Source organism: Raphanus sativus, chromosome 7 (assembly GCF_000801105.2).
Source record: "Raphanus sativus cultivar WK10039 chromosome 7, ASM80110v3, whole genome shotgun sequence".
Classification (NCBI taxonomy): Eukaryota; Viridiplantae; Streptophyta; class Magnoliopsida; order Brassicales; family Brassicaceae; genus Raphanus; species Raphanus sativus.
This window is the reverse complement of record NC_079517.1, coordinates 18,322,842-18,376,063: the sequence shown is the minus strand read 5'-3', so window position 1 is coordinate 18,376,063 and position 53,222 is coordinate 18,322,842. Positions and strand designations below refer to the sequence as shown.

The window sequence follows — 53,222 nt, the reverse complement described above, 5'->3', positions numbered from 1 at the left end:
ATATAAATAAGAAAATTAATCAAAATTTTAATATGTTTAGAAAAAAAATATAGTGGAACTTAGAGAAAGTAAATAGATTCAATTCAATATATCCAAGCGGTAACCAAATCAAAACTATTTGAAACCATATATCTTCGCTACGGAGTAGGAACATGTGATAGGCACACAAGCGGTTTAACCAAACCGATCTATCTTTAATTTTAATGTCCGGTTTATTTCATTTTGGTTTAATGTTATAAGGGGTTTGTCCTTATTACTTTTAGCTTTTCCTTTCCAGCTCATTTTGGTCGTATGTCACCGTTGCTGAAACGCTTTATGTATCTCTTGACTGCTTTTGCAGATCATTATCCAGAAAAACATTTTGAACTTATCATTATCTCTCTCTCTCTTACGTTCTTGCGTAAAGTTATCTCATCATCAAATCTATCTCCTTCAAGGTGATCTCTCTTTCTTAGATCATTTTCTAGGTTTGGATTCTCCATTCTTAAGTTCTCGGTGAACTCTAGTTTGGTTATTACTCTGTTCTAACGTGCTATGACATTGGTATCAGAAGTCGTCGTTTCTCCGACCTACAACGATGGTTGAAACCAGACTCCAGGAACGTTCGCTGACAGAGCAAGTCGACGAGATCCAGTCTCTTCATGACCTCCTCGCCACCGAACTAAAGTCTCGAGCTGATTCTTTGGATTCATGGTTTGACAGACTTGAAACTATGATGTTCAACAACAACTCTCAGCTTCAGGCTGCCGGAAAAGCACCTCTAGACCCCGGTCCCTCCAACCCACCAACCCCCTTCCCAAACACACCCAACCACTCACCAAATCACCCACCTGACCCTCCCGATCCTTCAAACCTCCATAACCACCGTACCGGAAGAACCCCACCACCGCCAAACGGCCTCGCCTCTCGCCTTTCCAAGATAAAGTTCCCATCTTTCGATGGTACTCACCTCAGAGACTGGATCTCCAACTGCGAGCTGTTCTTTGACATCGACGGCACCAAACCGGAGTTAAAAGTCCGACTAGCGTCGATGCATCTCACCGGAAAGGCCACCCAATGGCACCACAACTATATGAGCACACGATACGGTATCTTCCCATCGTGGACTGAATATATTGTGGCCATCTCGAGTCGTTTCTGCGAGCTATACGACGACCCACTGGCAGAGCTCGTCGAACTGAAACAGGGCTCCGACACCGTCATTGAGTTCCTTGACAAGTTCGAAGTCGCGAGAATGCGCTTGGTTCTCCCTGAAGCTCATGCTCTCAGCATATTCTTAGCAAATCTGAACCGTCACCTCTCCCTTCACACGCGACAGTTCGAAATCACCTCCGTCGGCAGAGCTGCTAAGATAGCGATGCTTCACGAATCATCGATTCTCCACACCCCTAAACCCGCAAAGACTCCCTTCAATCCTAACTGGAAACAAAGCCAGAACCCTTATTATAAACCTTCCACTGCCCCTCCACTCCTCCCTACCCCAACCCTAACCAGTAAACCACAAAAAGCCCCCTTTCCTACAAACTCTGAGAAAAACCCAAAGAAATTTTCATATCAAGAGATGCAAGACCGTCGTGCTAAAGGTCTTTGTATGTTTTGCGATGAAGTTTATACCCCCGGTCACAGCCTCAAACACAAGAAGGCTCAGATCTTCTTTATGGAGTGTGAAGATGATGATGTGTTGTCCTCTGATTCCGACGAAGACCAAGAGGACACAGTAGCTGCTGAGACAACAGACAAGGAACAACAAGCCCTTGTTATCTCTGTCAATGCTCTCACAGGCTCATCCACTTTCAACTGTATGCGAGTAATCGGCTACTACGGCAAGTGTAAGCTCTTCATACTGATTGATAATGGCAGTACACACAACTTCCTAGATTTGAACATCGCCAATGAAATTGGTTGCATGTTGGAGAAGACAAAACCCATGGATTTAACTGCTGCAAGTGGCTGTACAATGCTCACAAAATACCGGTGCAGCAACTTCTCTTGGAAGATGCAAGGTTACTCCTACACATCAGATATACGCACTCTCCCTCTTGATTGCTGCGACTTGGTTCTTGGTGTGCAATGGCTCTCAACCCTAGGACCCATCTTATGGGATTTCCTCAACCCACGTATGGAGTTCACATTGAATGGAACGAAGAATGTGCTTCGTGGTGTCACAAAGAACAGTTGCAAAGTCATCAAAGGCAGCACTTTCAACAAGTTGATGCTGCAGCAACCACAAATAGCTGTTATTCAACTTCGCGAAGTTACTGCTGACAACTCACAGAGCCTCCAACCGTCTTCTCTACTGTCTCATCTCTCAGCAGCACAGAGCGACATGGAAAATGACCCTCGCTTGCAGGCTCTGCTCAGTGACTTTTCCACTCTGTTTGAGGAACCCGTTGAGCTCCCTCCTTTCAGAGATGGCTTTGATCACCGCATTCCTTTGGAATCAGGTGCAAACCCAGTTAATCTCAGACCTTATTGTTACTCAACACTACATAAGGATGTGATTGATACGATGGTTAAAGAGATGCTCAACAAGGGGATTATTCAGTGCAGCACAAGCCCATACGCCTCCCCTGTTGTCTTGGTGAAAAAGAAGGACGGCTCGTGGAGACTTTGTGTAGACTTCCGTGGGCTCAACAAACAAACCATCAAGGATAAATATCCTATACCTTTGCTGGAAGACCTCCTTGATGAGTTTGGCTCTGCAAAGTACTTCTCAAAGTTGGACCTACGCTCAGGCTTCCACCAGCTCCGTATGTAACCTGATGACATTCATAAGACCGCCTTCAAGACACACTCTGGTCACTATGAGTAACTCGTGATGCCATTTGGTCTCACCAACGCTCCCTGCACTTTCCAGAGTCTGATGAACAAGGTCTTTGAGAAGGTCCTGCGGAAATTTGTCCTCGTATTTTTCGATGACATATTGATCTACAGCGCTTCCTGGGAGGAACACCTCCAACATCTACACGAAGTGTTTCAGATCCTATCACTTCACCAGCTGTTTCTCAAGCCTTCAAAGTGTATGTTTGGCGCGACTGTGATTGAGTACCTTGGTCACTTTATCTCTGCAGAAGGAGTGAGTACTGATCCTCGCAAGATCAAAACCATTGTGCAATGGCCAACGCCGTCGTCACAGAAGCAGCTGCGTAGTTTCCTGGGTTTGGCTAACTACTACAGGAGGTTCATCCAAGCTTACAGCGTGATTGCCAAACCTCTCTCAAATTCCTCAAGAAGGAAGGTTTCTGTTGGGGTCAGATAGCTTCAGACGCTTTCAACGAGTTAAAGACAGCACTGACTACGTCTCCAGTACTAGCGCTGCCTAACTTTGACAAGACGTTTGTGGTCGAAAATGATACCTCCAACTCAGGCATAGGTGCGGTTCTGATGCAAGATGGTCACCCCATTAGCTTCATCAGCAGAGCACTAGGCCCCCGACACCAAGGCCTATATGTCTACGAGAAAGAATTGCTTGCGGTAGTCCATGCTGTGCAAACATGGAGTGCGTATCTTGCTCATAAACCTTTCATCATCAAGACAGATCAGAAAAGCCTCAAATTTCTGATGGAGCAGAAGATTACCACACCATTTCAACACATGTGGTTGTCTAAACTGATGGGATACACGTTTGAAATCCAATACAAACAAGGGAAAGAAAATGTGGCTGCTGATGCATTATCAAGAGTCTCTGGCTCACAACTCTTGCAAATCACGCTTTCCCAATCTCATCACGGCTTCTTCGACTCAATCAAGCTCCTTTGGGAAACAGACCCCAACCTCAGGAAAATCATCTCCGACCTACAGGCCAACAAGTCGTCTCATCCCTCGTTTACATTTGTGAACAATGAGCTTCGTCGCCGGGGTAAACTGGTCGTTGGTAACAATGAGGATACAAAACTTCACATCCTGCGTTGGCTTCAAGACTCGGCTGTTGGTGGTCATTCAGGCAGAGATGCTACTTTACAACGAGTCAAATCGATCTTCTTTTGGCCTCGTATGAACGTGGAGATCCAGGCTTATGTTCGCAATTGCTCAGTCTATCAGAAGAACAAGAATGACTTGGCTGCTAAACTAGGCCTTCTGCAACCATTACTTGTTCCTAATGGAGTATGGGAGTCTATCGGAATGGACTTCATCGAGGGCCTTCCTCCGTCAAACAGTAAACACTCCATATTGGTTGTTGTTGACAGATTGAGTAAGAACGCGCATTTCATCCCTCTGTCACATCCCTATACTGCTATCGAAGTCGCTCAAGCATATCTTGACAACATCTTCAAGCTTCACGGCTTACCAAAGGATATTGTCAGTGACAGAGACCCAACCTTCCTGAGTGAAGTTTGGAGAGAGCTGTTCCGTGTACAAGGTGTCGACCTGAAGCCCTCCTCAGCCTATCACCCTCAAACCGATGGGCATACTAAAGCTACAAACAAGACTCTTGAGACCTACTTGCGCTGCATGACTACAGAAACTCCACACTCTTGGAGCAAGTGGCTTCCTCTCGCCGAGTGGTGGTATAATACCACTTACCATTCAGCCATCAAGAGTACTCCGTTTGAAGTAATCTACGGTCAACCTCCACCAACTCACTTACCATACCTGCCTGACAGGACAAAACATAATGAAGCAATCTGCTGACTCTCATCGCTCTCCACGAGAGTTCAAAGTAGGCGATCACATTTACTTGAAGCTTCAACCCTACCGCCAGAACACTCTGAAGAACAGAAACATCCCTCACAAGTTGTCTCCTCGCTTCTATGGTCCGTTCCGCGTGTTAGAAAGGGTTGGTTATGTGGCTTACAAGCTTGCTTTACCGGCTGACGCTGCTATACATGATACATTCCATGTTAGCCAGCTCAAACTGTGTCCAAACCCACCCACTGGAGATCCTTCATTACCGCAGTACTGTCAAGACTTGGGCAACTCTAAGGAACCAGACAGTATCTTGGAGAAGAAGATGGTTAAGCATCGCAATGCTGCAGTCACCAAGGTCCTAGTGTAATGGAAAGGGTACCCTCCTGAGCAAGCCACTTGGGAATTCTATCAGGATTTCATCAGCAAGTTCCCAACGTTTGATCCTTGAGGACAAGGACCTTCGGAAACGGGGAGTAGTGTGATAGGCACACAAGCGGTTTAACCAAACCGATCTATCTTTAATTTTAATGTCCGGTTTATTTCATTTCGGTTTAATGTCATAAGGGGTTTGTCCTTATTGCTTTTAGCTTTTCCTTTCCAGCTCATTTTGGTCGTATGTGACCGTTGCTGAAACGGCTTTATGTATCTCTTGACTGCTTTTGCAGATCATTATCCAGAAAAAACATTTTGAACTTATCATTATATCTCTCTCTCTCTTACGTTCTTGCGTAAAGTTATCTCATCATCAAATCTATCTCCTTCAAGGTGATCTCTCTTTCTTAGATCATTTTCTAGGTTTGGATTCTCCATTCTTAAGTTCTCGGTGAACTCTAGTTTGGTTATTACTCTGTTCTAGTGCTATTACAGAACATGTATTCTACAGTAACGTGATGTAAAGGTGGCTCGGCCGTGAGTCTTAAATATGCTTACAAAAACTTGTTGTCGTTATTGATAATTTCATCTGTTTCTTGCATTTTTTGTTGACATATAATTTTAACATCTGACAAAAAATATTCAAACCGACTATATATAACATATTTAAAATCCTATGTTCAATCAAAATAATATAATTTAGTAATATAATTATAATTTCATCTAAATATTAAATTAAATTTTAATTAATTACTGTAATATAATTAATCTATAAATATTCATATTCATACATGAACACACACGTGAAAATCATGTAGTTATAAAAATTTGATAAAATTTAATTGGTGTACCAATTTGTGATAAAGTACAAATTAAGAAAAATATCAACTAATGTTTTAAAACAATTAAAAATTCTAATAGTCCGAATGGTGACTAGTCTGAATGGTTATTGCAGATTTAGTCCTATAAACACTACGGAATTGCTAGGTACGATTCATTTGTGATTCATGCGTTATCGGAATATGTATGTGATATACCATGGATTTTACCCATTATGTGAAGTAGGTACGATCACCTCTTACCTACCGAATGCAACTACCAAAAATCAGTGTAGCCAGACTGAATGCACTCAAAAACCCATCTAAACCTTCAGAGACATCAACAGACAACACCAGTAAGCAATCTGAAGATGCATCAGAGCCAATGCAAGTTGATCAAGTTCCCAAACATCTTAAATATAAGCTAATGAGAAGGAGATGGATAACTTCACTAAAAGGGTTCTACGGATACCCATGGATAAACCAGTCGAGGAGGTTTATTTTTCCCACAGATTGTGAATGTTCTTCACAGAGAACAAAAAAAACTGAACATGACATTGAAAAAATATTCCATGAGGTCAGAAAGAAGATGAATAAGAGGATTACACTGAATAAGAAGAGTGATCCTGAAAATTTTGTAATCCCGTGCTTGTTAAAAGGCATTGAGTTCCCATGTAGGCTCTGCGACACATGTTCTTCAGTCAGCATACTACCAAAGGTGATGGCAGAACAATAAGGTCTGAACATAGAGCTTTTAGAGGATTCGTTCACTTTTTTGGACAGCTCTAGGAGAAATTCAGGAGGAATTATCAGAAACCTTGAGATGAAGATTTGTAATGCCCTAATTCCAGTAGACTTTCATCTGCTGAACAACAAGTTGAATGGAAATTCTTCTCTACTACTTGGGAAAGCCTTCATGGCTACTATAGGAGCAGTTTGCAATATGCAGACTAAGAAGCTATGCATGAGACTCATATACCTTAATGTCTACCATGATCCAGTGAGAGTCGTCAAGCCACAAACGTCCCACATAGAGATTGGAGATGATCCATGATTCATAGCAGCTTGTCATTGTGCACGCGAAACAAACGATCGAGCATCGATCGATAACCAGACCCGACAATCGATCGGCAGATGCACTCTACCATCGATCGACGCGTATGACACACCATTCCGAAGAAGGCTGGTAACCGAGAAGCTGTTACAGGACAAGCTTGATGAGATTAATTTCACTCTAGACTTGATCAAGGATATCTCAGAATATACAGATGCCGGATATGGAATGCAGCAATGCAGCACTGGAAACCTTCAGAAGAGGATGCATACAAATGAGGTTGCGAGGCAATAATAAAAATCAGTGGACCAGAGGATACGAGGCCATAAGAAGCTTCATTGGTACATGGTTTCAGATGAGCAAATAAGAAGTTTATACTCGTATCCAAACGAATAGTCAATTTCATCCATACTATAACAAAGCACTGAGTTGGAGGCAATCCACTATTAGGTATTTCTTTTAATTTAGTTTGCATTGTTACTGAATTTTTTTTCTAATTTTATGCAGGTCAATGTTGGGGTCAAAAACGGTTATCTCGAAATCAACGGCTAAGTCTATTTGTCATACGAAAGTATAAGGAAGAAACGGGAAGTGATCTAAGTTTGGATAGGCCGAACGACAAGGAATCCGCCTTGAAACTTCAAAGAGCCCGTTCTCTCAAACCGTGAGGACCCAGAGAACGATCAAGATATCAAATCGAAGCCCTCGTCGAGACGCACGTGCTGGTCCTGGCCGCCGGCGGCTAGCCCCCGTTCTGGTCCTGGCCTCCGGGCGGCTAAGCCCCGTGCTGGTTCGGCCGCCGGGAAACTTCAAAGAACCCGTTCTCTCAAACCGTGAGGACCCAGAGAACGATCGAGATATCAAATCGAAGCCCTCGTCGAGACGCACGTGCTGGTCCTGGCCGCCGGCGGCTAGCCCCCGTGCTGGTCCTGGCCGCCGGGCGGCTAGCGCCCGTGCTGGTCCTGGCCGCCGGAAAACTTCGAAGAGCCCGTTCTCTCAAACCGTGAGGACTCAGAAAACGATCAAGATATCGAATCGAAGCCCTCGTCAAGACGCACGTGCTGGTCCTGTCCGCCGGGCGGCTAGCCCCCGTGCTGGCCGTGGCCGCCGGCGGCTAGCACCCGTGCCGGCTGTGGCCGCCGGGCGTCTAGCCCCGTGCTGGCCGTGGCCTCCGGCGGCTAGCGCCCGTGCTGGCCGTGGCCGCCGGGCGGCTAGCCCCGTGCTGGCCGTGGCCGCCGGCGGCTAGCGCCCGTGCTGGCCGTGGCCGCCGGGCGGCTAGCCCCGTGCTGGCCGTGGCCGCCGGCGGCTAGCGCCCGTGCTGGCCGTGGCCGCCGGGCGGCTAGCCCCGTGCTGGCTCGGGTCTTCGGACAACAATCTTCGGTACACGAATCCCAGTCCCCGGCAATCAGAAGTCCATACTTCGAGTCTTTCCCAAGTCCTCGCAGGACGAATCATCGAGATTCCGCGTACGAAACTCCGGTTCTTACTCCAATCTAAGACCGTCGGAAACATCTCGGAAACTCGTAAGATATCGACGGGAAGGAAGATCTTAGATTCTTCGTACGAAACAGCGATGGTCATCTTAAGACACCACTCGTCTCAACTCTACGAACGAACGAAGAACTTCCAAAGAAATCGTAGAAAACAACAGAAGTCCTGGAAACGGCCCGAAAGGGACCAAACACGATCGGACAGTCCGTTTACGATTATCTGAGATAGATACGACGATTTACGTTTATCTTTGCATAGCAAGATAAATGCTAAATTTCCGGAAGGATAAATGTCAAGTTTCCCGAAGATAAATGTCAAGTTTCCCGATGAAAGCCGACGAAAATGGAAAGAAGCCCGCCTTGCGGCCCAGGAGGAGAATAGACCGTCATAAGAAGGAGTATATAAAGGAGCTTTGGGAGAGGAAGAAAGGCAAGAGCGAAAATCATTAAGAGAGAGAGAAATCCGAGATTGGAGACCTAGAGAGCTCATGTTAGGTTAAGAACTTAGAATTTAGGCGGTAGACTAGCAAGGTAGGACCTAGAACGTCCGACCGCCTCTCGTTCTATTTTCATCTTGTCCGCAGGCTCCTGTCTCTCTCGGAAGGATCTAACAATCCTTTTACTTAGAGTTCCGCACATAGAAACCCTAGTCATTAATCTCGACATGCCTGTTTCAATGTCCAACGCTCATACTAGACGAACTCCGCCGAGGCAGTTCGATCTCTTGTTCAAATCTTTCTAACTGAACTACGTCCGACTTGATCCTCGAAAGGGGTACGTAGGCAGCCTTTCTCAAGGTCCAGTCCAACTCTTAACAAAACCCTTGTTGTACTTAGAGTTCCGCACATAGAAACCCTAGGGATTATTCTCGACATGCCCGTTTCTATGACTAACGCTCGTACTAGACGAACTCCGTCAGGCAGTTCGATCTCTTGTTCAAACAACTCCAACTGAACTACGTCCGACTTGATCCTCGAAAGGGTACGTAGGCAGCCTTCCTTAAGGTCCAGTCTCAAATCTTAATAAAACCTTTCCGCGTTTATTTGATCACTTGTCGTTGGTTGTCGCAGAGAATCCGGACCTTCAGGGAAAGTTAGGTTTACTTAGCTTTCCTCCGTTTTACTTAATCAAAATCGACAGTGCGAATTTCGGTTCCCACAGTTTGGCGCTAGAAGGAGGGGGGGTCGGATTCTCTTACTCAAAAACCTACGATCGATAACAACAGCATGGCCACATCACCTGTCCGCAACATCGTGTCATTCGGGATAGAGCAACGGCTGGTCAAGCCAAACCTCACGACGAACTCCTCGTTATCAGACTAACGATCCAGGACATCGACGTAGCGAGAATATTGGTCAACACCGGATGCTCGATAATATTATATATAAAAACACCCTCGAGAGGATGGGAATCGACCTAAACGCTATCACGGACGATCCCAATCCGATAATCGGACTCTCAGGAAACATCACAATGACCCTCGGCTCGGTCGATCTCTCGGTCAGAGCCGGGAGCGTCACGAAGACGGTGGAATTTTTGGTAGTCGACGGTCCAGCAGCATATAACGCGATCGTCGGGACTCCGTGGTTAAATTCCATGCGAGCGATCCCCTCGACTTTCCATCTGTGCCTCAAATTTCCAACCCTCTCCGGAGTGGAAACAATACAAGGAGATCGTAAAGCGCCGCAAGTCTGCTTGGCCACTGGGTTAAAACGGAAAAACTCCGAGCCCGAAATTAAACCAAAAAAGCAAGCAACCCACGAACCAGCATCGCAGGACCCTCCAGAAATCTTCTGGCAATCGCAAAGAGCTGAGGTCCTAGAAGGGAAACGTGAGCCCACTTGCGAACCGGTAATTTCGGTCTGCCTCGACAAGACTAACCCAGAGCGGTGCGTGGAGATTGGAGCCAATCTCCGCGATCCGTTGAAAGCAGAACTCATCGCGTGTCTCAAGAAGAACCTTAACACGTTCGCTTGGACTGCGGAAGATATGCCGGGAATCGACATCAACATAACGAACACGAACACTCGTAAATCGAAGGAACCGAGCAGCCGACCCCGGCCTTGGCCGTAGACGCCGGGCGGCTAGCGCTCGTGCTGGCCGTGGCCGCCGGGCGGCTAGCCCCGTGCTGGCCGTGGCCGCCGGCGGCTAGCGCCCGTGCTGGCCATGGCCGCCGGGCGGCTAGCCCCGTGCTGGCCGTGGCCGCCGGCGGCTAGCACCCGTGCTGGCCGTGGCCGCGGGCGGCTAGCCCCGTGCTGGCCGTAGCCACCGGCGACTAGCGTCCGTGCTGGCCGTGGCCGCCGGGCAGCTAGCCCCGTGCTGGCTCGGGTCTTCGGACAACAATATCTGGTACACAAGTCCCAGGCCCGGCCGTCAGAAATCTGTACTTCGAGTCTTTCCCAAAGTCCTCGCAGGACGAATCATTGAGATTCCGCGTACGAAACTCCGGTTCTTACTCCAAGCTAAGACCGTCGGAAACACTTCGGAAACTCGTAAGATATCAACGGGGAGGAAGATCTTAAATTCTTCGTACGAAACAGCGATGGTTATCTTAAGACACCACTCATCTCAACTCTACGAACGAATGAAGAACTTCCGAAGAAATCGTAGAAAACAACGGAAGTCCTAGAGACGGCCCGAAAGGGACCAAACGTGATCGGACAGTCCGTTTACGATTATCTAAGATAGATACGACGATTTACATTTATCTTTACGCAACAAGATAAATGCTAAGTTTCCCGAAGATTAATGTCAAGTTTCCCGATAAGTATGGAGGCCGACGAAAATCAGCGTCTCTAATGCTAAAATTCGATAACATTTTACGGAACACCTTTCGTAAAATAAATTCTCGAAAATATTTCACGAGACAGCTTTTGCATGATTAAACTCGACAACATTTTACAAAAAAGTTTCCGTAAAATTAACTCGACAACATTTTGTGAAAAAACTCTCGTTAGATAAAAGCTCAACAATATTTTACGAAACATCATTCGTAAAGTATAATAAGATCGTAAGCTTCTTGACCTGACCAGTTCGCTCATAGCTTGACGAAACAAGAAGCCCCACTCGAGTGACATCTTGCCATTCGTTTTCACTTGTCTACCCACCTTAGCCTTCTTCGAGTTTCGCCTACTTCTCCTCCCTTTGCTTCAACGATTCTGCAACGATTCTGCACTGTTCCTTCATGTTTCATCAAAAATCAATTCTCGATTCAGTATCGGACTTTTCGAAGACCTTTGACGATGAAACGGTAGAAGACAAAGAGGAACGGACATGAGGCAATCTCGAGTAATCAATGAGACTAAGGTACATCCGACTTAGAAAATTTTATCAAAGTTTTAATTTTTTCGTAGGAAAGGAATGGGAACGTCTTGTAAACTGCCGTAAAATTTAGGGAACTTAGAACCTAGGTGGATAGTCTAGCAAGATAAGTCTTAGGCATTTTCTTCCAGTTTCGTTCTATTGTTCCTTGACTGTTTAGGCAGAACGCGCAAACCGATCTAATCTCTCGAAAAACCGAGAAACGATCGCCGCGCATCCTTGGCATACTCTTTCCGCTTCCGTGAGACTAATGGCACGACGGAGAGCTACAAAATTAACGAAATAACCTTCGGTAAAACTTCATGAGTAACCCGAAGCAACTTTCGCCAAAAAACGAAACCTAAAGTGGAAAATCGTTTCGAAAAGCCATCACCCATAACTTGGAAAACTCCTCTATGATTGGCATGTCTATCTCGACGAACTCTATTCGGCCCTCGGCCAACTACGTCTTTCCATAAAGCCCGAACATGCACTCGACATCGCCATTAAGGACAATCGTCAACTAAACACGATCTTAACGGTAACACAAAGGGTCATGGACTGGTCTTTTACCAACGACTTCCTTGGCTAAACGGCTGAAGTCAGCCTCCATGCCGATCCACAATACTTAGCGACCACCGCTCCAACCGTGTAACGGCTAAAAAAGACAATCCACGATTTGTCGTAAAACGTCAAACGGATATTATGCAAGCAGTTTGTCGTATAACCCAAAATCGGAAATCATACGATAACGAAACTTGATCCTAACAACCAAATGGTTAAACGGAAGATCTTAAACTTATCATCAAATCGATTAAGTTCTATACGCCCCATAAAACGCGGCACGAAAAGAAACGCTCGTAGCAAAGCTCCCAGAGCTATACGAGTCATTCTTACAAAAACAAATCTCAGAAGGCCAACACTTCACGAAACATAGTGAAGTTAGACGCTTCCCCCCCCCTGGTAAAATTTACGCGACCCTTCGGTCCTAAATCCTCAACACAATTCGCCAACTACTAAACGGCTGCGACAACGGATCCAGTATCCATAAAACGATTATCACATCCAGACACATGTCTCTCATCGCTTACACCTAAAATCGCTCGCTAAAAAGTAGCATACGGACCAAGCGACAAAATCACAATCCGAAGTGACTACTCGGATTCTATCCTTAACACTTGACGAAAGTATAAATCAAATCATAAGCGAAAGCCCATAATCCTCTTATGGCATGAGAAAAATAAAATCACAGCACTGCGAGACGTCGCTTCGTGCTCGGATAAACATTTTTCGATAACAAATTCATACGCCTTCAAAACGGCATCATTTCGTTGTTGCTGATCACAACAAACGAACTCTAACGTCCTAAACAGACAAGCCACCTAAGGGTAGGCTCTTTTACATCCGACAAGGATCCCATAGCGCGCTATACAAAAAATCCAAATTTGGTTCAGCACTTCGTAAAGGAAGTAGCTCGATTCGTGCCCAGACAAATCATATAAGCCGATACCACTTCGCGGATTTTAAAACGGTACGAATCAGGTTAAAATCACAAACAGGCAAAACGAAAGCCGATTTGTCATCGCACAGCCTCAGTCTGAGAGTAAACCTAGGTCTTGCCCTAAACCCAGCCTTGCTGGTATCTTAACATCTCATAGGCAAAGCGTCAACGACGCGAGATCCCAAAACTTGTCTCTTCACTCAAGTCTGTACGTTTTCACGAATTTTCGCGTAAATCGTAAACCGCAGGAAAATCTCGCTTTGTACAAACTACGGATACGGTGATCGTCAGGGAGGCAGGAATGAGACGACAACTCACACCCTGCCCCTCTAACTTCGACAAACAGAAGTTCTAAACGCAAAATATTTTATAAATGCATACCGCGAGTTCAATACAACGCCCTAAAAAGGGCAGGGACTCAAAGCCACCAACGGCCAGTTCCGAAATCATACATAATGGCCAACCAACGGCCGAAATGTAATCAAAATAAAAATCTCTAAAGGGATTGATAAACCTAGACGCTCCCCGGAGCATCACCTTCATCCTCAAAACTCACCCAAAGTAGGAACGGTCTCACCGTCGCCTCCATTGGTCGCACCACCACTGCATGTCTCATATGCGCCGGCTTCGCGATCCTTGACTGCGTGGTCCTGGTCCTCCGAACCCTCCGAATGCAGGACAAGGGTGCACACGGATTTCAGACCAGCAAGAATCGAGTCGAAGTTGAGCAACGAACTCACGGTCTTCCCGACGTCACGTTCAAGATCGCCAATCAAAGGTGATGTGGATTTCCGCAATGAAATACTCTTAGCCAAAAATTTCGATTTTCAACTCATAATCTTCCGCCCGCAAGATCGCTCCCGCATCTTGCATGCTGGGGGGCTAACTGTTGGGGTCAAAAACGGTTATCTCGAAATCAACGGCTAAGTCTATTTGTCATACGAAAGTATAAGGAAGAAACGGGAAGTGATCTAAGTTTGGATAGGCCGAACGACAAGGAATCCGCCTTGAAACTTCAAAGAGCCCGTTCTCTCAAACCGTGAGGACCCAGAGAACGATCAAGATATCAAATCGAAGCCCTCGTCGAGACGCACGTGCTGGTCCTGGCCGCCGGCGGCTAGCCCCCGTGCTGGTCCTGGCCGCCGGGCGGCAAAGCCCCCGTGCTGGTTCGGCCGCCGGGAAACTTCAAAGAACCCGTTCTCTCAAACCGTGAGGACCCAGAGAACGATCGAGATATCAAATCGAAGCCCTCGTCGAGACGCACGTGCTGGTCCTGGCCGCCGGCGGCTAGCCCCCGTGCTGGTCCTGGCCGCCGGGCGGCTAGCGCCTGTGCTGGTCCTGGCCGCCGGAAACTTCGAAGAGCCCGTTCTCTCAAACCGTGAGGACTCAGAAAACGATCAAGATATCGAATCGAAGCCCTCGTCAAGACGCACGTGCTGGTCCTGTCCGCCGGGCGGCTAGCCCCCGTGCTGGCCGTGGCCGCCGGCGGCTAGCACCCGTGCTGGCCGTGGCCGCCGGGCGTCTAGCCCCGTGCTGGCCGTGGCCGCCGGCGGCTAGCGCCCGTGCTGGCCGTGGCCGCCGGGCGGCTAGCCCCGTGCTGGCCGTGGCCGCCGGCGGCTAGCGCCCGTGCTGGCCGTGGCCGCCGGGCGGCTAGCCCCGTGCTGGCCGTGGCCGCCGGCGGCTAGCGCCCGTGCTGGCCGTGGCCGCCGGGCGGCTAGCCCCGTGCTGGCTCGGGTCTTCGGACAACAATCTTCGGTACACGAATCCCAGTCCCCGGCAATCAGAAGTCCATACTTCGAGTCTTTCCCAAGTCCTCGCAGGACGAATCATCGAGATTCCGCGTACGAAACTCCGGTTCTTACTCCAATCTAAGACCGTCGGAAACATCTCGGAAACTCGTAAGATATCGACGGGAAGGAAGATCTTAGATTCTTCGTACGAAACAGCGATGGTCATCTTAAGACACCACTCGTCTCAACTCTACGAACGAACGAAGAACTTCCAAAGAAATCGTAGAAAACAACAGAAGTCCTGGAAACGGCCCGAAAGGGACCAAACACGATCGGACAGTCCGTTTACGATTATCTGAGATAGATACGACGATTTACGTTTATCTTTGCATAGCAAGATAAATGCTAAATTTCCGGAAGGATAAATGTCAAGTTTCCCGAAGATAAATGTCAAGTTTCCCGATGAAAGCCGACGAAAATGGAAAGAAGCCCGCCTTGCGGCCCAGGAGGAGAATAGACCGTCATAAGAAGGAGTATATAAAGGAGCTTTGGGAGAGGAAGAAAGGCAAGAGCGAAAATCATTAAGAGAGAGAGAAATCCGAGATTGGAGACCTAGAGAGCTCATGTTAGGTTAAGAACTTAGAATTTAGGCGGTAGACTAGCAAGGTAGGACCTAGAACGTCCGGCCGCCTCTCGTTCTATTTTCATCTTGTCCGCAGGCTCCTGTCTCTCTCGGAAGGATCTAACAATCCTTTTACTTAGAGTTCCGCACATAGAAACCCTAGGCATTAATCTCGACATGCCTGTTTCAATGTCCAACGCTCATACTAGACGAACTCCGCCGAGGCAGTTCGATCTCTTGTTCAAATCTTTCTAACTGAACTACGTCCGACTTGATCCTCGAAAGGGGTACGTAGGCAGCCTTTCTCAAGGTCCAGTCCTAACTCTTAACAAAACCCTTGTTGTACTTAGAGTTCCGCACATAGAAACCCTAGGCATTATTCTCGACATGCCCGTTTCTATGACTAATGCTCGTACTAGACGAACTCCGTCAGGCAGTTCGATCTCTTGTTCAAACAACTCCAACTGAACTACGTCCGACTTGATCCTCGAAAGGGGTACGTAGGCAGCCTTCCTTAAGGTCCAGTCTCAAATCTTAATAAAACCTTTCCGCGTTTATTTGATCACTTGTCGTTGGTTGTCGCAGAGAATCCGGACCTTCAGGGAAAGTTAGGTTTACTTAGCTTTCCTCCGTTTTACTTAATCAAAATCGACAGTGCGAATTTCGGTTCCCACAGTCAAAAAAGATTCAAGGAGACGATTTCTCAGCCTATCGACCAACGAGACCATGTCGACATCGTTCAACAGCACTTCACAAGAAACGATTGATAGACACTTAACTGTGTCGATCGATACCGATAAGAGCTATAAGATATATCATTTTTCTTGTTAAATGTTTTCCTTATGATTTATGTTCTCACCAAACTTCAAGTAGATAAACACTGGGGACAGTGTTATTTAAGTCTGAGGGAGGTTTACTAATACTTAGTTTATTTTTTGAGTCTTATAAAATATTTTTCCAAAAGTTTTTATTGAGTCAAGAAGGAGATTATGATCAAATAAAATTTGATTGTTACTCTAATCACCGTCTAGAAAACCAAAGCTGACTTCCAACCTAAATCAACTTTACTCGCTTGTTTTGGGGCCTTGTGTGATCGGAATCCTCTTGCGAGTCTGGAAGGTATTAGACTGTGTGTTTCTGATTCCCATTTCAACTCTCTTTAGCATCCATTATAATAAAAACATTGAGATTATTTTTCGAAAGATGCAGAGGGGTAAGTAAATTACCTATGACCCCATTATTCTAATTCAGAAAGGAATGATCAAACATCGTTGGAAGCGAAGGGTATGTAAATTATTATGACCCCGTTATTCGTCCACACTTTTTCAAAAGCAGAGAAATTTCCAAAAATTCAATAAGATGAACAAGATGTCTACACTAGAATCATTGTTCACTGGCATTGAAATAAATCTGGATTGAGAAAAGAGAGAAGGGAAAGAGTCAGAAAAGACTACATGTTGATTCAGATACTTTTTTGAGTTGATTCCATGTATTCAGTGGTCGATACTCCCAATATGTAGCCTACACATCTATTCTATGCAGAAATGAGGTCAGTGGAGGGGTATGTCAGGCGCTATTAGTGGAGTTGTGTGATGTATTGTATTGTGACATAGCTAGTGTATAGTACACTGAAACATTTTAAGGTTAGTAATGATTCACTTCCATCTATCATATCTGCAGAAGTGAGAGTAGTGATTTTAAATTCTGTGAGTCCCTGTTTTTTCAAACCTCTTTCTAAAAACTACTGTTTGTTTTGCTTGAAGACAATCAAAATGATAAGTCTGGGGGAGTTGATATACCATGGATTTTACCCATTATTAGCCATGGTAAAATCCATGGTATATATGTGTGTTCTAGATATATATATTATGTTTTGGAGGCCTTTTTGCATATTTACAGGTCCATGTGTGATTTAGAGTAAAGTGGTGATTTTGGAGTATTTTGGAGAAAAAGATAGAAGAAACTCGTAGTTGACCATCAAATCAGTTCAGAAGACGACATTCAGAGTCAATAATTTATCGACACATTTCTTGTGTCGTCGATCGACGGCGAAGCGCGGAAAACCCAAATTGGTTCTCAGCCAACTTAAAATCCAAGTCTTTCACATTTATAAGAATACCCTTGGCCGATTTTAACCCAATATTTAAGTGCCCTGCCATTGTTCTAGTCAACACACGCTTTTCATACTTTCTTATTTCACAGAAAACATATCAAGGGTTTTAGTAGTTTGGAGAGAAGATCCAAGACTTCTTTAGAGCTTGTGTTGGAACTGCATTTTTTCTTCCTTATTCTATTTATGCAATTTATATTTATGACTATGTTTTACTTTGCTATGTCTGAGTAATTAACCTTGTTAGATTTAGGGTTCAAATAGGTTATGAAGGATTAGCCCCAACTATAGAATTGCTAAGGTGATAGACATTCTTCAAGAAATTACTTGTAATGTTTGTGTTGTAGAGTAGTTAAATAGAACCTTGAACTTAGGATTGTCGACAACTACGACGATAGGTTCTCCACCAGAATAGATTCCCTTGAGATAGGATTGCTAGAAACAAGTGACATCTGATTTAGTTAAGACTAGTGAACCTGATCGACGCTAATCTCATAGTATCGATCGACGATCGATCCGTAACAACAAGCGGAAGCTGAGATATTGGACTTAGTCAAAACATAAGACTCGCATGCGGAAACTCAATATCTTTACATTAGAATTTGAGTTCTAGGATTGTCATCCTAAGTATTATATATCTCTATAATCCTGTTTACATGAATAAAATCTCTAGATCTAGCGCTTTATAATACCTATTTACAAACCTTAATCAATCTACTGAACAACTACTTTGTTAATCTTACTACTGATTATTCTCATAATTTATCTAGCTTAATCACTGCTGATTAGGATCTATTGTGTGTCCTAACTCCTTGTGAATTTGATCTAAAATACTACAACTAAACATCTTATTTGAGAAAGTAAAAATCACTCCTTAGAATAATTTGAGTGATATCAGTGCGGTTTTGTTAAAATAGTAGTGCAGTTTTTATAAAAAAATAATGCGGGTTTTGATAGAAAATAATATAAAATAAGTACATTAATACATTTAGGCCTGTAACTGTTTAGGAATTGGTGGAATGAAGATTAATGGAATAACATGAATGGAATGTAGAGAAAAAAATGTAATTGATTCATTTCATTCAAATTGGTTATCAATTTTATTTCGTACCATTCGCTCAATGAGAACATGGGTGGATACATGACAGAAGGAATTGTTTTTTTATATTATAAATGGAATGATTCTCTTTTAATTTGTCTATTTATTTTTGGAATTGATGGAATGATCATTCTATTCCATTCAAGATAAGTGATGAATTTTTTTTTTGGAAATCGATGGAATAAGTCATTCTATAGTATTCTATTCCAAATATTGATAATCCGGTTGCACCCTCAAAAATAAATTTTATTTAGTGACTGAAAATATAAAATAGTGAATATGTAATATAGTTATTCAAGTGGTGTTAGTGATGCAAGTTTATTAACTAAAATTTATATTTTTATAAATCTGTAATTATTTATAGTTTGCAATGAAATAAAAAAATATATAAATTTTTATTTATTTAGACACACACATATATATAGGTTAGTTTTCATGTGCTTGCTTTTTTGGTGTACAGGTAGGTGAGGTAGCCAGGTAGGTAGGTGCTATGAAAGCTGCAATCATCACGTGTTTTTTTATTTATTTCTGGAACGAAAAAGTTTTTTCGTTTAAAACGCAATTTGTTGCAGTGTAATCTATACTGCCACCTAGGTAAAATCCAGCTAATTTGTGTTGTCCAGTTGACAAAAAAAAATTGTGTTGTCCAAAAAAAATCCAGCTAAATTGTTTCATTTCATTATTTCCCTATAACGTAACACGAGATATGCATACAAAAATTTCTCAAATGAGAAACTATTGCATATGTATTTCAGAATTGATTTAAGACTGCCATCAATATATAAGTATAATACATGTGTAATAGTTTAAATATATAAGTACAATGTAAGTGGAAAATGAATCTTACAAAGTTATATGTGTACTATAATTAGTATAATGTAAAAAGAAAGTATAAAGATGTGTAATGTTTTCACTGGAAGTAATATTCTAATTTAGTAGATTATTTTTAATTATAATAAATAATTTTAATGTCAAAATATTAGTACTTATTGGGCATCTCTAACAATGGCACCACATTTGGTGTAATTTCAACACCAAATGTGGTTTTTTAGTGTGAAATATCTTTTGTCATCTCCAACAATAATACCAAATTCTATATCAAAATTAATATTATATATTATTTGATGTTTTCAATTTTAATAGATGTTTATATTTTTATTATTTTTAATAATAAATAATTATTTTATGACATTTAGATATTATTTTTGATAATTCTTTTAGTTTTTTGTTTTATAAAATTTATTTACATTTATATTTTTGGTTTAACAATATCATATTTTACGTATTTATTTATTAAAATATTAGTTATATCCAAAATTACAAACTATTAAATATCAAAAACACATAACAAATAATATATTTATGATATTTTATTTTTTATAATATGGCTTAAATGATAATATTCATTTAGTAATTTAATAATTAAAAATAATTATGTAAAAATAATTTAAAAATAATAATGCAGTATATTTTTGTTTAGTTACAAATATGAAATAAGTAATAATAATAATAATTAAACTACACTCTTAAATGAAATAAAATAAATAGTGTTACACCAAATTTTGGTAACACTAATAACATTACACCAAATTTGGTGGAATAATGTCAAATTTGGTGTTTTGTTAGAGATGAAATTACACCAAATGTAGTGTTTTGGTGTCATTATTGGAGATGGCCTAAGACCAACTCTAATGGGACACTAAAACAAAGAATTTGACATAATTTCATCTCCAATTAAATACTAAAAATGACACCACTGAACCAAATTTGATATAAAGTGAATAACTGCAACAAATTTGGTGTAACACTTATATATATATATATATATATATATATATATATATATATATGTTTCATTGAATAAAATATAGTTCAATTGTTATTTTTAATCAGTTCAAATTTCTAACTAAACATAAATGTATTAGATTATTTATATTTTTAATTATTTGACATAATTAAAATATTTTTTTTATTTTTTCCAAATAAGAAATCACCAAATTGTTATTAGTTAATTTTCAAATAAATATATAAACATTGTATAATGGTAATTTTCTTGATGATATATGCTTGACGTACCAAAAAAATGGTAATTTCTGAAATACTTGTATATATATTACCTTAAGAGATTTCTTTAGCAAAAAAATATATGCAAATCTATAAAATTCCATAACAATCGATGGAAATTCATATAAAATACTTAATAAAATATTTATTAAATCTACCTAACTTTTAAAATCTCTCAATTCTTAAAATTATAAAATTCCATACAAATTCATATCTCAATACCCCCTCCCTCAACCTTTTTGACATCAAACGACTATTCTATTACTTAAATTATAGGTGGTCTGGATAACCAGACCGGAATAGAACAATCAATAAAATACATCGCAGTCCTAGCTAAGGAGTCCGCAGTCTGATTATGCGCTCGTTATATGTGTGATCTTTAATTCTGGAAATTATATCTTCAGAGTCTCTATCCTCTCGAGTTATGTTGCAAAGTTTGGCCAAGCATGAGGCTCCTTAATCATGGCAATTAAATCCTTGCAGTCTGTTCCAAAGCTCTGACATGTCGACTGCTGAAGCATGTTCTCCATCGCCCATCGTAGTGCTTTCACTTCTGTCACCATAAGTTGTACTTTTCCAAGCTGTCCATCTTGATTCATCCACATACATACCCACTAAACCGTGATGTGGATGTTCATGACCCATCTATCATGCAAATATAACTCAAGTTTAAAACTTGAGGTTCCACCATATTATGTTCTTGTAGATTCGACAGGCTTAACACTCGCTCTCAGCGTAACGAACTAACTCCAATGGGTCCCTGTCAATCCCTCTAAAGAGCTTATCATTTCTAGTCTTCCAGATGTACCAGATTATCCAGGGATAAGGGTCTCTGTCTAGTTCAGGTTCAACAATGTTATTCTTTCTCCAGAAAAAATAATCCATATTCTCACAGAGGTTGAGAACAGGGAAGATTCCTGGCATTGTTGTTGTTGATAAGGACCAAGCTTGTAGAGCTGGTGGGCATTCAAAGATTGCATGCACGACAGATTCTTCTGGTTCCCCACATCGTGGGCAGTAATTATCGCATCTCATGTTTCGTCGTATGAGATTCTTCGTTACAGCCACATGACCAGTTATCAGTTGTCATATAAGATGACAATTTTTTTGAGGTGTCTTTATCTTTCAAGTGAAGGCTTGAAGTTTAGTTATACTGGGTTTCAGTACCTCTTTTTCTTCCTCGTCCTTCAATAAGTTTCGGGCAACCCAATATCCTGATTTAACAGTATACTGTCCATTCTTGGTATAGTTCCAGCAGAAGTTATCCCGACGATGAGATGTGCTTATTGTTAAACTCCTTATGAAAGGTATATCAGCGGGGGCAATAAAATTCTCCAGTTACCCAACATCCCACTCCTTCGATTCTCCATTAATGAGGTCGCTGACTCTCATGTTCGGGTGCAGATCTGGGCCTATAGATTGACTCGGCCCAGATGGTGATGTAGGGATCCAAGGGTCCTCCCACACCTTGACCTTATATCCTAAATGAACATTTTGTCTAATCCCCAATAGCAATAGCTTTCGTTCCGCAGAAATGCTGGTCCACACATAAGATGGATTGCTTACTGAGATTGTTCGTAAGGGCGAGTTCAATCTATAGTATATTCACCTCAAAACCCGAGCGACCAAAAATTCAAGGTATTGAACCAATCTCCATAGTTGTTTGGCTAGTAAGGCTAGGTTAAACTCATGGATCATACGAAATCCAATTCCTCCCTCCTCCCTTGGTAAGTAAAGCTTTTTCCATTTTGTCCAGTGAATTCCTTGCTTTGGGGGGTTCGAACTCCACCAAAACTGTTGAATGGCACTTGCTAGATTTTCACATATCTCTAATGGAAGCAAGAAACTAGACATAACGTATGTCGGGAGAGCTAGCAAGATCGATTTTATCAAAACCTCTTTCCCTCCTTTTGATAGCCATCTACACGTCCATCCATTCACTCGATGCATTAACTTTTCCTTTAGAAAAGCAAAGAGTTTGCATTTAGATCCGCAGATATCTTATGGAATTCCTAGTTATGTACCCATTCCTCCTTCATTCCGGATTCCAAGTGTATCTTTCACTGTTATCTACTAGTTGTGTTGATTCTCAAAGTTAATCTGTTGGCAAATTCTTGTCCATATTTCCTTACTACTTTCATCATTTCTTCACATTTACGGAGCTCCGCCTTACAGAAGAAAAGGCTATAATCAGCAACGAGAAGGTGGGATACCGAGGGACACACGCATGTAACACGCATTCCCGTTATCTTCCCTTGGTTCTCAACATGATTAAGAAGGCTAACAAGCGGTTTTGTGCATAGAATAAAGATGAAAGGAGACAAAGGATCTCCTTGGCGCAGGCCTCTCTCGGGTACAATATTCCCTATGGGTTATCCATTTATGAGCACTTTGTATTTAACCGAAGTGATACAACGCATAATTCAAGTAATCCAGATCTCTGAGAAACCCCATCTTTTTCATGACAGCTTCAATAAACGACAATTTCATCCTATCATACTCTTTACTCATATCCATCTTTATGGCCATTTCTTTTATGGCGTCTGCCCGGTTTAGTTCTCGGGCATGAAAAATTTCTTGAGCTACCATGATATTATCTGAAATCTGTCTTCCAGCAACAAAGGCTGATTGGGTTTCTGAAATTCTATCTGGTAGAACTTTCTTTAATTTATGGCATAAGACCTTAGAGATTATCTTGTAACTAACATTGCACAAGTTGATTGGCCGAAATTGGGATATCTCATTGGGCCTAGTCATCTTCGAAATAAGACATATATTGTTATCATTCAATCCACTTGCCAATACCCCCTCAAAAAGGAATTAATTAACCATAAGAGTTAAATCATCCTTGACAATATCCCAGATTTTTGATAAAATAAAACTGTCATTCCATCTGGACGAGGGCCTTTCTCTGGGTGCATAGCAAATAGTGCTAATTTAACCTCATATTTTGTAACCGGAGCTGTAAAATCATTATTTATTGTCTCCGTAATTGTTGTAGAAACCTCTGATAGCCCATCAGCTATATCTTCTAGGTTTGACGACTCAAATATTTGTCTAAAATAACTAGTAACAATCGCCACCAGTCCTTCCTCATCCTTAACATCATTCTCATTCGCATCCAGAAGCTGTGTAATTTTATTTCTCGCTGTCCTTTGCTTTGTTAGTACATGGAAAAATTTTGTGTTCATATATCCCTCTCTTAACCAGAACACTCGACTTTTTTGCTTCCAAAACATATCTTCTGCCTTAAGAGCATCAGAAAGTTCTTTCAAGGCTTCCGCTATTTCCTCGGTCGTCGCATTATCATTCGAGTACAGTCCATCTACCTTTTCTTTTAGCTCCTCGACTAACAGGTCCGAGTTAAAATTGTGATGTCTCCTCCATTGGCTCAAGGCCTTGCGACAACTAGCAATATGATCCATGATATTCGCATCTGAGGGTAGATCTAGAAATTTCCATCCCTCAAGAATGATCTGCCTCAATTCCTCATTCTCTATCTATCTTTTATCAAATTTGATTTTTCGATCTCCTTAATGGCTTTGAGAGAATATCTGCAAGAATCAGACGATGATCTGATCTCCGTAATCTCATATACTTTGCAGCTGAGTGAGGGAATTTTTCATGTCAATCCTCATTTCCAATACCTCTGTCTAGTCGACATTTAACAGTTGTATGTCCTGATCTCTTTCCTACCCATGATAGTATATTTCCAATAAATAGAAATTCCAGCATTTCACAATCGTGAAGCATATGTTTAAAATGTATGAACGAGCTATTTAAGCGTTGTCTCCCTCCCTCCTTTTCATTATGACCAGTGATTTCATTAAAATCTCCTATCACAAACAATGGTCCAGTTCTAGTTGTCGAGAAGCGCGTAAGACGTTCTCAAACTTGTTCTCTACGCTCTAATACAGGGTCACCATAAACAAACGTCATAAAAACTTTTATTCCATAAATGACTGCCTCAATGTCAACTATTCTGTTATTCGAAAATAAAACATTAACTTAAAATTCATCCATAGAAAAAAGAGCTAAACCTACGCTAAGCCAAGTGACTAAACGGTAAACAATTGATCAAATCCTAAGTCGCTTGAATGTTCTGCAAGAGTAGCCTTCTATTCTTCGTTTCAGATAGGAACACAATTCCTGGAAAATGCTTCTGACACATCTCCGTAAGGCGTCGAATTGTGAGGTCATTCCCTATCCCTCGATAGTTCCAACTGAGCGTATTTATAGATAAATTTCCGGGGGTTTTTTGGACCCCTCCAACTCATTAACCCTGCGAGAACTTGTATTGGTTTTCTTTGAACTGTTGTGACAGACATGTCTACGATTCTCGGTTTCCCCCAAAGAAGGTAAACCAACAGAAGTAGATCTGCTCCTTGGAGAACCCGACGAAGGAACTCTGCTTTTCTAATTGGCATTCCACGTGGAATACCATGGTGTGAAACAACTCTACTTGGCGATCTGGCTTTAATACTTTTAGCCTTTGCACTAGAAGATGATGCTAGATGATGAGCCGCTTCCATTTCTTTAAGTTCCTCTCCAAGTAAATCTTCATCTGGGTCATCCGTCTCATCTATGTCCATATGTGACTCCTGAAATTGATCTCCCACATTCCCAGATCCTCCAATATCCATGGCATGCAAGGCTTCTATGATTAGACCATTGTTCATATCGTTGTTAAGCATATATTTCTCCATAGGAGAGAAATCAATAGCACGTGTAGCACTCTTCCTTTGGAATGTAACGTTACCATCGCCATCGGTATTGTTGTTCAACATGAAAAGGTGAGACAATGGTGCTTGCTAGCTTTCTGCCACTGCTTCGAGGAGCAGCTACAAGATCAGAAGGCTCGCCACTTATATGTTTTGACAAAGTGCCATCCTGATGGTTGTCCTCATGAAAACCAAGTTTCTTTGTTTCAATATCGGCTGACGACTTCCTCTTGTAAACCCCGTATGGCTATTCTTTTCCCTCGATGTTTGTGATTTCTTTGTTGCATAAGGAGCATACTGATGATTGTTACGTGGTTGAGAGGAAGACCAGCGGTTGTTTCCTGGCCCACGCAAAGGTCTCTCTGCAGCAAGCTCATGGCGGCGATCATTTCTGTAGTAGCGCTCGTTTCTATCGCGATTTTCACGGTAGTTATAAGAGTATACAGCGTTTGTTGAGTTTAGAGAGGGTAAAGGAGAGGATCAGAGGATGATATAACGTCAAGGAACACTTAGATTAGAGGTAGATCGAGATCCCAATGAAGATCTCAATCTCAATAGCCACCATCGCCTTCTTGTCGTCTCCTATCGCCTTTAGAGTTTTCCTTTGAAGATCATAATCTCAATTTATTAGTTTATCCATAAAAGTTGATCTTAACAATTCCCTCCCCCCTCCCCCACACCCTTTAATGATATATTTAAACATATTTTCAAAATCAGGTCCTAGAATAATCTATTACAGATAAATTTACTTTATAATCAATTATGTTACGTAGGACTCAAGAAAATATATGTAATTTTTTTATCTGAAACGTTATTCGTTTCAATTTAAACTCAAAATTTTGCATATATGTAATTATATGAAGCAAAACAAATATTAATATACAATATAATAAAAAATGAAGTAAATCATGAATACTAATATTTTAAAAAATAAGTATCTGATCTAGTCAGTTATATGCATATATATACAAATATTTAAGAGACTTTTTATTTTACTTCTAAAGATCAAATGGGATATCTGATTAAAAATCTATCCGGATGGCAATCAAATCAAATAACTGTTTATTTAATGAAACTGATCAGATTACGAATACTTCTAAAAATTTATATATTCAATCTGTGCCCACTTCTAGATATGCGTTAGTAAGAAAGATAGATAAATAATAATTGCTCCACATGGAGCCACGTTTCCACTTACATATATTGTATACTTATCTTTTTCTTGGATAAAAAAGAGCACATTGTGATTATTCGAACTTATATTTATATATATAATTAGTTGTGTGTGTTGAGCATTGTATGTGTGTGCGCTTGTCGTAAGAGATCGATCATTATGGGATCAATGGCTCAGAAGTCGGTTTTGATGTTATGCGGAGAGTTCATGGAAGCATATGAGACCATAGTACCTCTCTACTTCCTCCAAGCTTTTAGCGTTAGCGTCCACTGCGTTTCTCCTGGTCGCAGAACTGGCGACAAGTGTGTCATGGCGGCTCACGATCTCCTCGGCCTCGAGGCATGTTGCTCTTATAATCCTTCACTTTCTCTTCATCTGGTTTTTTCCACTCGATACTTTTTTTTGGGTGGTGTAAAATATAAATTAAAGGACCCCCCCCCCCCCCCCCAAATAATTATATTTTGCAATTAGTCATTGAATTACATTTATTATCATTAAAAGTATATGTTAGATAAAATAAAAAGGTATATGTTAAATCAAAAACTTTTTACACTAGATATTTAATAAGGTATAATAAATAGGAATTATCTTATTTTAATAGTATTGATGTTCTAAATACGGTTACATATTTTGTTGGACGATTTAAAATTTAAATGACAAATTTTTTAAATACGTTAAAACTTGGATTCTAAATTAATAAAGTAGATCAAAACTATATAAAAGCTTTTTGCAAAAAAAAGGTACTAGTATTTCAGGTTTTGGAATTATCATTCGATTTTTCATGAATAGTACTCTTATCCATTAATACAAGTGAATTGTAGTTTGTTTTTATAACTAAAAGTTCATGTAATTGCGATAGTGTAGGGTGATCCTACTCTAAATGTGCATGAAAACTTCTCAAATCATTTAATTTTTCATTTCAACTGATGTTTCAGCTTAAATGATATTTTAAAATTCATATATAAAAATACCTGTCTGTGGCCGTTAATATTTGGCAATGTGATTTTTCTTTTAAACAAACATTTTTCCATTTTATTACAGATATACTCCGAGTTGGTGGTCGATCATCTAACACTAAACGCAAACTTCGATGAAGTCATCCCAGAGCAATACGATGCCATCATCATTCCCGGTGGACGTTTCACGGAACTTTTGAGCACTGACGAGAAATGCGTCAGCATGGTGGTTCGATTCGCTGAGCTTGAGAAAATTATTCTCACGAGCTGCCACAGCCAGCTGCTTTTGGCGGCGGCGGGTCTACTCGCCCGTGGAATGAAGTGCACGGCGTTTGAAAGCATGAAGCCTTTTATCGAGCTCTCAGGCGGTGCGTGGTGGCAACAGCCAGGTGTCCAAACCGTTTTCGACATTACTGATTGTGTCATGGACGGAAATTTTATTTCCACTTTGGGGTGGCCAACGCTTGGAAACACTCTCAAGGTTCTGTTAGAATCACTTGGCTCCAAGATTACTTGCTCCAAGGAGAAGCAGTCTTCTTTGCTATTCTTGATTGGGGTAAGCTTCTTCTCATCATATGCCTCTATTAATCTCTCTCTAGATTTTGTTGGAATCTCAAACTTGACCATGTTATTTTTGAACAATATGGAATGGGAATATAAAAATTAATGAAATAAAAAAATTTGTATTTTCAAAAAAAACTTGTAACAAATTTTTTATAATATGAAACAGAAAGAGTATACTCACTAAACTATTTGTGTTCAAAAAAAACTACTCACTAAACTATCACACATTTGGTAACAAACATAAAACTTACAAAGATGTTAATAACATATATATATTATTATTTTCAAATATCCATAACCAACGAGAAATCTTTTGTGTATATTATTCATTCACACGTAAAATAGATTAAAATGATCTTATCGGCACTAAATGATTGATCTTCTCATTCATATCTTCTTTTGATGTAAATTAGGATTGTGTTGAAGATTACAGTGTCAACGTACCATTTAAAGCGTTTCAAGCTCTCGGATGTAAAGTGGACGCAGTGTCACCAAACAAGAAAAAAGGTGATAAATGTGCAACCATCGTTCACGACCTCGAGGACGGAAGGCAACTTCCAACCGAGAAGTCCAGCCACAACTTCTATGTGACGGTCGCCTGGGAAGATGTCTCTGTGGATGATTATGACTGCATTGTGGTTCCCGGAGGAAGGTCGCCGGAGCTCTTGGTGATGAACGACAAAGCCGTCGGATTAGTCAAGAAGTTTGTCGAGAAGGGCAAGTTTGTTGCTGCCATTGGAATGGGAAACTGGCTACTTGCCGCTACTGGCGCTCTTAAGGTAACAAAAGATCGTTTATATTAGATGTGACACCAACTTGGCCGCAACTATACCCTGTTGTGATGCTAAAACTATTTATTTTATTTGCAGAATAAGAGATGTGCAAGTGGTTATGGGACAAAGGTGGCTGTGAAGGTTGCTGGTGGTCAGATCGTGGAATCAGAGAGGTGCGTGACAGATGACAAGCTGGTCACAGCAGCAACAACTTCTGATCTGTCTGCCTTTGTGTATGCATTGTCAACTGCACTTGGTCTCTCTGTTGTATTCTAATGTATGCCTAGAATCTCATTTCAACATGATGTTAAACGAATTCAGTGGCAAACAAATAATAAATGTATATTTCGAAATAATTGAATATCCAATATATATATATATATACTGCGTGTTTGATGTATATTTTTAGAAATGTTTATGCGTCTTAGAATTATTACCAAGCGTATATAATGGTTACATCACCCCTACAATAACACCGTCGCATAGTGACTTACTTCACAAACCAATTGTGACTTAATGTTATCTTTGAAGTAATATCTAGGATTTAAAAAAAAAAAACAAGATTAGGAGTTACTTCACAAACCAATGGTGACTCAATGTTGTGGCTAATGCTTGTGATTCCAAATGGGCAGGGTTTCAAACAGATTTGTATTCGTATCAAACAGATTTGGATTAGTAATATATGGATTGTTCGGACAAGAGATTTGCTCTCTCTACTCTCTGATTTGGAGGCAAACCGGCATAAGCAGAGTACTTGAGATTGTCGGTTTTAATGATATGTCCATGTCTGGTCTTGCCCAATGCAAAGAGTTCACACCTGTCGCTCTTTTCACCGTTTCTACTGCCATCTTAACCTGCACAAGTTGTTTTTATCAAATGCAATAAATTAGATAGGATGATAGTCTTGAATGTTGTATAATCTTTAAAGCGCTCTCATATGTAACTTTGTTCTCAAAGTTCAATATCAGCTCTTAGGATTCTGTTGTCGACAGTAGCTGCATCACACTTGTGATTCATGTCACTCAGGACAACCAAGCAAAGGTGAATGCTCAAATCTTAATTGGCCTACCTAAGAAACGTACGAACTTTCCTCGTAAATCAATGGGAAACCTGTTGGATACCAAGAAAGAAATAGAGAAATTGAGCAACAATTACAAAGACAAGAACCTGTGTATCAAATTCCCTCATTTGTTCTTGCTTTCTGCTCCATGAACGCCTAGCGGATTCTCGGTTTGAAAGAATCCTAACCAATTACCAAATACCGAATCAGGAAAAACCTTTAAAATAAAATTATATATAGAAGAGTCAAATTGATCTTATTGATCATCTTTAGACTTTCGCATTTACAGAAATAATATTTTCCTAAAAACAACATAAAACCGACAGAATCATTCCTCTTGTAAGACTCGGTTCTTTATTTCTTCTTAAACTAAGTATAACCCCTCATCCACAAACCTTTAGGTTTCTCTATATATATCAACTTGGAGATTCAGAATAAATAATTATCAGGGATTTGAGGGTACCTCCTAGCCCGCTACACGTCAGTAGGATCTCCATCGTGATGAAACACTGGTAGTTTTACCTGGCTGGAACATCTAATTTCTTTTGAATGATTGTTGAAGGAACAAATCTAACAGATGAAGCAGCGGGTGAGGTTTGTGGAACAACGTAGCCTAGAATAGTCACAAAAAAAAAAAAACAACACCCCGAGGATCTTCGCATTGGCTCAAAGTCTGAGTCACATACTTGGAAGGGTTAGCAGCCAGTTAATCAACGAAAGGCATCACCATTTTTCTAGTCAATCTCATGAAATCTTTGCCTTCCAGGTAACATTTCATCCATGAGTATATACAGAATAGAACGAAAAGTATGTAGCAATTCAATACTAGAATGCACTAGCAATCATGAAGTTGCAATAATCTAAGCTCATACTTAATCAGAGATCACACAGAATCTGAAATAGCCAAAACATGCGTTCACATTCGCTCAAAAATCTTAGTTAATTAACGAATGGCATGTGATTGCAACTACGACTATTTTGAAACACAAGCAACATCATTTCTCACCATAAATATGCATACTAATCAACAATCTCTTGGCTCAGTCAATTCAATTGCCACATCTACTCTCTAACAACTACCACCAAAGTGCTTCTTGAAGCTCGCTTTATATATCTCCGAAACAGCACTGGCAGTATCCTCAACACGAGTTTTCACCTCCAAGATCTTCGAATCCATATACTCTTTATGTTTAGATATCGCGTCGATAAGCGCAAAGAGCTTGGCAGCAGTAGCTTGGACCTCCGCTTCACTCTGCTTCGCCTCTTCTTCCAATCTAACCTCAGAACCTTTCAATATCTCCGCAGCTTCTTTCTCCACGACTTCAAGATTCACCTCCTCAGTTTTCACGCCCCCCGCCATTGTTTTCACCTCCAAGTCGCATTTTGCAGCCAACTCCTGAGCTTCCTTCTTCACTACCCTCATCTTCTCCTCCACTTCATTGATCTGCAGCTGAATCGACCCGAGAATACGCTTTCTTGATTCAATCTTGGACGCCATTTCAGACGCCTGTTCTTGTAATGTAACAAGCTCCTCCACCTTCTTCATCGACCCTTCTTTAATCCCATCATACAAAGAACAAAGAGCTGGCTTCACTACAGCTTTATAGTCCACACCCATCACCTCTCCAGGCTCCACCCCTCTCTCATTCACAACGAACTGAACATCCACCTTCAATCTCCTCATAGCTTGGTTACAATCAATAGCCATCGTCTGAATCTGATGAAACTGATTACTAATCCTCGAGTTAAGTTCCCAAGCTTTCTGCTCCCAACCATCTCTAGCTTCCTCACCCTCCGAAACATCTCTCTCCACAGCCACCAACTCTCTCTTCATCCTCTCAACATCTCTCACGTTAAAACTCTGTTCCTCCACGCTCTTCTTCAGCTCCTTATTCTCCTCAGAGATCCTCTCCCTCTCTTCCTCCTTCGCTATCACCTCCCTCTCTTTCATCTCCACAACCTTCTCCATCCCACGAGTCCTCTCGCTACGTTCCGTAACCATGGTACGGAACTTGTTAACATCTTTCTCAAGATCGGCTTTGACTCTCTCAAGAGCCTCTTTCTTCGAGGGGCCTTTCCTCAGCGCATCGAGTTTCGCCTCCAACTCGCCAGACGCGTTCTCACAGTTGGAGATAGTCTCGGCCATACTAGCCTTCTCCGCTTCTAACTTCCCCAAGAAATCGGAGTCTAGTTCGTTAACCAAGTCGTCCTCGTTGCGGATGAAGTGGCGGAAGCTCTGTAACCCGAAGGATTGCATGGAGTTAGCATCGGAGTTAGGGAATGAGTTGGAGGATAGATGCTGATGAAAACGAGCGTACTGAACCAACCAGTTAGCAACGGCGAGGACGTTAGGCCAGTTGTGAGGCGAGTTGGGAGCGCGGAGGGTCGATTTGGTGAGCTTGAGGGGGCAGTTAATCGATTTGAGGAAGAAGACGACGTCCTCGTCCCACTTGAGAGTGTCGCAGGGGCAATCGACGGTGGAGAGGAGGAACTTTAGGGTTTCGGAGATATCTTTGACGGGAGGGACGGGGTTGGCGCGGAGGGAGATGGGGAAGTTGTGTGAGGCGAGGAAGGTGTTGATTGATCGGATTTGGTGAGATCTGTCCGAGTGTTGTAGATCTCGGCTTAGCCCGACTGATGATGGACGGCTGCTTGCGAAACTGGCGTCGGAGTCTCTTGAGTTTACGAGGTGACGGTGGTGTTCTACTGAAGGTGGTGGTGGCGGCGGCGCTCCGCCGAATATGTCCGTCGCTTTTCTCTTTCCGGTCGCTTTGCCTCTCATCTTTTTTGCTTTTTTTTAGATAACTAACGCCGAATGGGAAATATCGCGGTATGCAGCAGATTTTGTGGATTTTCTTTTGTATTTTGAAATTTGAATTTAGTAAAGTGAAAACCTAAAAAAAAAACATTCTGTCAAATTTTATTTTTTTTTCTTCCTTTTCAACTTGTAACTTGAACGGGTATTTATTTTTATATTTTATTTTGTGTTTGTATTAATTACTAAAATTAATTAGTCATGTCTTAATATTATATAAAATAAATCTATATTTAGTGTTTACCAAAAAAATATCATATAAACTGGGTTTCATAGAAACAAATCTAAAATTTATATAATTAAATGTCTATGTAAAATATTTTGGAAACAAATTTGTAGAATGAAAAGTATATAAAATAAATAACTATGGTTACTATCTTATTTAAAAATTATACATTAGTTATAAAGTTGAAAAGAAATTAAAATAATAGTTAAAAAATATAAAAATTGTGATTTTATATTAAAGTATTGCGCAAGGCATATATTGTGATTTCGTAGACAATATGATCTGTTTCCAAAATATCTATTGTGCATACGCAATTATAGGTAATGAGCTTTTTCAAAAAAAAGATTTATAGGCATTGAGTTGGGATTAGAATATCAATATCAATATCTATCTTATTAAAACAGAAACATTATGTTGGACCTAACATTTATTTTGTAAATTTTTAAATTAAATACACATTTATACTTTATAGTTAAACATATATTAAGTCACTAATGTTCCTTTCTTTATACTACTATCCATGTTTCCAAACAATATACTTATTTCTTTATACTACTATTAATGTTTCCAAACAATATATTTTTTATACTACTATCAATGTTTCCAAATAATACAATAATTAATCTTAGTTTTTTTAGATCTATCATTTTCTCTTTAAAATTTTGTAGAAACGTCATAATTTCATAAATTTCAAAATAGTGAACTTTAAGATTACAAATTATGAAACTATTACAATTTAAATCCAATTAGATTACATATCGGTCATCCATCAGTTCAATCGGTTAGTCTCGGGTTTTAGTGATTTTTTAATATAAATATTTTAAAAACATAAATTGAATTGTCAGATCTCCGGATTAACCGGTATAATCACAATCGGGTTGAATTTAAAAATACTGATTTAAATGCAAAAATATTTTAAATACACACTCTTTAAAATATTTGTTAAATTATTAGTGAAATTTTTCATCGTAAAATATTCCGCGCTTCAAAAGCGCGGGTCAAAATCTAGTACAATACTAAAATCTAAATATCCTCAAAGGTTAGCATGTCCACGACATCTAATTAAATCAACCAATCAGCACACATCAGGATTTATTGTATGGACTTCTTCTCATCTTTTCGTGTGGGCTTTATTTGTGTTGTAGTATATATGAAAATTGACGTGGTGTTGAGAACTAGAAATTGGAGTAAAAACTTGCCTTTTCAGTTCTTTTCTATTAGAGATTTTAAATTAGGTCATGTATGTAACCCATTCTTTCTTGCCTTTTCAGTTCTTCTTCTCTATTTCTCCTTCATCCACCTCCTATTCTACAAAGGTTGTTAAAACAGAGCATTGATTATAGTTTATCCATGATACACTCACTTAGGATTGAATTAGCTTCATCGTCAACGTTTATACGAAGGTCTTGATATCGATCCAAGCAACTTACAGTTACAATCATGTTTGGCAGACGCTCACGGTTTTGCGTCAAGTCCACACGCCGTATCGGATCCATGGATGCTTTCCAATGGCTGAAGATGTCGAAAAACCTAACAGACAGATTCAACGAGAGGTTCTTTTCTTAAGCAGCTTGATTTCGTAATTATTTGGTAGGAGATCCACAGCCACGGTCAAATCTCAAAACTTTATTTGAAATACTAGATGGTGATGCAACCTTTTGGGATTTTGTTGAAAGTTAATTAATTTCAGGACTCAGGTAGGTGAAACAGCGGTGGATTAGGAGGATAAGATGGTTGTGCCTCCAGGGAATGAGCCTGAGCTAGAGAAAAAAAAAACTAAAACCGGAGCCAATCTAGTTTTTAGAATTACATTCGATTTATTTGTAACGACCCGGATTCTTAACCGGAGCCTGGTTGCATTTACAATTTAATTAGTTTGTCCACACCAGTGTTATTCCTTTTGGTTTAAGCAAATTCTCACACGTATTTAATTAATTGGTCCAAACATTTTTTCTTTCTTGGTTTAACAATGTCGAGTAATGTCAAAAGTGTATAAAGTAATATATAGGAACCAGTAAGTATATCCACATATTATACTTTATAAACTTCTTTAGTAATGCATAAAGTAATTTGTTACATATGTATACTAAATTACCACGTTCGTAATGTAGAGTATATATTTTGTAGTAAGCACAATATTATATACTAATAAGATCATTCGTTTTAGCTTAGAGTGCATTTGTTTATAGTCGCATAATTATTATATCCAAAAAAATAGTTCGGATTAAACATTTTAAGAATATTGGCAACACTGCGTTTGTAAAAGTATATAAATGTCTTCAAATCAAAAATATGTTGTTATCGTGGTTCGAACCCTTCTTCGTGTGGATATACGAAAGCTTCTTTACCACTGGACCAGACTCTCAATTCGAAATATATATAAAAACTAATATGAATTAGTCATCTGTCCAAACCTGATGAAACTGAGAAATCTTTTACAATTACGATCAATTTTTTACGGTCAATATCAGTTTTTGTAAACAAATTTGTAGCTTATTACTATTCAATATATTTAATAATGTTTTGGTATATACCATATAAACTTAATGATAGCATTGAATATAAACTATATAATATCGATATGGTTTGATTTTAATCCGATCAAAGGAATAGGAATAACGAAATGATCAAGCTAAATCTTATAAATGCAGTATTATATAGTGTAACATTCAGTTACAAAAAACTCTAAAGGGGGGGGGGGGGTTTATTGGTAGAAGAATTTAAGAAGAGTTATTAAATTTTGAGATTCTATTGTTATTGGTTTATGAATTTTTAAAATCTGAATAGAATCCATTGTTATTGGGTGGTGATTTTTAAATTCCACCAAAATCTTTGGTTATTGGAAAAGTTTAGTTTTTATTGATTTTAACATTCTATTGAAATCTATTGTTATTGGGATGTAAATTTTCTTTGTTTTTACTCATAAGACTCAACTTTGAGAATATCAACTATACCCATAAGATTTTTGAAATCTATGCAATAAAATACACACATACAAAAACACACAAAATAGAATAATGAAATAATACAAAGCAATTTTAACATAATACAAATCACAACTTAATATATATATTATAAAAATGTAATAAAAGTTAAAAACTTTTTAAAATATTTTTCGAATTTCAAAAAAATAAAGAAATCGAAAAATGAAAAAAAAATTATATAAAAAGTTCAAATTTAAAAACATATATTTCGAAACTATACCTTTACAGTTTCAACATATAATAATTATTATGTTGTTTTATCATTTTTGAATATATAATTAAATCTATAAATATTAAAAATCTGAAAATAAAAAATTTGAAAATAGTTTGAAAATTATTTTCAAATTGCAAAAAGATTTTTTAAATGAAAAAAAATCTAAACTTTTATAATAATTTCGAATTTAAAACATATAATTCAATTTTTTTTAAAAATTATTAATTTTATTATTTCTTTATTACTCTTTGTATATATATATATATATATATATATATATATATATATATATATAAGCCAAGTACATCTCTTTAATGAAAATTCTTTTGGTAAGCCAAATTGATGAAAATCTATATCAATCTAAGGAAGTTATGATCAAATTTTATAAGTCAATGTATATACAATTTTCACAATCCACATAATTTTAAAAATCTATCAATTCTTAAAATTCACAAACTCTATGCAAATTTATCTCCCAATAACCCCCCCTAAATATGGTTATATAAGTATTCATACCAAGATATCTTTTGCACTTATGATCAACTTATTATGGTCAATATCAGTTTTTGTTAAGAATTTCGTAACTTATCACTATTCAATATACTTAATAGTGTTTAACTTCTGATATATTAAAAAATTTAGAATTTACTACCTATATAAACCCTACATCCTGATTCCATTATACAATTAATCCATATCTTAAAACATCTCCTACAAAATCAAAATATGAACAAGCCATCTTGGGTTGTAGAGCACGAGACCGAACCAACCTTATCATCTCCAAATAGGGTGATCACCGTGAAGATAAAGAGGCCAAGTACATATCAGACGGAGATTGTGATATCCGTCGATCTGAAGACGGTAAGTAATGGCCACTTGGCCCATGAAACGGTAAGAAATATGGAATACATGCTTGGGTACCATGAAATTGATTATGATTCAGCGATAGAGATTACCGAGGAGACTTCTGAGCATGTCGCCAGCACTATTCCGACACTTGATGATCCCACGGAAACGAATCTTGATATAATTGTTAAGATAATTTATCACAACCAAGACGCTTTCCGCAGAATTGATCTAGACGTCTATATGATCGAGCTTTGCGAAAACCGAAGAGAACCCATCCCCAGCGAAGAGTATGATGAATGCTCAATTTGCTGCAAAGAGTTCGGGACTGGTGGAGAGCTTAACACTTTAGATTGTGGACATTCTTTTCATCATCACTGCATGTTGGAATGGGTTAAAAAAAACTTGACATGTCCATGTTGTAGGGTAAGACTTGCTTAGTCTACGTAAGATCCGACGTGCTTTAATTACTTTTTGAAATAAGTTGTTTCAGGTTTTGTTATCAAAACTTTTCATTAATAAACTAAAGAAAATTATAAAAAAATTCTGGTACTGTATTGTTACTTTCACAATGTTTTCATCATACATTATTTCCCGATATGGAAGCAATATATGGAATCATATATAATGTATGATGAAAACATTGTGAAAGTAACAATACAGTACCAGAATTTTTTTATAATTTTCTTTAGTTTATTAATGAAAAGTTTTGATAACAAAACCTGAAACAACTTATTTCAAAAAGTATTTAAAGCACGTCGCATCTTACGTAGACTAAGCAAGTCTTACCCTACAACATGGACATGTCAAGTTTTTTTTTAACTCATTCCAACATGCAGTGATGATGAAAATAATGTCCACAATCTAAAGCGTTAAGCTCTCCACCAGTCCCGAACTCTTCGCAGCAAATTGAGCATTCATCATACTCTTCGCTGGGGATGGGTTCTCTTCGGTTTTCGCAAGCTCGATCATATAGACGTCTAGATCAATTATGCGGAAAGCGTCTTGGTTGTGATCAATTATCTTAACAATTATACAAGATCCGTTTCCGTGGGATCATCAGGTGTCGGAATAGTGCTGGCGACATGCTCAGAAGTCTCCTCGATAATCTCTATCGCTGAATCATAATCAATTTCATGGTACCCAAGCATGTATTCCATATTTCTTACCGTTTCATGGGCCAAGTGGCCATTACTTACCGGCTTCAGATCGACGGATATCACAATCTCCGTCTGATATGTACTTGGCCTCTTTACCTTCATGGTGATCACCCTCTTTGGAGATGATAAGGTTGGTTCGGTCTCGTGGTCTACAACCCAAGATAGCTTGTTCATATTTTGATTTTGGAGGAGACAAGCATGAACCTGAATCAGACTTTGGAGAAGAAAAGGACAGTAATGAGAGTAGGAGTTTGGAGAAGAAAAGGGCAGTAAGGAGAGTAAGCAGAAAGCTTTAAAGGAGATATAGATGGGGAATGTGGCATACAAGCCTTCAAAACACTATCAAAAATTACTCAGAACCATAGAAATTGATGATAAAGATATCTCTTTATAACAAATAGTGTTGATGTTCATGTGGAGATGACAAAGGTATAGTCTTTATGTATGTGTATAGTTTTTAAGTATATTAGAGCATTTCCAAAAGACTCTCTATTTTAGAGTTTACAAAAACTCTATATTTGAAGTTTCAAGATGTTTTTCTCCAAAAGAAAAACTTCAAACTTAACTTCAAAACTATTCATATTTTATTTTATGGTCCTTGTATTAATCATAATTAAGGTAAATCTATAAAACTTTTTATAAATAACTAACACATATATAAAAATATTACAACAATATTAATAAATAAAATCTTACACTAAAAGATATTTTGTTTGTAGTTTAACATTTAATCATGCATTTTTATTAATTTTATTTTAAAACTATAATTAGACAACAAGAATATTACAAAAGAAACTTAATAATTTTGTTTAAAAGGGCACATGAAGACATAATTATTATACAATGTGGTATTTTGTTTGTAGTTTAATATTTGATTATGTATAATAATTATTTTTTATGTACCTTTTAAAAAAGTTTTTTATTAAGTTTCTTTTGTAATATTCTTGTTGTTTAATTACAGTTTTAAAATAATATACATTTTATTTTAAAATTTTTATTTAATTTATGTGTACAACTTGAATTTATAAAAACAAATCTGAAATAATTATGAGATATTAAAACTTTAAGGATGAAAATGATAGAAAAAGTAATAATTAAGAATCATAAATGTGATATGTAATTAATTATAAGGATCAAATTGCAAACAAAAAGATGAAACTTATGAAGTTTCACAACTCAAAACTCCAAATTTGAAGTTTTAAAGTTTCTTTTTGGAGAGCAAAAAACTCTATATTTGAAGTTATAGAGTTTCTGTTGGAGATGCTCTTAGTCTACAACTTTTTATGTGATTTGCTTGATACATGGTTGAGTCCAAATGTGATCATGTTTGATTCAGTTATTATGGGTGAATTACTGTATAGTTTTTTTTGTATATTAGTCTATATTGATTTGTTTGGATCGTGGTTTGAGTCTAAATATGAGCATGTTTAATTTAATATGATGACTGAAGGTACAGTTTCATTTGTATTAGTCTACAGCGATTTGCTTGGCACAATGGGAGTCTAAATGTGAATGGGCTTTATTAAGTATGATGCGTGCATCAGTTCAGATTTCAAGATAGTAGATAAAGCTTTGATCTAGGGAGAGACTTCTCAGGACGAAGAAGGCTGGATCTTCAACCTTACCGGCTTCAAATTATCTCAGTTGACCTCGGGTTTCACCTTTTTCCGGTCTTCTCTTTAACGCCGCCAGACCTCTAACTGTGTCTCTTTAGCACTGCCAGACCCGTAACGGACAAGAAGGCTGGATCATGGACGTCCGATCATCAACCATCTCTACCGAAGGTCAATCTATTCATATGCTGCTTTGTTTCTAATTAACTCATATCACTAAGCTCTACGAAGCAACAAATGTGTACCTATTTTGCGTTGTAAGGTAAAATTTTATAGAATCTTATATTTCCCGTTAAAATCATAAGTGAAGACTTATGGCAAAGAACAGTTGATGTTTTCTCTGAATTTTCTGTGAATTCATGGTTCTAACATTTTCTTTTAAAGCATTGAGATTAAAGACTTTTGTTTTCTTTAACATGAAACATGAAAACAAACTTGGGGTTTATAGGAACAAAGCTGTGATGTGATCGACTAGAAAGAGACGCAGGGCTTGCAAATAATATCTTGAAGGAGAAAAGAAAAGCATAGAGAAACTGAAGTTTATTATATCGATCTCACACACAACTTCTGCAAACTATTTGATTGCTGTGAAGACAGCTTAATCTTCTCTCTTTGACTCATCTTTTAATGAACACATTCTTCCCTCTATGCCTTTTTGTCTTGCAAAGTTCTTTTTCTCATTCATTTTTCATTTTTCATTTTTCCATTTCCAAATTTGTTTTTTGTTTTCTAGGTGTCTCATAATAATCTCAAGTATGATACAAAAACGCAACGTTGCTGGGGACATTTGCAACTTAAGAGAGAAAGTTGGCACAGAAGCACAGCTATAATAGAGATGGGTATGCTATGTGAAGCTATAAAAATAACCAATAATATCATGATCATGTTCTGTACGCATTTGGAACTCCCAGTAATTACCACCTAAGAACAACCTTTGTTGCTTACAAGCAGAGTTATGAGAACACAAAGGGATGCTGATGAATATACCGGAGGAGCTGATCCGAGAAGTCTATTACATATGGTAAATCTTGTGCATCGGGTTCCGGAGAAACACTTTGCAAAGTTTACTAAAAACATTGAGCAAACAGACTCATATAACAAAAGGATGAAGCAAGCAAGAAATTAGTTTCTCCACCTTATTCAGTTGAGGGGTTTTGAACAGGGGTTTGGAACAGGTAAAGATAAGTTGACAAGGGAGATTGCGACTCAGTGCAGAAATTTGATGAAAGCAAGAGGAAAATATTTCAATGAAGTTGGTGATGTTTCACGTGACGAGAAGGGCTTCCTCATCACTTTACTTGGTTCCAATATCTGGTTTTTTGTTTTATAATCTTGGCTTGCCTTCTGATTTGTTACAAACTCTATTTTCCAATTCCACAACCGAAAAATATTTAAAAAACAATAATCAAAGTTATGTTTGATTCTTAAATTTTATGATATATTTGTTACATATAAAATCGATAGCTTTTCCTTAAGGTATAATAATCTGAGATATGAAACATTTGTCTAACCAACTACGTTCACGTCCCCGCAATATAATACATAAAAAACTAAATAATTTTTTTTGTCAACTTGGACCAAATCATACAAAATATAAGAATAGAAATACACCATTCTTTCAATTTAGAGAAACATAATTAATAGACAAACCCAATTTGAATAAAGTTCACAAAAAAAGAGTAAATAAAAAAATTAGAACTAATTATCCTACCATTCAATATGTTATATATGGGTTTTGCTATTCATTTTACTGATCAATAACATCGTTCTCTCAATATTTATATTTACAATTCACAATTATATCGGAAAACTTGGATAAAATAAATAAAAATATTAAATTCATATTTCAAAAACTAAGATAAAATACATTAAATATAAAAAATAAAATAATTAATAAAACAATATAGTATAACTATTTAAAAGATCCAATCCGCGCGTAGCGCGGAAAAAGAATCTAATTCTCATAATATTAGAATTTATTGGTGTGTCTTGCACAAGTAAATTAAATATGCTAATTGGTGGGAATCAAATCTGTCGTTCTAATTAGCGGAAATATTGCCTACAGTTTCTATAGATTTCAGAAATGACATTGAAAACGCTCTGTTTTGATTAATAGAAGATTCTGTTATGATTTTGTATTTATGGATTCGTTGTTTGAATTTTAATTAATCGATGTATATGGTTGTAGCATAAACCAAAATCTATAGGTGGTTTAGGAAATTGATATGTCTAGATGATTTGTTTGTTGGTTTTACTATTTCCATGGATTGAAATGTTAATTAATATAAATTATTTCCATCTCTATTATTCAACAGATACATCCTTGTTCATGGCTTATATGGAAAAAGAAACATACATATGCTCTACATTCTTTTGGGAATTATATCGTTGGCAAGAGCTTAGGAGCCTAAGTCTTCCATTTAGCACATTATGGAGCAGACAACATACTAAAAACTAATTACAGAGATAAGTCTCTGACTATACCTTAATTAGGTGCAAATAATATGAATATGTCTAATGAAATAGAATTTATGTAATGATCGATGTATATGGTTTATTTGTTATAATCTTTTTTGGAAAATAGTTGTACTTACGATATATATGGTAGTATATAGGTTGTAATTGAACTCAAATTTATTTAAGGAAAAGACATTAATCTAACCGAAAAAGACAAGCACAAAAATAGGTAACATTATTTAATTCACAGTGGAATGGAAGTGTAAATAAGTTTGAAAACAAAGAAAATAATATTTTTCTTTTAATAATATAGATGTTAGTAAAGGGAAACCAGATCTAACAAAAAAAAACACAAATTACCTAATGTTGTGAAAGTGTGTTTTATTATTGAATCAAAGTGTTCCTTATATAGGAAATACATGGCGACATGGGCCTAAATACAATGGGCCATAAACGGGCCAATATTACAAGTAAATATCTAATGGGCTGGACATCCATAAACATAATATTCATAACACTTCCCCTTGGATGCCAGAACCATATAGAGCTTGTAGTGTGCTTAATGTTGCCTCATTAAAACCTTACTCGGAAAACCCAGTGGGACAAAACCGAAGTGAAGGAAAAAGAGTACAACACACACTACTCCCCCTGTTCTGGACCTCCGTTCTTCAAGTCCGGCGCATGGACACTTTGATGGTTTAGCTTCATGGGCGCCAAGTCTTGAACTGGTCCTTCTGTTGCCACGTCCCAAACGGATAGGTAGACTTCATAGATGTGTAGTTGGTGTAGACATGGTGAAGAAGTCGGCTAACATTTCTCATGACTGAACTTGTAGTACTTTGTGCTTCTTCATCATCTCCAAATGTGTATAACCTGTTTGAGACCTTGTATAAACTTGTAACATTTATTAAAACCAAACAATCTCTTTTCTTTTGGGTTTGGTTAGTATAAATCAATCTCAAACTTTTAGTTTCTTAGAAGGTAACTTAGGATATATTGATCATGTCCCATTGTCTCATGTTCGGACATGCCAAATTTATCTAAGTAAAGTGCCAATAACACTTATGGCAGGGGACGTGTATGGCTTTAGTATCAATGTCTTATGGTCTGAACATATCCATAAAACTTATCCGACCTAGTATGACTTGCCATATCAAGGCGCCAATCATATCAATACATTTCTTTTGGTCGGATGTGCATAAGTCTTAAAAGTACTTATGTAAAGTCTTTCCTGGACCAAGGACACATGCCTTGTCCATAGCCATACCACGATTTGAATATAGTGGTCACTGGAACCGGTTTAGTCGGAACATGATCGAGGGGATCGAGCCGAAACGGGGCCGGAACAAGACCGAGATGATTACATGGTCCATCTTTCTTAGATAAATTTCGACCATGAATGCCTTAGTATATCCATGATCTACTCGGATCATGCTATGTCCATTGTGTGTGTCCCGTTCATAGCTTTTGACCAAACTCTTCATGAACCTTCTTTATTATATGTCCATAACTTGTTCATGAATGGCTATCATGCTATAATTTGATGTTCATCAAAACTAAGCCACTTTTGGATCAATATGCCGTTCCCCTTACTATGGACGTTTCAGGTCGGACAAGACCGAAGGGAACGGATCGGAACGGGCTGGACTAGAACCAAGATGATTAAGGTCGAACTAGGTTGGACGTGATCCTAGTTGATATGGGTCTTTGGTCGTGAATCTGATGGATTCATCCTCTTATTCTCTTTTGACCATATCACATTCTATTCTTGGTACTTTGGATCATAGATCTCAATACATATTCATGGCTATCATCTCCACTATAGATCATTGTATTCTTATCATAGCCTGTCCAAGAATCAATCGATCTAATCATCCTTTCTTTAAGTATGAACACAAGGAATTTCCTTCATAATATATGCATGGAGTGTTCAGGGACGTTCTTATAGAACTCCTTTCACTAAGTATTACTTAGTCTTATCCTTTACATGCATTATATGCTTTATATGCAGCTGCCTTTCGTTTCAGTCCATGAATAGCTTAGGAACAAAACTATTCTATGAGAATTTCTTTTCTCATCTTTCTGATACTCTTATCATTTCTTTATCCAGTGATCAATCATGCTGCTTACTACATTTCCCTTTTCTTATATCCAGACCTTTATCACTTTCGGATTTGTAGTAGCATCCACCACATAGGAGTATATCTCCTTATAATCTGTTCCTTGGTCTTTGTGAGTATCCTTGTGTAATAAAGCCATTCCTTGAATGCTTTAAATAGGAATATGAACACCTTAGTCCATGTCTCACGATTTCTTTTCCTTTCCCACACAGGACCCATTTTTCACTGGTTTTATCTTATCAGATGGTGTTTCTATATATGGCCAATACACCCATCTCTTTTATAGATTCTTTGAATCTTTCTTAAACCCCCACAGTTTCTTTTAGTCTATGAATGCATTCTTGTATTCTCGTGGGTTCTGATCCTCGCTTATATCTTTTAAACTCAAGTGCTATTTTCTTATGCATCTTTATCTTTTGTGTATGTATGTGTCGACACTTCTTTTATAGTGTTCCATTGTGTTCCAGACATGAACTAATCGATTAGAGATTTCATTCTTACTAAGAACCTTTATTACCTTGCAGTTTGGCGTCCCAAACTACATGGTCTGGTATCTTAGATGTTCAGCTGCGCAGCCTTATCTAAATGTCTGGTCTGGTTTCCCTTATGACCTCAGATATGTCTTTTATTTGCACCTTTCTTTTTATTTCCGAGGTTCCTTATCTTATGGAACATATTGGTCTATCTTTAGACTCTATAGCAACTTGATTATGTCTCTTCTAGGACATTAATTTCGTGGTGCTTAAGCTGGTATGACTTAGTCATTCTTTTTCTTTTCTTTTCGGGTCTAATTTGTCTGGCATTCTTTTAGCTAGCTTTGTATGATCTTTCTTTGGACGTCTTAAATCATATTCTCTGGTCCGAGGATCTTGCCAAGACAAGGATGGTTAATACCATTCCATTTCTTTATACTTGTACCAGCTTATTTCTTTCTCCCCCTGATGTTGGATAGTCGGATTTAATCATGCAATCCGTAAACCTGGCCTTAATCTGATCACCCATATTTGGCTCAAGGTTTCTTATAAAATCGTGGGAGAAAGCATTCTCATATCCAACATATATTCCCAATCTTATCTCATCTTTTTATGAGGTTCCATCCTAGACGGCACATATTATTGTGGTGGTCTATACATAATCTCTTAGGATGGTCTATGTCTGGATCATGACCCTTTATCATTCTTAGATGGGAATATCTATGCTCACTTTATATGGCCTGATGCATATTTTTATTACATGTAAATCCATGTGTTCCCAAGCATTAGCTAGTGATCTTTGTATCACAAAGAATTCGGCCAAGTTCTATCATGGTCATAGACCATGTCACTCGGATTTTTAGTGTTGTTCATGGACCACGGGAGTGTCATTTCTCCCCCTCATGAACATGCTATAAATATTTTAGATGCTTGGAACATTATAGCCTATTGAGTTTCCCTTGTGTACATGTTACACAACGTGAGATTCTATGGGATAACTCTTTTGTGCCTTTTTCGATATCAATCTTTGCATCAATTTTAAAGACCTGGATGGCTAGTCCAGTCATGCCATAAAGTGTATAAAATTTTGTGGTCAACCTATCTGGTTACCTAGGCCTTTTGCCTTTATCATACTGATCTTTTAGCATAGTTTAGATCAGTTGGGAGTACAGTCTCGACCATTTTTATGCCTTGGGCGATTTTTACTTTCTTTATAATCTTAAGGAATTTATATTTCTTTTGCCCATTGGTTCAATGCGGAAACCATTCATTTTTAAATCTTTATAACTCAATGGGTCTTTTATTAGGTGTATATAATGCCTTGGCCGAGTGACTATACTCTTATTTATAAACTCATATATACTCTTATCCATATCATAGAGTTTTGATGTCGAAATTTTTTTCAAGGCATCTGAAGTCTCATAATCCATCTGATCATTTTCTTTTTCATGAGTTTCATACTCTATTTGATCAGTATGGTCATGATCCATGTCATCTTCACCATCTCGGTAAGCCATGTTGGCTTCCGGATTTTTCTTCAAACTCTCTATGTAAAGCTCATACAAGTGCTTTGGAGTTTGGCAATTATTTGCCCAGTGATTACCCATACCACATTTGTGACACAAAAAAGATTTTATTTAAGGTTTAAAAGACACACTTCGACCTCGACCTCGACCACGGCTAAAGCCGGGTGTGGTACTGCGGCCTCGTCCTCGCCCATGTGTCTTAAATGTGTCACGACCTCGTCCATAACCTTTCCCACGGCTAGGGCCGGAATGGTTGTTGTGCTGGACGAGATTACTTTCTTTCTTAGGCTCCAAAATCAGCCTAGAAATGTCGGGTAATGATTTTGTACCGGGAGGTCTCATCTCACTGTTTCTCATTAATAACTCATTATTGGTCTCAGCCAATAGTAAACAGGAGATCAAATCAGTATAGGTGGTGAAACCTCTTTCTCTATACTGCTGTTGCAGTAACACATTAGAGAAAGTCTTGTTCAGTTACTTCTTCACCACATTGTTTCAACATTGAAACTATCTTAAACAGAACCGAGTTGTATTCATCCACAGACTTATAGTATTGAAATCTCAGGTTCTTCCACTCAAATTTTATCCTTTGGTAATAGCACCGTTTTATGGTGATCATATCTCCGCTGTAAGGCGGTCCAAAGTTCTAGTGGATTTTCTTTACTGGGGTACTGATTTCTTTAGACTCTCATTTAGATGGTGGCTAATAACTAATATTGCCATGTATCAATCTTTCTCATTTGGCAATATCGCCTTCTGTGATTCATTCACCAAGTCCTTTTGACTTTAGGATAACCTCGGTATCCAGTGCCCATTTTAAATTATTATCTCTTTAGAGATTTAGGACAGCATAATCCAAGTTGATTTTCGACATCTCATATTATATATCACTTAATCTTTATAAGAAAATCAATCATATAAATCGTGTGATCAAGCAAACAATCGAGTTAATGCTTTCCTAATAAACAAGTCACACGGCTTAGATATATGTCTAAAATATAAAGTTTTTCCTTTTATAGAACGTTTCTGAAAATATAAATTTTCTGAAAATAGAAAGTTTCCCTTTATAGTAAGTTTCTAAAAATAGAAAGTTTCCTTTTATAGTAAGTTTCTAAAAATAGAAAGTTTCCTTTTATAGTAAATTTCTAAAAATAGAAAGTTTATTTTCTAGAAATATTCTGAAAATATAAAGTTTTTTTTTTATAGTAAGTTTCTAGGGTTTATAAGAAATCGATCATAATTATGTTTTAGGAGATGATCAACTTCAAAGTTTAAAATCGATTTGATCATTCAGATCAATGATGTTTTCGAGATTCAGCAAGCCATTGAGGCTGTGATTTTAATTGATTAACAATCTCATATCGAACTTTAGGTTTAAGAGCTCCGATTTACTCATGGATGGGTTTGAACTTATTAATCTAGGTTGTTAGGGATTTTGCAAGATTTTAATTGTCATAACCTTTAACATCAAACCAAATTCGATTGTTTGTGTTCTCTTTTAGAGTTTCAGACAGTTTACCTTTGTTTAGAGAAGATCTGAAACCGGACCACCAAGAGAAAGAGAGATCGTAGATGGATTAGAGTTTTGACGGTGCAGCTTAAAACGGGAGGTGAGCGCGCGTCTGAAATCGGATTGATGTGACGTTTGCGGCACTGGATTCTTCTCGTCGAGAGCTGCAAATTGATAGGTTGATCGTCATCTGAGTCCTTACGGTTAGAGAGATATGACAGTTTGAAGTTGCAGCCGAAATTAGGGTTTTAGGTCACTTGACGGCGCGTCTTAGAATAGCGATTGAGAGCGCGTCCGACGTCAGATAGAGTCGAGGCCGACAGCGTTGGATTCGTCTCGTCAAGAGCTTCAATTTGATATGTGGCTCGTCGTCTGGATCCTTACGGTTGAAGAGAACGAGCTGTTTGAAGTGGCGCCGTCAATTAGAGTTTTTGAGGTAGCTCGGGATTTCAGAGTTTCGTGCTGATAACGTGTTGTGAAAGTGTGTTTTATTATTGAATCAAAGTGTTCCTTATATAGGAAATACATGGCGACATGGGCCTAAATACAATGGGCCATAAACGGGCCAATATTACAAGTAAATATCTAATGGGCTGGACATCCATAAACATAATATTCATAACACCTAACAAGTTCTTATCTTTTTTTTACTTTCTCTCTTCAAATCTAATTTCCATTTTTTTGATTATTTGACAAATAGACTAAATTTTAAACTTGAATAAATATACTGTCCCGCACTTTTTGGAGAAAAAGATATACAATGTCAACATTAGCTATTAGATCAAATATGTGCTCTATCTCCATATTTGTTTGTGATTTGTATGAACCGTTATACCAAGAATAATCGACAAAGCAGCAAGCGACAGAAAAATTGGCTACCACCCGAAATGTAAACAGATTAAGTTGACGCGATGATTTGATGGTGTTTGTGGATGGGCAGAGAAGATCTATCAAGGGTATTATCAGGATTTTTTTAGATGCATTCTCGAAGCAGTCTGGTTTAAAAATCAGTATTGAGAAATCCACAATATATCTCGTTGGCTGCACGGATCAAAGCCGGGAAAACTTACTCTCTGATTTCCCTTTTTCTACTGGTCAACTACTGGTACGATATCTCGGTCTTCATCTTTATCACTAAGCGAGGGACGGCAGCAGACTATACGCCACTCATTGAGAAAATAAATTAAAAAATAAGGTTGTGAGCAGTTATACATCTATCGTATGCTGGACGCTTTCAACTGTTAAAGTCGGTAATAGCAGGGATAACGTCCTTTTGGATAACTGTCTATAGACTACCTAAAGCATGTGTGGAAAATATGCATGGTCTATGCTCCGCTTTTATGTGGTCAGGACCAGACTTAAACACACACAAGGCAAATGTATCATGGACGAAAGTATGTAAACCAAAACAGGAGGGAGGTATGGGCATTAAATCATTGCATGAAGCCAATATAGTATGTTGTCTTAAGTTGATATGAAGGATTTTGTGGGGATATAGTTCTCTTTGGGTAAAATGGATAAGCAAGGTGATCTTGAGAAATGAGACATATTGGACGATAAAAGGTACAACGACAGTGGGGTCTTGGATGTGGCAAAGGTTACTCAAGTACCGAGACACAATAAAGCATTTCTTTCGTGTAGAGGTGGGGAATGGAGAGGTTTCATAGATCTCGGAATTAGTAAACATCACTACAAGAAAACAGTTATTTTTCAACTCTCTTTTGTGACTATTTATTTGGTCACTAAATGTAGTGACATCTAAAAGACAGATTTGTGACTGAATAGTGACAATACAAGTTAAAGTGGCAAACTAGTCTCTAATTTATGACTGAGTGATATAGTAAGTAACTAGTCGCATTTTAGTGACCGTCTAGCAACTGAAACTTTACTGATCCTGTTAGAAGAAAATTAGTCGCATTATGGGGACTATTTTGTGACAGTATTTGTAGTCGCTAATTGTAGATACAAAATAATCTTAAATATCCAACTACTTCGAAACTGATTATTTCTATTATTATTTGGTGGCAAAATAGTCCCTAAGAAGTTGGTAGAAACGTGCAAATTTTTTGATTTAGTTACTACATCTAAATTTAGTGAATTTCATTGTAATTTATCAACCTCTGATGATGAAGATGAGGAATTTGAATAATGTTTTAGATGTTTAAATGTATGCAATGTAGCTGTTTTTATAATAAAGATCGATATTTTGTAGATTAGTTATCTATATGTGAACGAACAGAGGTGAAACCAGCTATTTATGGTTGCACCTGAGACAAAATCTAAACAGTTCTCCCAAAAATTATGATGTAATATTTTGCAATTTTACCTAGTGTAAGTGGGATATACATTTCAAATTAGATGAAAAGGGCTGTTATCTTCTATTTGGCATCCAAGTTCCCTTTGATTTTGATTTGCAACCGCCAGTAATCATTTCCCCCAAATTCAACACTATATAATCATAATTATAATTCATTCATTATATACAATTTGAACTGAAAATATAAGTATTGTAAGAAACATAACTTCACAAATTTTACCTAGTGTAACTGTGTAAGTAGGATATATGTTTCAAATTAGATGAAAAGGGCTGTTATCAATTTATCATTAAACTTTCGGGGTTTCGGGTATAAAGTATACGTTTTTTTATCTTTTGAAACCCTTCACTTCTATTTAGCAGCCAAGTTCCATTTGATTTGCAACCGTCGGAAATCATTTCCCCCAAATTCAACATTATATAATCATAATTATTGTAATTCATTCATTTTATACAATTTGAACTGAAAAATATAAATATTGTAAGAAACATAATTTCTCAATGCTGAGAACTTATAATTAATTTGAATGTTTTAAGTGTGAGTAATGTACACTTTCTACTACGGTACTCCTTCCAAACCATTGTTTACCATGTATATGGAAGGAAAGAAATAACAGGAAGCATGGGGAATATCCTAAACCGACAACAACTCTGATTCAAATCATTGATAAGAAAGTGCGAAACAAGCTTTGCGCACTCAGGAAAAGAGAGGGACCGAAGCTACGACCTTGGACTTACCGAATGGTTTGCCTCAAGACCAACAGCCTAAAACCAAGAAGACAATGTTCTTCATTTGATTTTCTTTTTCTCCAAAACATTAGCTACTGTCAGTGTTTTTAAAACCGGACCGGCTAGCGAACCAGAATTGTTTTGGATCATGGGTCATTGTGGTTCGATCGGGTTTGAACTCAGTTCGATCGGGTTTGATTGGATTAAACCGAATTTAATGGTAATTGTTAAAAAAAAATATGGATATTCTTACAAAATAGAACATATTAATTAAAATGTTTAAATAGTAATTTTAGAAAAACTTAAAAAATACTAACAATTAAAATGTAACAAAAATAATAAATAATTTAATAGTTCAAATCTAAAATCAATATGAAAAGCACATTTAAACTTTATTCTCAGATCTTATCTTGACGTGAATATTAAATTTTGTGAATCTTTTAATTTATGAGTTGTCGAGACATAAAAAATCGAGAGATGATACTTTATTAATCTTTAATAAATCATATTTTTACTTAACAAAAAAAAGAAAAAATGTTTATTGTTTTGTAATTAACAAAATTTTGGTTTATATGCAAATCGGGGTTTAGTTACGTTGTCATTAACCCAACCCGAATTATTGTCAGTTCATAGTTCAATCCGGTTCGACCGTGGTTCGGTCTGAATTTAAAAACACTTGCTGTTGATTGTAAAAAAAACTATTTTTTTGTTTTAATTAATTTTACATTCTGTTCAAAAAAAAAATTCTGTTAATGTTATTCATTTGGTTGTATGTATGTTATCTCATATGTAATGTTATAATTTTTAGGGAAAATTCCATAAAAATACCCGAACTAAATTTTGTTAAGCTTTTTAATACCCAAACTTTTTCACTACCCAGTTTAATACCCCAACTAATTATTTTGCTCATTTTAATATCCAAACTTTTAAAACTGTGCCCACTTTAATACCCGAAATTTATTTATTTTAATAAAAATACCAATAAGTTTCAAATAAAATTTTTAAAAATCTCTAAAATTTACAAAATAAACTCAGAAAATTCTAAATTTTTTTGGTGTTTGAGAAATAAAAATAACTAAATAGTGTAAAATATTAAATTTTGTAATAAAATTTCTAAGGTTTAAATATTGTATTTAATTTGTTTTCTGAAATAAAAAACAAAATTTATTTTTATCATTCAAATTCATTTATTTTTTTGAAAAAATAAATTTTTCATGGTTTATCTACCTTCTTTTCTAAATCTTAAAATAAAATTAGAATTTTTAATATTTTTTCTTAGATTTTGAGATTTTATTAAGTTTTGTTTGAAACTTATTAGTATTTTTATTTAAATAAATAAAGTTTGGGTATTAAAATGGGTACAATGTTAAAAGTTTGAGTATTAAAATGAGCAAAATAATTAGTTGGGGTATTAAACTGGGTAGTGAAAAAGTTTGGGTATTAAAAAGCTTAACAAAATTTAGTTAGGGTATTTTTATAGAATTTTCCCTAATTTTTATAAATAAAACTATTTGTTAAAAGAAAAAGAAAAAAAAATAGACAATTATTTCACGAAATATAAATTATCTGCAAAAAAGGATGGGTACGTACGTGTCATGTGTCTAATCGGAATGACCATCACTTGCGTCTCCCTTTTATCTTTCTCCTCCTTCGCAATCATTAAAGTACAATTAATGATCTTTAATTTTTATTTAAAATCTGAAAAGACAAATAAAGAAACCAGATGAGGTAGACAAAAAGCGAAAACGAAAAACAGAACATAGATTCGTTTCTTCATCGTCCTTTGATCCCAAAATCTAGAAACAGAAAACTTTTATAGCCTAAAAGAGAAGAAGACTGCAATGGCGAGACCCAACAACAAAAACACCTCCCTTAACTACAACCACATCCTCCAAAAAGATCCTTCTTCCTCTTACTCCTCTGTTGCTCGTTCCAAAGGCCGTATGCTCGTCCTCACCAAACCTTCCCCCAAACCCCTCAAATCTTACGCCGCTGCGTCCACGACTACCGCCACTGCCCCTCCTCCCCTCTCTCCGGCTCCGAGGACTCCGGATCAAGCAAACTCTGATCCAGATCCAAATCAGATCTCTCTCCGTCCCTTAGGTCATACCGGACCTGTTTCCTCGCTGTCCTTCCCTTCTCGGACTCAGGAATCCGACAAAAACATATCTTCTCCGGCTCTGACGTCCGTTTCCCCG

General features: G+C 38.0%; 4 protein-coding genes across 4 annotated transcripts in view; 3 read left to right on the top strand and 1 right to left on the bottom strand.

The window, feature by feature from the left end:
• The first annotated feature begins 323 nt into the window (after positions 1–323).
• On the top strand, positions 324–7,385 carry LOC108815615 (uncharacterized). Its single transcript, XM_056990633.1, has 2 exons — positions 324–437; positions 551–7,385. The coding sequence occupies exon 2, from the start codon at positions 578–580 to the stop codon at positions 2,756–2,758; it is 2,181 nt and encodes a 726-aa protein (XP_056846613.1). The 5' UTR covers positions 324–437; positions 551–577; the 3' UTR covers positions 2,759–7,385.
• Positions 7,386–26,666: 19,281 nt separating this feature from the next.
• On the top strand, positions 26,667–29,333 carry LOC108814118 (DJ-1 protein homolog F). Its single transcript, XM_018586613.2, has 4 exons — positions 26,667–27,023; positions 27,726–28,196; positions 28,618–28,983; positions 29,074–29,333. Exons 1-4 carry the CDS (start codon positions 26,844–26,846, stop codon positions 29,251–29,253), a joined length of 1,197 nt encoding a protein of 398 aa, XP_018442115.1. The 5' UTR covers positions 26,667–26,843; the 3' UTR covers positions 29,254–29,333.
• Positions 29,334–30,781: 1,448 nt separating this feature from the next.
• LOC108818491 (kinetochore protein NDC80 homolog) lies at positions 30,782–32,875 on the bottom strand. Its single transcript, XM_018591477.2, has one exon. The coding sequence runs from the start codon at positions 32,817–32,819 to the stop codon at positions 31,107–31,109; it is 1,713 nt and encodes a 570-aa protein (XP_018446979.1). The 5' UTR covers positions 32,820–32,875; the 3' UTR covers positions 30,782–31,106.
• A 19,841-nt stretch (positions 32,876–52,716) lies between these two features.
• The window catches only part of LOC108814975 (uncharacterized), a 1,534-nt gene continuing 1,028 nt past the window's right edge, over positions 52,717–53,222 (top strand). Inside the window, exon 1 of the mRNA XM_018587629.2 lies at positions 52,717–53,222. This exon is cut by the window's right edge and continues 251 nt beyond it. Coding sequence (XP_018443131.1) covers positions 52,866–53,222 — 357 coding nt within the window. The 5' untranslated portion in view covers positions 52,717–52,865.

Bases quoted from the DNA above. Each gene is read 5' to 3' on its own strand.
- LOC108814118 (XM_018586613.2), top strand. From the start codon at position 26,844: ATGGGATCAATGGCTCAGAAGTCGGTTTTGATGTTATGCGGAGAGTTC. The intron at 28,197-28,617 runs GTAAGCTTCTTC...GATGTAAATTAG, and splicing joins CTTTGCTATTCTTGATTGGG to GATTGTGTTGAAGATTACAG. The intron at 28,984-29,073 runs GTAACAAAAGAT...TTTTATTTGCAG, and splicing joins CCGCTACTGGCGCTCTTAAG to AATAAGAGATGTGCAAGTGG.
- LOC108818491 (XM_018591477.2), bottom strand. From the start codon at position 32,819: ATGAGAGGCAAAGCGACCGGAAAGAGAAAAGCGACGGACATATTCGGC.
- LOC108815615 (XM_056990633.1), top strand. From the start codon at position 578: ATGGTTGAAACCAGACTCCAGGAACGTTCGCTGACAGAGCAAGTCGAC.